The 72089-nt window shown below is 35.4% G+C and overlaps 1 protein-coding gene across 2 annotated transcripts; it reads left to right on the plus strand.

Moving 5' to 3' along the window:
- The first annotated feature begins 6821 nt into the window (after positions 1-6821).
- Positions 6822-55111, plus strand: LOC131051449 (MA3 DOMAIN-CONTAINING TRANSLATION REGULATORY FACTOR 4). Of its 2 annotated transcripts, XR_009107121.2 has the most exons (5): positions 6822-7069; positions 12757-13055; positions 36615-36709; positions 52658-54738; positions 54819-55111. XR_009107121.2 is itself a non-coding variant. In XM_057985973.2 (4 exons), exons 2-4 carry the CDS (start codon positions 12830-12832, stop codon positions 54479-54481), a joined length of 2145 nt encoding a protein of 714 aa, XP_057841956.2. In that variant the 5' UTR covers positions 6822-7069; positions 12757-12829; the 3' UTR covers positions 54482-55111. The 2 variants fall into 2 exon arrangements, 1 of the variants encoding a protein (XP_057841956.2); XM_057985973.2 differs by having other exon boundaries at positions 52658-55111.
- The last annotated feature ends 16978 nt before the right edge of the window (positions 55112-72089 follow it).

Here is a 72089-nt window from a genome sequence, read left to right on the forward strand (position 1 = left end):
TATATTACATAATACATATATATTAATATATACTCGTATATAATATATATATATATATATGTTATCTCATATATTTATACATATTTATACTCACTCAGTTTATTATTTATACATCACTTATTACATGATAAAATATTTATTCTTTACATTTAAGGACTTGGTTTTGGATATCATTAGCTCCTTATGATGGGTATACTCAAATCCAAATATTTGCAATCATATGAAAAATCAAGACTCTTAATCAAAGAGCCCGATCATCATTACACATCTGATCTCAGAGAGATCCGGGCCATTATGGTGGGTTAGAGTCCCAACGAACAGGGCATTGGCTGGCTGTCTTAGTCGGAAACTCGAAAGATCATTAGCCAAAATATGAGCACGTGGTAACTCAAAATGATATCTTCACAGGCGGATCTTCATTTGAAGATTTGGCAATTATACTAAATTAAATAGAGATGTCTGAAGGGGATGAAAGTACGCAAGATCAAGAGAGGATGTGACATTTCAGTCATTAACATAATTACCCAACGTGACTATTAAGCCAAGCCTTCATGGTAAAATTAAGAAGCTTTAAGACCAATTTAGGCCTGTATTGATCCGTGTCATTGATACCTCTTGGACCTAAGTTAAACCAGAAATGGATACCCCTATCAAACTAAGCAGCTCAAAGAGGCAAATGGCCTTTGATGGGGTTATCACCAGGGATAGCCTCAAACACATTATTCGCTTGCCTCATGCCTTAGTACTAGATGTTGTAGAAAACATCCTCGGCCTAGACTATCTCACAAACACTGACCGAACTAGGGAAAACTCTGATGTGGCGGCCATGTTCTTGGCTATTACTGTGATCTCTACCAAGAACAAAGATGGCATGGGCACTCTATGCAAGGAGGTCTTCATAGCCTCGATCTTAAGCGATATGGAGAGGGTTCTTGTCAATATTGACAATGGCTGAACCATACCGAGGCCAAGAGACTATGATGTTTTCATAAGAAACAACAGGTCGGTGCCGAGATAGCCCATTATCACTATGGATGAGGAAGTATTTACCAGGGAGAGGACTATTGCAGTTAATAGGAATGTTAATTTCCTATTTCACTTATTTCATGCGAGGAACCCGCCAAAGACTACTTGGTTCAAGGACTTCTTAAAGGAAGAGGGCTTGGAACTGGATGAGGGGGAAGAGGTGACCCCTTCCCCTTCAAGCTCAGAATAAGGAGGCTACGGTTCCTGGACAGAAGATGTGACATTTTGCTCCTTCCTTGTCACCATATATTCGACTTAGTTTGGTACTCTAGCTTATTACTATATTAAGAAGAACAATGTTAGCTTATGATCAATACAGACTTCGAAGGAGATAATATTCTCGCCATATTTTAAGGATAAACATATTTGGTTTAAATGTAATTAAATAGTATGAATTAACTGTTAATTTGATGGTTTTACTCATTTCCACTTCTTGAGAGTAGCTTGGACCTTTCATTATAGTTACTATTGTTGCTCATGCTCATATATTCCTACATATATTGAGGATTGGCTGATACATTATGACATTGTTTTGATATTCATATATATTCATATATACTCATATATATGATTATAAGCATTAGGATATACTCATATATAGGTATATACTCATATAGGTGGATGCATAATCAGGGAGGGGTCTGTTAACACTACAATGAAAGCCTTCAACATCTATATGTGTAGACTTATATGAACTAAGAGCATCAATTGCAACTTCTATTAGTCCTGCAAGTTGTTAAAATATACTCGTTTGTCACTTGTTGTTGTGCTATCTATACACGACAAATTATTTGACATTCTACAGACTACGGGTAATAAGTGGCATGCATGCAGAATATTCTGGGTGAGAATTAAAAGATAAATTCTACCATGACACTCATCCATTTCTATTACCCTCTTAGTATAAATTTTACATGGCTGAGTGAGTTGGCTAGACATGGATACATGCATGACAGAATCTCGTTTATCTCCTTTTGTTATTGTATCCTGGATATCATCCATTATCAGGGATAGCATCTTGATACAAAAACAAAAGGAAGTGAATAGGTGATTCATCACTATGGATGAGTATTGTTCAAAAAGGGGATTATCTAAGAACTCTGTTTATGATTATATCATATCTACTACTTTTTACTTGTAGATAGAGGAGGCTAAGGATTTAGAAACACTAAATAAGGAAATCGAAACACTCTGTTTATATTTTTCTGTTTACATTTCTCTATTTAAATCTTGGAATGGTAGTTCCAATTGGATAAATGGCCGAGGAATAATCCTAGACTGGAATATAAAATATAGGATTTGAAATAGGAAATTAATTTTTGCTAACAATCTTGGCAAGTGGTATGAAAACTAACCATGTAGGGGGAGCAAGGCCATCTTGAATAGAAGAAAGGAAGACAACTGTGCTAAAAAGGCCTATAAACAACATTTAATCAATGCTCAAACTCAAGACGAAGCACAAGGAGAACAACGATAATTGTAAAATGTTAAAAGGGGCTTGTAAGGGAAAGAAAATATCTTCCCACCTGATCACCCTTAGCCCGGGTTGCTATTGTAATTTTCAAGAACCTGTTCTTATATGTAATAGTTGTAGAACTTTCTGGACTTTGGTCTCGGGCAAGGTCGAAGGTTTTCTCGCCTCCACTCTTTCCTACCGATGCCCGCACAAGTAGAGAGATGTAAACTTTAATAATGATCAATAAAATTTCCGGCTTCGACCTTTTACCGATCATATATATATATATATATATATATATATATATATATATATATATATATATATATATATATATATATATATATATATATATATATTTCATGCATAATTATAAATGCCAAATATTATGATCCACAAAAATAACATTAATAAATAATAACCTTCAATAATTAAATCGAAAATTATATTTAAATATTAATGCCATCCACTAATTTAATTTGATATTAATAAATTATATAAACCAATTAATTAATTTATAATTTAATTAATAATCACACATTAATATTAAATATTTATATCAACTATTTATTTGATTTTTTTTATTATAAACTATGTAAATCCATTAATTTAATTTAACATTATTAAACTATATAAATCAATTGGTTAATTAATAATTTAATTAATAAATAATCATAACACTACAAAGCAATCCAACATAGAATAACTCAAGAAACTGCTTGACACTAAACAACAACTCACACCAAGACTCTAAACTGACAAGGGTAATCAGCTTAAACCTAGAGTGTAGAATGGGTTTTCATGTCATCTCCGATCAACTTGCCATTGGGATAAAAACACGCTCGGACCTGTGAAGCCAGGTGGAGTCGATGTCTGATACCTGCAAACCTGTCACCACCAATACATATACAATATATATAACGTAAATACATAGGCAAGTGAAGAGAATCGCAACATCATATCGTGCTCGCAATGAGTGATATGACATTGTCTCTATCACAAATACACTTAGAAGACAGTCACGATAATCAAGCACTATCATAAACATCATCGTATCCAATATAATCATGAATTAGGGTTAGTACATGGTTAGATACCATCAAATCATCATAAAGTAAACTGAGCTATATCAATATGATCTATTAATGATGCACAAAAGACAAGATGAATCGGGGAGGGGCACTACATGAGTAGAACTAGAGATAAATATCATCTAACATGTAATATTACATTGCCACTAAATAACCCTATCATTAATGGTATAAAAGGATTTATATCATAATGAAAATCATCACAAAATAGAGAGTAATGAAAAACATCATAAGAAGATAAAGAATGATCACTAAGCTCTTCACTAAATATATCATCCATAGACCATGATCCAAAGTACTTAGATGAAGGAATACCACAAACTACACATGGTAACAACCTAATGTTAAAGTTGAACATAATCAAGGTGTATTGTTTAGATACACGTCACTTACAATAGAAGTACAAACACAATAAAGATCATCATATATAGGCAATCCTATATCAGAAATCATATTTACATGTACAATAGAAGGTATATTGTCATAATGTGTAAGTGAAGGTGAAACATGTACAATACTAGGCTCCTTAAGGAAGGATAAATCAAGAGAGACACATTAGAGGACTATTATCACGAGACATAAAAAGAATATGTTTTCTAAGCGTAACAACATCACATGAGTCAATAGCCTAGATGCATTAAATGAATATATGGCCATATTATAAAGGACAATGAGATAGGAAGCGCATGCAACTAGGAAGTGAAACATGGCACATGTAATGAAAGATCTAACAATGAAGCACAAGGTGGGGTGGGTAGGTAAGGATCGTAGAGGTAACAACAACTAAAAATTGTAAACCTAATAATTACAAATCAATGAAGTACAAGTGAGGGTAGGTCTAAAGCCTAATTACATTTTAAATGACAATGCAAGTAATTAGAAATATCAAATGTGAAAATAAAAGATATAAATGGTCTCAAAATCGTATGGAAAAATCCTAGATAGGTTTGAATGTCAGGCTCATCATTTACTGTAAGAAAAATACAATTATTCCTATATAAATAAAAATCCTAGATGGGTTTGAATGTTAGATTCACCATTTAATGTAAGGAAAATACAATTATTCCTATATAAATAAACTGGGGTAAATTAATGAATCAACAATGATAAATAAATAATATTGTGGAAGTGATCTTTGTTCCCATGGATTCGGTCCTAGATTCACGCATTGAACCTTTGGCTACTAGTTTAACCTCTATGCTTTCAATTCTTTAAAAACTTTGAACATGTCTTTGGTTTTTGGATTTGCAGTTGAAAACTTGGTGGTAATTGCATGCATATACCATGGGAGTTAGTTGTGCGAGGAATTTTTCCTTAGCCAAACTCCTTATATCAATTCAATTAGGTTTGTACAAGTTTGAAGACATAAGAAATAATCATGCAAAACAGTTAGTTGATGTAGATGTTCATGCCATGCAAAGGAAATTCCAGATCACAATGTCATAAGATGTTTCCTCGACACTCCAAGGTATTTTGTGGTGCTAGATGATACTTTTGAATTCTACGATGCTTAAATTGAATTAGTATTTATCTTTCAATACAACACCTTAGTATACAATTCAGATGTTTTCACACTCAAGATAGGAAGGGGATCAATCTATGATTAAATTTGAACTTGAAGGTTTGAGGGTCAAATTTGTATTACACGTTTGGTCTTAAAGTAGAGAATTTGTATAATTTATAAATTAGGTTCGAACCATTAAGATACAGGGGAATAGTACTAGTAGCTGTTATAACTAATTTTGCACACCCATAAATCCTAAACTGTACATTGGGTTTCAATGATTTTTTTTTTGGGTTGTCTTCGTATGCGACTTTAACTTCATATAGCTATTGTTTTGGAATCTAGGTAGTAAAGATGAATGTTGTGGGATTTGTTATGCACACAAGGGTCAAAAAATGATCATTTAGAAGTGTGGCCCAATACCTACTTAAAGATGCCCCAATAGTCGTGCACTACAACCACCTAAAAAATTGTCAATACTTAAGCACAAATACCCCAATAGTCATGTGCTATGGGTACTAATAAAGTTGCACAACTCCTCTAGTTAAAGTCTACGAATTTTAACTACCGAGGGTACAAGTGGGCGACTATTGGTACACCTGAAATTTATTAATGAGCTTTTAGTTATCATACTTTTGGTTTCTTTAAAGTTAGTAATTGGGGGTTGGGTGAGCAAGGAGAGTATGGTCATTGGAACACGGGCGAAATATGAGCCCCTTCCCCTACAAAGATAAACTTAGACCAACTTTCATATAAAATATACTATTTATACACCAATCATTACATTTAAAACAATCACATTGAAATGAATTCCAAATCAAAGTATATATTTTTCATCTTTTCACTTGTCAAAATCTAGCCCAATAAATCTAATATACCCCCAAAACATACCCTACTCTTATAAAACACTAAACATAATGAATGAATGAATGAAAGATTTTATTGACGTCCACGAGACTAAACAATCTATGGGACCAAGACACCTAACTTATCTTCAGATTCTTTTCAATCTTCGATCTCCTTCCATTGATTTTGACTAGCAGGCTGGCTGTTTGGTTAATTTTGTCTTTCTCAAATAATTGATGCATGCTGTCAACTTTTAAACCATTTTCGTATTGAATACAGATATCCTCATAAACATAACAATCCATAATGAATCTCATATACTCCCAAAACCTACCCCACATAACCTCTACCCAACTTCTAATATAAAAATTAAAAATTCCAATCATAATAAAATTCAATACCTTGTACCACCCTAACCCTATAAAAACCTTACTTATATTACCACATAACAAACTTATCTCATCGACCATAATCAAGCTCAATACCTTGTACCACCCTCACCCTATGAAAACCAACCTTGTATTGCCATGAACAAATCTAATCCAATATTGCCAAATAACAAATCTAATCCAAACATGATAAAAACCATAACTCAAAGTCCAAAATCCATATCTCTTTAGGTGAGCCCCCATCAACCATAATCCAAAAGCACCCATCAACCATAATCCATCTCTCTTTATGTGAGCCCATGCTTAAGCCAAGCCCCATAAAGCATAAAGATGAGTCAAACGAAACGACATGCTTACGTGGCAATGCCTATCCACACCTGTCGACGTGGTCACCTGTAAAGATTTATCAGCCCCGAAAAGGACAGCTGTAATTCCCAATAAAATCAAACTTAAAATGAATTAAAAAATATTATAAAGAAATAAAATATTCTCCCACTTCTAAATACGTCGATTTCGAGACCTTTCATCAGACATATGAAGTTTGGCTCTTCCGTGTGCGTGCGGCTTCAGTTTTTGCTCTGACCATTAACGAGGCAATAGATATATATTTTGAACTGTTTCAACAGGCGCTCTTCTTTAGCTCGGGGCTTTAGCGAAATCTCAGTCTTTTCACTGAGCCTCGAGCAAAATCTCAAGAGGTTTTTGTAAAGATTTTGCTGTAAATGTGAGGCCTTGTTCTTGTTCGACTGTTTTGAAGGTATGGATTTTTATCTTATTATTGTTCTGACTGTATTGATATTTTCATTTTTCTACTGTATAAAAAATGCGAGAGCAAGTTTGTTCTTGGCTTTTCTTTTTCTTCTTTATGTAAAGAATTTGTTCTTTTGGATCTTTGCTTTAAAGGAAAAAGAAAAATGCGAGTGCAAAGATATGGTTGGAATAAATTAGGGTAAGTTTTAATTGATTTGAATGGAATGCAGGGATCAGATTATGAGGGCATTGGTAGTTTTAATGTGTGCTTGAAGTTTTTTTGTTAACCGTTTCTTGGTAAACCCTAGACTCTTAATTAAGGATTTGTTTGATAAGGGAAAGAGCCCTTGAAGCTCAACGGCGCGATAATTATCTGTTCATATAAGGAATTTATGGAGTTGGTGGTTAGGATCGTGTAACCTTACAAAACTTGAAGGGCGGATTTACCGCTTCTTTTTAAACTATATGTTACGGTCTTTTCTCATTTTCTTTTTTTCTCTTATGGACCGAAATTAGGTTTTTCTATTTAAGTAGATGATTTTTCATATGGGTATTTCCGTTTCTTAATTGTTTCCGATTACCATCCATTCCTTGACCTTTTTGACACGAGACTTGTACTTTTTTAGATCTTCTTTGATAAGTAAAATGTTGCGTGGGTGTGAAATCTGATTGAAAGCAAATATAAAAATGAGTAGGTGCGAAAGATGACGTAGATAAAAAAAAAGAAAATGCTTCTGGAAAAACTGGTATGAGTGTTGTCCGTCATCAGTATGAGGATAATGCTTGGGTTGCAGATTATAGCTTCTAATATGGTGAATGCTGAACGTTGAGTCTATTCAGCAATCATGATCAGTATGAAAATATTGTTTGCAGATTAGAGCTCTTAATAGAGGCGAGTCTATTGAGTTTTTACTATGGGCGAAAATAGTGTCCTGATTGCAGATTAAATCTAATAGAGGTGAGTTTTTGGAGCATTCAATATCAGTTGAGGGTAGGCCTGAGATCAGTATAAAAGTTGGCAAGTTTTGTATTGCTCACCTGCCTTCTCCTCTCTGCACCTGTCCAAGCAAAAGGACTTGTTAAAGATTATGAAGAATACGTTCACGTCTTGTTTGGATCATACCGTGTGATCCTTCTGAGGATGAAGTTTTGTTTGGTCAGATTAGAGTTTGTAATATAGATGACTCTATTACTTAGAGAACTTGTTAAAACTTTTGTCTGACTCTTTATATGCAAGTGAATTAGCATTGCACTTTCTTTTTAACCATTCTCACCGATCTTTTACATTTTCCCCCGTTGTCTCCAAAAATGGATATGAACTATGGTCTATTTCTTTGATTATTTTATATTGGTATTTTACATCTCTTGGACCTTTCTGACAGCTGAAGCGTGTGTAAGTGTAGAACACAATATAGATCAATTAGAAAACTGATTGACAAAAAACTTGAAATGGAAGAGTTCATCCCTTCTTTTAGCCGTTCTTTGCACCTTTTTGCCTTTATGTGCCCTAGAATGGGTATTGTCAATTTTTTTATTGTTTTTGACATGGTTCTTATCCATTTCTTGATCATTTTTGACCACCTACCTCAAGTACATTTCCTGTACCCAAATAAAGGTTACTCTACAGCACAGGTTTATGAGTTGTGAATTATATTTTGAAAATACATACTACAATCGTAGTCAAGAGTTTGATACATAAATTTGAACACTCTCTTTGCTGCAGCTAGTTGTGGGAGAAATGAGTGGGCACCTGTGAGGTAGTTGCAGCAACAATAAAGATAAGTTAGTTAATTACAGCTGCAATAAAGATCAGTTAGTTATAGCAGCAGTTGTAGGTAGGTTGTGGGAATGAAATGAGAGCTTGTTTTTCTCTTTGTTATGTTTTGATTCTTTGAAACAATGTTAAGGGGATGCGATATGTTAAGAGGGGTTAGGGCTGGATTGAGACTTCGAATTTTTTTTTATTTTTTGTGTTGTTTTTGAAGTTTGACATACATAACTTTGCAGATCCAACCTAGCAATAATCTTGGCTATTCTTTGTAATATCTACATGATTTTTGGTCTGTTTTGGGGAATAACTGGGCAATTCCAGTGTTTTTGAAAGAGATCTTTTGAGGATCAGGGCTAGTACCAGAACAACAAATGTTTCAGAACTGAGACATGGGGTGTATGTGGAGTTGCTTTCATCATCAAGGTCACAACCAAGCAAAACACCTTATTGAATACAGAAGTAAATTTCTGTAAATTTACCTTAAATTCATCTTTTGTACTCATGGGTTTCCACATAATGTCATGAATAGCCTGCACCTTGCTATCCTCCACTGATGGTATAGTTGAATGCCCTAAAAGTTAAATTTGATGAATGCATGAAGCATATGCTCATATTTTGAATGTATGCAATGGCATCAAAATGCAAGAGAATAGTCAGTCAGATGAATGCTAAATGGAATTAAAAACAAATCTAAGAATCCAGTACTGTAGCCTTCAAATTGAAATAGTGTTCTTAGCATTACACTAAATATTTGGGATGGATTACTCGTTGTTTAAAATTTGTAATAATAGGCAATAATTATCACTCAGACAAACAGGTCATGTTTTCTTGCAAGAAAGGGGAACACGAAGGTAGTTGTTTTGCTTGGAAAGCATAAGAGTCTAGGAGGTCAAAAGAACAATATTGGAATAATAGGCAATAATTATATCGCTCAGACAAACATGTCATGCTTTCCCAAAAGAAAGAGGAACAATAATCTGGTTACTTTCCTTGGAAAGCATAAAATAGAGTCTAGGAGGTTAAAAGAATAATCTTGAGCTCAAGTTTTAGCAATAGCAGATTTTGATTCTAGAGGTCAAGTTTCAACAATAGCAGATTTCAATTGGATCTCTTTGAAACCTGGTCCATGAACCTGAAGGCAAGAGTTCAAGATCTTCCTGAAGTGCAGGGAAATTGGTGGCAACAGTATTGGGTCTTATTTTATTTTAGGCAATTTACATGCTTATTATGTGATGTGCAATGTTTGGTTGAAGAGTTGGAGTAGTTGGGTTGACACTATATTAATGGTCAAGCCTTGAACAAAGAGGGGGAACTCTCACGTGCATCTCTCCTTTAGTTTTGATTGCCATCTGTCTGTATTATTCCTCTTTGTTGCATTGCTTTTTTGCCATAATGCAGTTGTTCTTTGGGCAATCTATATTTTTAGCACTGTTGCCTAAATGACTCAATTTAGGTAAGGTGAGTTATTCTGAGGAATATTTTTCCAACAGAGAATTGAAGGATTATCAAGACCTTGTATTGGCAAAGAGTTTGACTGTGTGGGTGGTTCATAGAAGATTTTGGATAACAGTATGGAGAGCAACCAAAGAGGAAGGTGATTGACAAACACAAGGTAGCTTCTGGGGGTACAGAAATTAGAAGATTGTTACAAAGAGTGGAATAGAAAGGACTCAAAAGGTGCCAGGGAGAGATTAAGAATGAGTGCCCTGTTAGTATTGATTATCCATTATTGAAGCTTTGATTATCTTCTAGAAATTTGAACTTTGAGTATTTGATCGGTGGGTTAGGTAGGCATTGGCTTTTCAAGTATGTCCAGCTTTGAGGTAGTGTTTAGCCTAGGGCTAGTGGAATGAATGGATAAGTAAATGATGAGAAACTATGATGAAAAGCAGTGTTTAATCGAAAATTTGTATATCTTCGCAGTGCTTAAAATCTTTTGTAATTATATAAACTTCTTTTTGATGATGGGTGCATTTTACTTCTTGAATAGGAAACTGATTTTGAGTTTGAGCATACACACCTTTGTTAATTTATTGGATATTTTTCCATATAAACTTAAAGTATAAGTACAGGCAGATCATATTGGCCCTTAGTGATGTCTGTTAGATTACAAGAACCGACTTTTTACCTGACAGTCAAAGTCCTATCTTACCCTTGCCAAATCTGACATCATGATCTTCACAAACTAATGCTAGCCCATTTTTTAACTAAATAAACATATATCAGTGATTCAGATTGGTCGGCATATGTGAGTCCAGCAGTGTGTCCATATGAAGAGACAAATTTCTTCAAATTTATCATTCTGAAATGCCCTATAAACTGAAATTTACTTTCAGAATGTAATAAGAATTATTTCCTTTATTGTATTTCTTTTTTCTTTATACATTTATTTGAATTGCGTCTATTTCTTATTCACTTTCTAATGCTTCAGTACTTGCATGTGGTTTCAGTTTAGATTTGCCTGTCAAAATTATTTTTCTTTAGAGATCCAGAGATTATCTCCACATGTTATTTTTTGTGTCATAACTTCACTTTGGGCTTAACTGAAATTTGAACCCTTTCCCTGAGGCTTGAAATGGATATGCCTCTGGATCTGGGTTATTTATAATGTTTTTCCTGAAAATGAGTTGGTCAATACTCATGAGACAAAGGTAAGGTTCTTTAAATTTCTGATTTTTCTTGCTTACAGTATTGAATCTTTTATGCAATATGTATAATTGTAACTGCAAAGGTTGAAATGTTTTAGTAACGGAGTAGATTGTTTTGATTGCTGTGTTATTTGAATCTGAAATCCCGAGGCATGGAACCAGACATCAGTGCAGTCCTGAGTGTTTTTGTTTTAATTGTTTTTTGATAAGCTACAGGTGTTTGATCAGGTGCATGTTTTAGAGGTCAAGGAGTTCGTATAAGCTTTGTTTCAAAATAAATTCCTTTAGCAAAAATGAAATAATCAAAATCTTTAGTTGTACTTGGACTGGATTTTACTTAAGCAGGTCAATATGATAAGCTACAGGTGTTTGATCGGTTGCTTGTCTTAGAGGTCAAGGAGTTTGTTTAAGTTTTGTTTCAAAATAAATTCCTTTGACAAAAGTGAAATAATCAAACTCTTTAGTTGTACTTTTACTGGATTTTACTTAAGCAGGTCAATATGATCCCAGCCTTCCAAATTCTTGTTATTGGGTTAGGGAACCTGGGGACTTTATGGGCTTAAGTTGTTTCCTATGCTGTTCATCTTTTCCTCAATGGGGTTTGCCAGGAATCGGGATAGTCCTTTGGGGATTGAATCCAAGACTTCTATCCAAATAGTGTCTCTTATGTATCAGTGTGTCTGGCCCAAGGATTGAATCTCCAAATTATTGACAATATATTTCACTTTTATTTCCTTTTTCCCCGGTTTGAGGTGCAACTTTGCATTCGTGGAACATTTTCCTTACATAGCTGGTTAGGGTTGATCTTGGTAAAAATATTTCAAGGTTAAAGTAATTGGGAAAATTGCAGTGTTACCTAGGGACACTTTTCCTGGGGACTGTCCCGGAAAATTGCAGTGTAATGTATATGAATGATTTATCAATGTTATCATATGAATATTTGAAATTTCTCTGTATATTTTAAATTTTCCCTATTTTTTATATAGCCACCTCTCCATCACTGAAAATGGCAAAAAAAAAAATCTGTCTCGGAAACATGTTTTCCCATCCCCCTTTCCCCCATCCCGGAAACTTGGGGTAACATAGGAAAATTGTAGATGAGTTTTGATTAGTACATTATATTACTGTTTGATGCATGGATAGTTTTATAATTGAATTGTTTTGAATCTTACATAAATTTACTTTTTGGAGCTTGGATTTTAATTTAGTATATATTTTAGAAAGGAGTAGTATGCCATGGTAGCTTTAATTTATGATTTTTGTTGATATTTGCAGAGTGACAAGGCAGATATAAAGCATTGGTTGTGATTAATATAAAGTTGCATAATCAATAACAAGAAGCTGTATAATGGCTTCCAATGATGGTTTCTTGACGGAAGAACAGCGACAACTTTTAAGATCTGCATCTGAGGGCAGGGATTCAGCCTCTTCTTTGGTATTACCCAAGTCTCCAAGATCTGAACAGGAACATCATACAAAACATTGTGCAGGAAGTGCAAAGAATCATGCTGGGGGTACTTCAGCAAAATATGAGAAGCGTTCCCATTCAGGAAAATTTGGCCGTCCCAAAAAGGGTATATATATTGTCATCCTATCTTATTCCCTTTTATGTATCTTCAAATACTTGTTGAAATCACTGTTTGCCTTCTTAAATATTTTGAGACATTGAATAGAAGTTGATTTAATGTTTCATCTTATGTCAATATTGAAAGCTACGTTGGTAGTCATTGTTAATGTATTTAGATTTGCATAGCTGTTAAATTAGAAGTACAAAATCAAGAGTAATGGGTGAGGAAGAAGAAAATAGAAGGCAAAAAATGTAGTGGTTCCTGTATCTCTGTCATCAATATTTCATTTCTTTAGTCTGTTAGTTCATTCCAATATTTCATTTCTTTAGTCTGCTAGTTCATTCTTTCTTTTCCCTTATTGAAATCACCATTATGGTTGCTGCACTCCATATAAGACTATTTTTTAATTTGTTGGCTGGGCTAGTTGGTGTGATTGATGTACATTACCTAGCTAGCTTTTCCATTGTCTTATTCACACTAGTTTACTTAAGGTGTTTTTAGGGCATTTACAAATGATAAGATTAAGACATGCCACAATCTTATGTTGTCTCATGTTTGCCCTGGTTTATTTAACCAAAGTTCTCACATTAATCTTATTAATGTATTCATGTTGTATATTTACATCCTTTGATAGAATATAATAATCATTGTTTTACGAGATGTGTCCCCCTTCCCCCCCCCTAAATCCCCGCATTTTCGGGATGGGGTGGAACGTTGGGGATGGTAGGACATCCTTGAGACTCCCAAGAATCCATTGACGATCCCTAGGAAGCCTAGGAGTCTCCAATAGCCCCCAGTTAGAAACATCAACCGTAAACAAACAATCGTGAAAAATGTGAAAATGACATTTGTAATGAAAGCTTGTGAGGTTTTGGAGGCCTTATTTGCCTCGAACCTCAGTAGGGGCGTTGCCACTCAACCCCACTAGGGGCTTTGCCCCTAGACCCTTGCAAGGTGTGTTGCCCCTTGACCCCATTGGGGCTCTACCCCAAAGCCCCACGCAAGGGGCATTGCCCCTTGTCCCCAAACCTCCACCCACCATTAATGCAATCATTGCCATGTTTTTTATGTTCATTAGTTTCAATGTCACTTAGTATGCCAAAATTTCATTTGCAATTCTTATACTTATTCTTGGTTCACTCCCAAAGTTCGAAAACTCTACCCACCATTGCTAATATACAAATTTCAAAGCATTCATTTTCATGTTTCTAATGTTTATTAGTGTAAACTTTATATAGTGCGGCAAAGTTTTATTTAAAGTTCTTATACTTATTCCTTACACATATTTTTATAGCTATTTTTAAGTGCTATACATATTTGCATCACCCCCCTGGTTGTCCTAAGCCATCGTCCCCAAACTTAGGCCCTTGGTCCTGTCGTCTCGAAACTTCGTGGGACATTGATAATAATTCTATCATTATGAGTCTCTCTTGTGCTTTCACTGAAGCTTCTAGATCTTGGGTGACTATCTCCATAGCCAAATACTGCAAGGTATAGAGTATTTTATACTAAATTTTACATGGTATCAGAGCTTGTAAGGTTGCTTTTCGTTAGTTTTTTGAGAGTTCTACGTTGTAAATTTTAGTTTTTATTGAGAAGTTGAGTGTGCTCTTTTCTTGCATCCAATGATGACTTGGAGAATTAAAAAAAATTGATAGAAATACTAGATTTGGGGGGAATTCTTTCTTTGTGGCTTTGTATTGTAGGTTGTTTTGTGAGATTCTTAGAGTAAATTTGAGTTCACCAAAGTAGTTATATTGTTGATTACTACACAATAACTTTGAGTACCCTTGTGTTCTTTGGATCAAAATTTGGGAGATATATGGATACCCAATTGATCTTCCATTCCCAAAAGATTCTATATTGGATTGTCTTGTTCCTCTAGATGTTTTTTAGAATCTACCATATGGTTATGAAACAACTATGGTGCTTGATTGTTGGGAAAGTTATGAATGTTAAGATGACATAGCGATTTCTCTTGCCACTACTATTCCTATTGAGACCTCAGTTGATTTAATGGGTTCTATGACTCATACGATAGACTCAAAGAGTTCATCTTTTTAACCTATAGTCATTATCTTGAGGTTGGGGACTACTATTGTATTCTAGCATTGGCAAATCCATTCGATGTTCACATGTAGGTATCTTCTATGGACACATCATTCAAGTATGAGCGGTGTGGTTGGATGACATGCATTGAGATCTCATCTCCATCTTCTATTGCTTTTGATGATACTAGTGTTGTTACATCTATGGCTTATAATGATTCATTGTAGCATGACATTCATTGTCTTCCAATTACAACTACTTTGGATGAGTTCTTGACAAAGAGTGTAGGTTTGTTTTGTGAGTCTTATTTTGCAGACATGGACACCATTGAGGATATTCATTTTCTCTTTGATGTTATCTCCTATGGAGTCTGTGGAGTTGCATTATCTTCTTTGGATGCTTTCAGGGCACATTCAAACCCACTTGTTTTTTCTACACCTATTTATTTGTCACAATTGGCATTGATTTGGAGATTCATAAGCCACATTTGGACAAGTCATCTTTGTTTTTGGATCATGTTCTACATCCATTTTTGCAAGGTTTTGGATTGGCACCTTTATTGATTAGTACCAAAACTCTTGAATTGATTGTGCCTTTCTTTGGCACCAAAGTGAGGACACATGAGCAGAGTTTAGAGACATCATGCATCTTGTGTTTTCTTCACTTGTATTCCTTTTAAGAACGGGAAGACTTATTGCATACATCCTTGGTGTTGTTTCTTCCTTAGGGGAGGAATGTTGTTCAATGCAATTGGATCTTCTTCAACATTCATTGTTGGGCATCTGCCATCACTCTAAGTGATTGTACATTAAGGGTGAGCTGCATAGCTCTCATCTTCTTTCTTATGATGGGTGTGTTTTTCTCAAATGAATTCTACCCTTTTCGTACTTTTAGAGTAGCCAGATACTCCTTTGTCCCTCCTTGCGGGGGGGGTTGTATTTCTATATCAGAAATGGATTTTGTTTCCGATATAGCCTGGATACATTAGATACTGTACCCACAAGTGCTAAAAAAATTTTGATTTTCCAACCATGACGAATACTATGTGATTAATTTTTTTTAAACTTTGACGTAAATCTTCCTAAATTTAATTTAGAAATCTCCATTCATACATTTTTAATTTTTTTTTTTTGGTATAAACAAAACCTACACCAAATGAGAAAGACAAATAAAATGTTTTCCTATTTTAATGACCCATTTTTTGTGTTATCTTCCAATGCAATTCTACTATTTTTGCATACTGTAAATTGTTAACATATAATTATTTATGTAGCAATTAATATGTCTATATTGCTTTTGAAGTAATGAAAATCTCCTCTAATAACTTAGAAAATTGTGTTAAATATATGTGTGTGTGTTTTTTATGAGTGTTGTATCCAGCTGTATCCATATTGGGGGGTGTCTTAAAAAATGGCCGTATCCGTATCCATGCTACTTTGCTGATACTTTTTATAGTGTTTTGTGTTGTCTCTTTTAGAGATGGGTTTTTTCTGTGGTTTAATCTTTGTTTCTCTTTTTTGTGAGAGATTCATTTATACATGGGTGCCTGTCATGGCCTTGTAGTTGGGCATTATTATTTTTTGTCTTTAGTTATAAGATTAAGACATGTCTCATAATCATATGTTGTCCTATGTCTCACTTTGGTCTATATAGCCAAGGGTTTCTCATTGTAATCTTATTAATATATTCATGTTGTATATTTGTATCTTGGATAAAATAGAATTATTTGCTCATTTTGTGTTCCTCTTGTGCTTTCATTGAAGCTCGTAGATTTTGGGTGAGTATCTCCTTAGTCAAATCTTGCATGGTATAGAGCATTTATACCAAATCTTATACGGCTTATTGGATTTTGAGTCAAAGGTTGAGATTGGCAATGAATAGATTGCAAAATCTCAAATACTTTATACACAAAATATGGCCTTAGTTCTAGTTCAACTTCATAGTTAATGCTTGCTTTGATATAAAATCCACTTTTCAAGAAAGCAAATGCTTTATGTTCATGTGTGTAGGTCTTTTGTAAATTATGGCACATAAAAATTCTTGCTTGCTTTGCTTTGAAGTCTACTTTTCAAGAATGCAAATGCTTTATGTTCATATAGGTGGGTCTAAGTGACCATTTTTTTTGGACATGCAAACATGCTCTAGTCCTTTTTTGGCTAGCTTATTGTCTTTTTCTAACGTCATCTTTAGAGGATTTTTCCTTTATATAGTTTGACTATTGTATAATGAACACCATTGTTTTAAACCTTTGACTGTAGCTTAATTAATTGCATGATATGGATGTAATGACTGCAATTGTAGATTTGATAGCGTGCCTTCTTCTCATGGTATATTTATAGTATAGTTCGTTTTCTATAGCTTCAATAATCCAATATAGATAGGGTTTGTGTGTTTGCTTAAATAGAAAGTATTCTATCTGTTTAGTTTCAACATTAGATATTTAATAACTACCATAATCTTTTAGAAGAACCCCTAGGTCTGAAAAAAGAACCGAATCTGAGTTAATGATAAATCTATCCATTGGTTTCCTATCAAATATGATGACTTGGAAAAATGATGGATTCCTCAAATTTATTGGCTTAAATTTTTTAGCTTGCCTTTTCTGAATAATTTTTACAATTCATGTGTCTATGTCACTAGTGTTTCAATACTATGACACAATTTGAAATGGCTCAGGGATTTGAAATTGTCATTTGAGATCTAGGAACCATGAAACAAAATATAGACATGCACACGATTAGAAGTATCTTTCTATAAATGCAGCACATCCTCTTTCTAGCCTAGGGCCCGATTTGTTTGAGAAGACTGAACAAAATGAGATGGGAATCAATTTTTCTGACAATGGTCCTATGCATTGGAGTGTGACATCATTAGGACTTCACGTGTGAGAAGATAATCATCATAGTTTAATAACTCACTTCAAAAATTGAGCATGTTAAAAATAATCAAATTCATAAAATGAACTTAAATACTATGAAAAAATATTGGTACAGTTCATATCATGTCATTTCATGATTAGTTCATATCATGTCATTTCATGATTAATTGTTATCATAGAAAATTACAAATCACTCATTGGTTTTGCCCTTGAATAAAATATTCCAATGGAAGGATATATTCATTTTCAAGCATATCATCATCGAGTGTAGACCCTCTTGATGCTATTGCTTTTCTAGCTGCCCCCTCAAAATTAGTGATTTCCTCAATAAACATCAATTCCTTATCCTTGGTAATTCAATTCAAATATGGATCAATATCATCCAAGTCAAGTGGAACATGGGTCTCCTTTCCCCTCACCTTTTTGATTTGAGAAGGAAGGTTGTATTGTGCAAAATGAGGTCATTGAGTCACTTTTGATCCAACTTGTACTTATTAAGTTATTTGGATGAATTGCTACAAACATAATCTTTTTGTGCTCACACTAAAAAGCGCTACAAGATGGGTACACAATATAGATTGATAGATTTTGTTTTTGTACTATAACCTCCCTGCCACAAATTTGCGAACTAGTTGCATTCGTAGCTTTGTAAGTAAACTAGAATTGTATTTGTAACTTTGTAAGTAGACTACGACCTCACTTCTTAAAGAAGTCTTTCTACAAGACTATTGTAATGTCCCCCTTTTTGAAATAGGATTTAATAATAAATAATAATAAAATTAAATTATTAAAAAAATAAAAATAAAATATAATATAACGAAAATTTAATTTAGCCTAATGAATGGTCAAATCATTTGAAAGGGAATATGGAGGAAGGAAGAAAAAATGGAGCATGGGAATCAAGGAAGGATTAATGGAAGGAGAAGTGAATGGGAAGAAAATAAGGAAGTGACTTTATGGTAGGAGAAGTGAATGGGAAGAAAATAAGGAAGTGACTCTCTTAAAGGGCTGAAATAATGAAGGGTTGTACTTTTGAAAGGGTGGTAGTTTTGAAAGGTTGCGACTCTTTTAAAGGGCAGAAATTGTGAAGGGTTGTATTCTTTCAAAGGGGGGTAATTGTGGTGACTCTTAAAAGGGCTGAAATAATGAAGGGTTGTACTTTTGAAAGGGTGGTAGTTTTGAAAGGTTGCGACTCTTCTAAAGGGCAGAAATTGTGAAGGGTTGTATTCTTTCAAAGGGGGGTAATTGTGAAAGGTTGTGATTCTTTCAGAGGGCAGAAATTATGAAGGCTTGTACTCTTTCAAAGGGGTGGTAATTGTGAAAGGTTTTGACCATTGCAAAGAATAAACATGATGAAGAGTTGTGAATTGCAATTGTCATCATAAGTTGGAATTATTGTTTTGGCAAAAATTAGGATATCCCAAGAATGGACATTACAACTACAATTGAAATTTTGTAGGATTGGCTTTCTCTTTCAAATGCATAGAGGAGAAGAAAACGGTCTTCTTTCCTCAACCTTGTAAATTTGCAACTTGTTTTTAATAGTTTCATTGGGTGTTGTCCCCTCTATGAATGTGGCGAGACCATTCATAACCTTTTCAAGATCCTTTAAGGAATTAGAGAATAAAAGTTAGGGGTTCAAGTATTATGCCTCTTTACACCTTTGAATGAGTTAATGTCAGTTTAGTTGGGAGACGTGTTTGTGTTTTTGGGACACATCCTAGAGACCAAGACACATCTCCAGTACCAAAGACCTTGCTTGAGACATCTCTCGTAGCAGGAAATTTTCAGCCACAGTCTCCTAAAAACCCCTTCCGTCTCCCACACAAAAGGTGTAGTCTCCCACACAATTAAAACAAAAGAACCTAAAACTTGCAAGTTAAACACACTAGGAAGCTGGAAAATAAACTCTTAAGATACCCACATTTTTAATATTTTTGTTGCTGTTTTTTTTAATTTCGTTATGCAAACTACACAATGAGGGTGAGTTCTATTAGATTCTTGGGAGTTAGGAATTTGCTTGTGATGATACATTTTATTTCTTCATTCTTGTATTTCCATATTCATATTCTCATATATATATATAATCACATATAATAGCAAAAGCATTTGCAGTGTTGAAAGACTTGTTGGTTTGAGACCTTGCCTTGAGTTTTCTTATACACTTTGTCGAATTTGATTGATTCCTATGAAGTTTCCTTTGCTTTTGATGAATGTTTTGGTTCTAGATGAACCCTTTGCGCCTTTTATCTTATAGATTTGGATTGTTGTTGGGTGTTTGATGCATCCTTTTTCCCTTGAATGTTTTTCATTGCCTATTTAGTATTTGGGCACTACCCTTGCCAAAGGATTTGCAATGTTTTTTTCTTTGATACCTAGGGGTATCTTCATGTCTCAACCTAGCAATTGCTACCAAACCTTGCCTTGGTCTTACTTTTATGCCAAGTTTTGGGGTCATAATGGGGCAAGTTGAGGCGAGACTAGTACCTCGAGGGTTGCTAGTCTTGCCTCAGCTTGAGTGATTTTAGTGAGGCTGCATAGGCTTTGTAATGGCATTTTTTTTGGATGTGGACAACAATTTAGGAGGCCATTTTTTGGGGGTGGTAGGGGACAATAGTTTCGAAAATTAGCATGTGTGTTCAATTTTTTGTAAGTGTACATGACATCAAGTTTCTAAGTTTTCACATGCACATGATGAACCCAATTGAGATTCAATGTTTAATGGTCATTGTTTGAAGTATATTATCAATGCAAATTTCAATTTACAATACAACAAAAGGTAACATGGACAATGAGGTGCACATTGAGGCAGCAATTTTTTTTTGAAATGCTAGGTTAACTTTTTAACATTACTGGTGACGCTGGCATGATATGCCCTTCGATACCATGTGAAACACTTTTGATTTGGAGCTATGAACTAGTGAGGCCACAAATGAGGGATCTCATCCCCATTTAACAATGACAAGGCTCAAACCCTTGAGCACATTGGATCAACGGAGGCACAAGCCTATGTCACAATGGCCTAGTGGGGGTTTGAACTTTGGTGGGGACAACAATACCACTACCACTTAACCAACACAATATGGGATGAACCCCAAACAACATGGATAATGAGGTGCACACTTGGGATGTAATGTCCCCTTTTGGGATGTTCCTAATGGATAGTGGGGGTTTGAACCTTGGTGGGCACAACAATACCACTGCCACTTAACTGACACAGTATGGGATGAACCCCTGGCGACATGGATAATGAGGTGCACACTCGGGATGTAATGTCCCCTTTTGGGATGTTCCTAAATCTTGCCCTAAAATCACAAGTTCAATTAAAATAAGAAATTAGTCCATTAAAATACATCTTACCAATTAATAAACCCTGCAATAATGTAAGTAAATATTTGAAAATATAATTCATATGAACAATTATTTCCATAAGGGCTAGGTATCCAATAACATATAATTGCATATATAATCAATCACGTTAACAATCAAATAGATAACATCACTCATTGGGATCTAATCTATAGTTATATTTCCAATAGTCAACCATTGTAGGGAGTGAAAGGAAAGCACGATCGTGTGCTCGGAACCATTTGCCACAACTAAGCCCATGGGCGTGGAGCATCCAACCAAGACAACTGGGCCTCTTGGCTCACAAGTGGTAGGAACATCCAACCAAGACAATTCCATCCAACTTGGGGTGGTCTACATACAGGGGGAACCCATATTTGCTCTCCCAATAATGGCTCCACAATAAGCTGCTTGGAATGTTCGCCACAACTAAGTCCAAGGGTGCGGACACTCCAACCAGGACAACTCGACCCCTTGGCCCACAAGTGGTAGGAACATCCAACCAAGACAATTCCATCCAACTTGGGGTGGTGTACCTCCCTATTGAGGTTCCTCCATTTCCCACAACCAACCATCGTGCAAATTGGAGAGGATACCAAGGGTGCCCAAAGACTGTTCAACACAATGAAGCCCAAGGGTTCGAAACATCCAACCAAGACAATTTGACCCCTTGGCTCACAAGTGGCAGGAACATCCAACCAAGATAATTCCATCCACTTGGGTTGGCCTACTTAATTTGTGGAACTTGTTTGCTGCCTCTCTTAGTAATGTCTCTGACCTACCCATTCAATGATTGTTTGTAGGGAAACAATAAATAGATTTAATCATCAATATAAGAGACTAAGCAGATTAGCTATTCCCATTAAGGATCATGTCTATGATACGTAAGGAACTACACATTTAAATAGTGTACTTCATAGTTGAACTACTTGCCAAAAGCAAAAACTTGCCAAGGCCTGAAAAAAAAACTTGAGAAAAACTTGGCTAGTACTCGGTAAAACTCGACAACTTAAAAAACTGCTTAAATTTAATTAGAAATGCGTTTGTTTTGCAAAATTTAGTGAGGAGATGCATCCAATGAGTCAATAAATGAGAACACAATAGAAACAAGTCTAGTCTAGATATATTTGATTGATTTAAACGCAAATTGGGTACAAAATGGCATCCTCTTATGGAATGTTGGTGGCTGATAGACTGAAACAAAATGAAATAGCAAATTGTTTTTCTAAAACTAAAAGTAAATACTACATCAAAACATTTTACATCTTCCTCTTCTTAGCTCTAGTGAAAAATAGGGGAGAGATAGAACTAGAGGGTCTAGTCCTGGTAGTCTGATGTGCCTCCTCCACCTCGCCAAAATGAGGTTGAGCGTAGCACCCTTGCAGGGGTCTGAGGGTGAGAGAGAGAGGTAGAGAGATAGGTCATGATCTTGGGGGAGAGAGGAGAGAGTGAGATAGAGAGTGGTAGTGAGAGGAGATGGAGGAAGAGTGATAGGAAGATAGATAGGTCTAGAATTCGGGGCAGATAAAGTGAGTGAGGTAGAGAGAGCGAGAGAATGCTGATAGGAGCCTATTGATTACTGAAATTTGACTGTGAAAATTAAAAGATTTTCTAAAACCTAGAATTTGTATTATAACTCCTACATATTTGAAACCACTCTCAAACATCCTGCCAATATATACATGAAATATAACTTAAAAGTATAAGAAAGGAAAAAGACATATTGAAATGTGACTTATGCTGATAGGAGCCTACTGGTTATTGAAATTTGACTAAGTCTGAAAATTTAAAAGATCTTCTAAAACCTAGAATTTGCATTATAACTCCTACAGATCTGAAACCACTCTCAAACATCCTGCCAATATATGCATGAAATATAATAAGTATAAGAAAGGAAAAAGACATATTGAAATGTGACTTATGCTGATAGGAGCCTACTGGTTACTGAAATTTGGCTAAGTCTGAAAATTTAAAAGATCTTCTAAAACCTAGAATTTGCATTATAACTCCTACAGATCTGAAACCACTCTCAAAGATCCTGCGAATATATACATGAAATATAACTTAAAGATAAGAAAGGAAAAAGACATATTGAAATGTGAGTTATGCTGATAGGAGCCTACCGGTTATTGAAATTTGACTGAGTCTGGAAATTTAAAAGATCTTCTAAAACCTAGAATTTGCATTATAACTCCTACAGATCTGAAACCACTCTCAAACATTCTGCCAATGTAACTTTAATGTTATATTTCATGTATATATTGGCAGGAAGTTTGAGAGTGATTTGAGAAAAAAAATTAGATAATTTTTTGACATGTTTAGGCCTTTTTTTTAATGCAGCCGAGTTTTTTCCAAAGACTTGCTGAGTTTTTGTGAAAAACTCGCCAAAAACTCAACGAGTTTTTGTGCGAGTTAAAGTCATAAATACTCGCAGAGCAAAAAACCTCGTGAGTTTTTCAAAACTTGCCAAGTACTCTGTGAGTATTCCATCTATGGTGTACTTAATCAGGTTGCATACCAGTTATTAAGACAATGCATCTAAACATGTTCGCATACCTGATATTCTGCTACTTCACTAGCAGTCTCTGTTGAGTGTAATATATTAAAATGCCAGTCCTTGCTGAGTGCGATATAGATACGTGAATGTATATTCAATCTCCACTTGATCAATTGCTTATTCTTATTCTATTCTCTTTATTGATATATCTTTATCTCTGCTCCATACATCTGTATGTGTATGTATGGTATTTATGGTACCTTTCTTGTTAATTCTCTGGGTGTGGATTATATCTATTAGAATGTCTGATCTTGTTTGATAAGTGCAGGGTATATAGTTGATCTGATTTTTCCAATATATACTCAGATCATTTCCTTTTCTCTATTTTCTGCATGCCTTTAATGGGTGACTAGTTCTTCCTTTTATACCTCTTATTCGGATAGAGGCATGCCCTTTCATAATACCTCTTCTTTGGCAAGAGTCACAAATCTTGAGCACTGTCAAATCTGAGTCGGCCCCTTTAAAAAGATTATTATTATTTAAAAATTACTCTAAAGCTAATCGACCCCTTAATTAGTTTTGGTCAGCCCTCTTGTAAAAGGTCATAGCCAATTTTAATTATAATAGTATTTAGGGTGCCCCCCTTATATAAATAATTTTTGCCATTGTTTATTAATAATGCTGGGTTGGCCCGTGTTTATTATTTAGGGCTGCAATTATGAACTTGTGGGGATATGATAGGGGAGGACTTTTTTTTGGGGATGACAAGGGACAATAGTTTAAAAAAGTGTCTGTGTATGAGAGATTTTTTTTTTAAGTTTAATTGTACATTACATCAAGTTTTAAGCTTAAACATGCACGCAATGTATCCGATACAAAAAAAGTGTCATGCCCCTTTCGAATGCTTTTAAAAAATGAATTTTATGGGGACTTTAGGGCATCCTAGGCGCATAGGGCTCTCTTGGGATACATTTTGAGTGTATGTAGAGGATGCCCACTACCCTTGTAATCTTGATTGCAAGATATTGTATAAAGTCATAGAATTTCATTTTTTGGGAGGGTTCCATAGGCATCAAGGGGACTGATTGGGAACGAACCCAAAACCATGAGAAGGTTCATCAATGCGTGATGTCCCTATTGAGAATATTCCCGATTTCTACGCCTGCAAACAATATTAATCACTAAAAAATATCGATATTAGAAATATTAAAGATTAAGAAATTATGAAAATATTCAAATCAATACAACATAGCATCATTAATATTTGAATCAATACATCATAGCATATTCCTCAAAGCCATTCACTTCGTTAATTTGTTGGAAACACTTGCAAATGGCAATTATCAATGCTAGTCATCCTTGACTTGCTGAGAGCAGGAAGGTGGGCCGCCTTCCATCCCTCAGTCCACCTTGTAGGGCTGCTGTCTTCCTTGATCAAGCCCGAGAGCATGTAAGGCTGGTCATCCTTGCAACTCCTGTTCAACTTGATAAGAGCATTAAAAGGGGGCCCATCCTTTCATCTCTCGCGAACTTGGAAGGGATTTCATCTTTCCTATTTGCAAGACACTAACTTTAATTCAAAACTGATTTCTCAAGTAATTTGCTAGATTATTGCTAACTAAATACCTTTGATGAATCTGAATTTGTTCTTCAATTGATGATCTGAATTCTTTTAATTGCTTATGGATGCCCTTCTCCAATGAAACGTCTGCCCTTTTATATAACTAATGAGGAGGCACACCTCTCCACACTTTGCAAGGACACCTCCTTTCAAAGTTAATAGCTGCCTTCGGAATGTTGCTTAATAATTGCAGATAATTATACATCTTTTAACCTTAGTTGGCTCCATAAATCACTATTATATCTTTATTTCGCCTAGTTTTATTTTGCAATATTCCCTTAGTTGGCCTTCTTGCTAACCTTTATTAATTCCATTGCTCAGTATTTGTTATTAATATGACTGCAATCTAAAGGCTGTGCTTTCTATGGCGGGGGCATGACATGATGTGTTGCACTTGGTATCTATCCACGTATAGGATAACATACTGCAGCACTTTTTTGTTGCTATACTCATATCTGATCTTTTACCATCTAGATGTATGCCACAACTTCTTCCAACATGGTGGACTAGGTGCCTTGAACCCTTTTTGACAATACTCAATTCATTGACCAACAACTGACAACATGGAATATTATGTTGTTATGGTGCCAAAAATTTCGCATCCTCACTTTATGTTGTGTCTCTTGGTTACAAGGAGAACTATGTGAGAAGATCACACGCCAAGGGTACAAAGAACACAAAGTCATTGTGAATACATGTAGCTAGAAATATCTACATTAGATGAGCCTCATATTCATGGTTCAATACAAGAGCCTACCATTTCAGTATCTAATTTGTGGGGAAAATTCATTACAGCTGCAGTTATCTCATTTTTTCTTTTATTTTTTATTTTTTTCTCCTAGGTAGCCTTCATTTCCTGTGGAACCTCAGGTTCTATTGAAATAAACAACTGCACATCTTGACTTGAGATTTGTGCAAGGTGATCTATATAGTCATCGATGCCTTTCATCTGAAAATCACCATAATTTCATACCATCATTCTTATCTCTCAAGCCAGTTTGCCATGCTTCCAAGTGGGGCCCTTGGACTTGATACCACCAAGTCTAGCTGATGATTGCATGTCTATATCACTATAAACTGGAAACTCTAGAAGCAAAAGAAAATCAACATATCAAACTCAGCAAAACTTGGGGACATGCCCCCAACGTTTTTTTGAGGTGTCTCCTTTTCCGGAATGTTTTTGGGATGTGGGGATTCCTACTGGGGGACATTCTCGGGTCTTATCCCCAAATTGGAAAAAAAATGTGAGTGATGTCTCAGAAACTTGGGGACATCCCAAAAAACAGACATCCCCTCTCATCTTAGGGACAGTCAGCCATCCCATAAAATAGCAGTGTCAATAAAAATAAAATTGAAATTTCTTGTCAATAGATAACTAAGGGTTATATTTGTTGTCAATTGATCATCACTTGTTCGCCAATCTATTCAATTTGTAGTCTTCCTAAATAGTCGACAAGTGTCCTATCTTGGTCTTTCTTACAAACAGCTTTTGCAAGGAAACGTTGATCACCCTGAGCCCTATGGATTTTGCAATGATAAAATATCAGTCAGATGAAAACAGGGCAGTAGTAAAAGAGCATTTTAGCTAGCATTCAGAGAGAAAAGTCAGAAGATTGGCACTTTTCATATTATATTTTTTCAAAGTGGAGTCAACAGCAAAATGTGCCAGCTAGAAAGGGAGATAACTAACAGCAATGTGGTGCTTGTTTGGATGGTATGAGCCAAGTAAAATTCTGCCAACAAGAAATGAGATGGTACTTAGTTAGCAATAATGGAAGTTGGTCCACACACCTGAACCGGGTTCGGGTTTGTCTTGGGTATGCCCTGGGTACGTATCCAAGCGTTTGGGTTCGCCAGGTATGAACCCAAGTATGAACTTGGGCGTATCCAAAGGTGCTGAGCACCAAAACATAACAAAAACAGACATTTATGACCTTTTTTTGCATCCAAAAACCCTAAAACACCCCTTCTATCGTTGGTTTTTTGTCACACATTTATCAACGATGAAGTAGCATACTATTAAATGTACTTAGTTTTATAATTTTGAATATTTCTTTAATGTTTTACACACACACATATTTATATATACAGACGAACCTGACCCACAAACCCAAAGGGCAATTTTTTTTTTACCTGAACCCATGAACTGGGTTCCCGAACTTGAACCCTAGCCCGAACTTGAACCAGAAACCTAGGGTTTTTACCATAGTTGAAAAACTCAGATTCCTTAATAACTCTTCTGGCCCAAGATTTTTAAAAATTCGGGATTCAGCAATAACTTGGGAAAAAATTGCAATAACTGGTAAATTTGCCCAACATTTGTAAATATATATATCCTGATGATGGATCACGGAGTGTGATCTGAAACGTTGATTCAAAAACTCGCACACAATCAATTCCAGAAGTTTGCTCACAGATATATATATATATATATATGGATGAACCTGACCCACAAACCCAAAGGGCAAAATATTTTTTACCTGAACCCACGAGCCGGGTTCTTGAACCTGAGCTTGAGCCTGAACTTGAACCAGTAACTTAGGGTTTTTACCATAGTTGAAAAACTCAGATTCCTTAATTACTCTTTTGGCCCAAAATTTTTAAAAACTCGGGATTCGGAAATATCTTGGGAAAAAATTGCAATAACTAGCAAATTTACCCAACATTTGAAAATATATAATTTTAATGAACTATTCTTAAAATATATAATGTTTATTTGCTTGTTTCATGCAGATTACAAATTGGTTCACAAGCCGCCACATGCTTATTACAAGCTTACAAGTCAGATTCAACTTTGACTTTAAAATTTAAGGAACAAGCTAGATCTATGACTTTGCTAGCACTACTACTCTCCTAGCTAACGAATTGACTTACAATGAATGTAAGAGGGGTTTTTATATCAGATCCAAGCTTTAGGATTGATCCATGTTGTCTGCAGATGCCTCAACATTCGATGTTTTGTGAAATGTGTAGGTCAGCCTAATTTTGATGATGAAGCTCCATAAGTTAATCTAATACGCCACGGTTCCATTTGAAGGCTACTTTATTACCATTCTGCCTTGTGGTATGTTAGGTTACTTTGGTACCATTTTGCCTCGTGGTGTAACATACAACAATCTGTGCAAATTTGAAATAACAACTTTTACATCTTTATAGCATAAAAGAAGGGAAAAACTTGCAACTTTTTTTTTTTACAACATTGAACTGAAACTTGAATTGAACAGAGATCTATTCTATGAGCAAAAATAGTAGATACAGAAGTAAACTTTAACATTACAATTTAAATGAAAAGAAAGATTTAGAAAATACATTTTTTTTTCGAGGTGCCAATGTTCTGAACTTTCATAACTTTATCAACAGATCAATGAGGAGGGAAAGTATCATTAGGGCGCTTTTCTGCCCAACCACAGACTTACTAGTCCCTTGTGCCATATCCAACTGGTTTGGCCCGACCCTTCACAGGGAGGTAACAGGAAGTCTAACTCATGCCATCTGATTTGGTGGATAGATCCCTAGTCGGTCATACACTATAGGCTACCCCTAACTAATATGACCTCTGACTGGATTGGGTATCTGGATTAACAAACTGGTTGATGCTTATAGAAGTAACATCACCTTGACTGAGGGTTTCTATGCCATTGCAATCATGCTAATTCATGAAGTCAATTGTTCATCATCCTGTTTGGTTGGATTAAATTCCTGAAGGTATCCAAGTCCTCATGTCTGTCTCTATGCTACTGCATTCTGACTCTATGAGGCTCATTGGCTGTCATTTATGTTTGGACCCAATTTCACATGCTGGTCAACAAACTTGAGGTGACTTTCACTCTTATGGTGTAACCTATCTTTTGTTAAAACCCTAGATTAATGAAGTTCGGAGTTCACACTTGTACCCTTGAGCTAGCAACCTGCTCTCTCACGAATACAAGATTGAATCCATGATTAATGGATATGCAGATTTCACTACCCCTCTTATAATGTGCTAATTTCCCGCACAAATTCATCAGTCTTAAATCACAGCAGTTGATTAGTTCACATTTCACCCAGTTCTAATATTGTAACCCATTAAAGTAGCCCAAACTTGGCCTTTATTAGCTGATATTAGCCATTGAGTTGCATATGGTTTTAACCCTTCATGGCTGCAATTTGAACTTTTAGGTATCAGTTCTTTTTTAAGAACTTAATTAGCAGATGTCCACTTGACCATTTCTTGGATTTCAATTGCATAGTTCATATTTTGGCTTTGAACTTTATTCTCCACTGAGTATCCAAGCTTATTCGAAATTAAGATTCAACCTTATTGTATTTAAAGGTGTTCTTGTTCCCCTCTGGATTCATTATTTCAGGGTCTACCTCTGAAAAATATTACCTTAGTGTGAAATAGGTAAGGTAGGCAATGAGGTATCTAACCCTCATGTTTATACCAAATTTCTATATTCAACATGAATTATGAATTAGATCTGTCACTGTTCCATTCTGGAAAGCTCAATATTAATCATTTGCATTTTAAGGAACACCACCGAGTACTCTTAGTCTAGCTAACCCTTTTCATACTAAGGATTGATTAACTCTGGCTCGATGAGCTTCGGAACTGATATAAATTACCAATAATCATCTAACAGCAGAATTAATTTTAGAGCTGTTACTAGTGATAAGTCTCTCTTTTGGCTCTTTTGTGGATTTGATTTACATGTCTCAGTCACATTCCACGAACTTCATTTATTTTCTGACTTTGGCTTCTACTATTGCATCTACCAAAATATTTCCCAGGTTACAATTAGTATAATACGAATGAACCCTAGCCAATGAGGTTCTTGTTTTATTTTTCTCATAATCAATGCATAAAGCATTAGAAAATATAACTAACCCCCTATATTTGGAAATGTAAATGGCGTAAGAGCTGCGAGCTGCCCATATGATCTTTAAGTTTTGAATGAACATCATGCATGACCTGTCTCTGCTATCATTCCCATGTCTAAGTGTATTTTTTTTTTTAATAATTGAAATGCTAACTGCATCAAGGGTTCCGCTGTTTTGCTCTTTCCCATTTTCCTTCCTAAACTAGGGTTTTAGCTTTCAACATGTGCTAGAGAAGGTTAATCTCAAATTGAATGATCAGCCTCACTGCTGTGATATTTTTCAGATTTGGATAATTCTGAGATAGCTCAAAATAAGGTGGTGAATTCTTCATAGTACAAGTCTTTTTAGTATATATTTAACCAGTTATGCTCTCCAAAGTTTTCAGGTTATAACCCACACACATATAAATATATGTCTATATTCCTTAATGTAGTTTTAGATAGTTAGGCATTTATGCCTATCTTACACATTTTCAAAATAAGAAACTAAACCGGCCTTACTGTACCTTCTCCATGTACATTTTATTTATTGTCAAAAGAATTGTTCTCAGCTGCTATCAATAAATGCAATGCATCATACAGTTCCATCTGTCCAGAGTTTTTATTTTATTTCCTTTTTTTAAAAAAAAAACCCTATGAATGCTGCTACAACTGCACTATATATTTGCGGTCTTATTAACCTTTTCAAAATTTCCTTGAATACATTAATAATACGAATGCATCTTCCATGGATTACAAGGGTTTTTAACGGGCTGCATTGGTAATAGAAAGCATTTCCGAAAATCAGAATCTATTTATTCCTAGCTAAACAGGATATTTCTTTATGCTCTTGTATTTCTCTACACAAAATGAGATTATTCCACAACTATGCAGTATAGTTCTCTACGTGATAATATTTTCCTATTACCAAATAAGAAAAGATTTCCAACCTTGCTGTATATTCCTAATACGTTTTTTTTAAGCTTAAGGGTTTATACAGAAAGCATGACTTGAAAAAATGATTGGATATAGTTTTCTCGAATGTAGAGCTTCTGTATCTTCTTTTGTAGAAAATGAAATTCAAGTAAGAACAATAATATATATCGCTCCTCCCAGAAAATGCCTATAAACTCCACGATATGGAAACCTTCCCCATTTTGCCCTAATTCCTCTTGCAATCATGTGAAATTCATTTTCACTAGTCATGCCCATTTCGTGCTTGTTTCTTCACGGAGAAGATTGAATGTTCACACCAAAAACCTTGGCTCTCTTTTTTCTTTTAGAAGAATCAATTAATTTTCATTCAATTTTATTCATTCCCTTTTGAATGAATCTCAATATCAATTAAATATATGCCGTGGGTTTCACTTATATTATGCTCGATAAGGATATTAGAATGACATTGAGATAAACATTAGATTTATATAAAATTTGATACCTTTGTTTTGTGCCAATATAAGCTTTAGAATTATTTAAGCTAAACTAACTCAAACATAAAAAGCCCCCTTTTATATATTTAATTTTATTAAAATAGCCATAATAGAATCGGCTAATGCATTGAACAAGTGGACCTTACATTGGAAGAACATAAGCATAATATATTCATATATTTATATATATGAATTTATATATCCTATTTATATTTACATTTATCAAGCATGAGCCGAATGCAATTTTAATTTAATTAGTAAGAATAATAATAATAAATAAATTAATAAAAGTAACAAATTAACTTAGAAACCTATCTATGACTTAAGAGTCGTGAAACCCTAAAAACTCCTATGCAGACCAGATTAGGGTTACTTCACGCGACAAGTGGACAAAATATATGGTCAATATGAGACGACCTGACTCAACTTACGGTTAGGGTTTCCGGATGGCATGAGTTCTCTTTCACTTACCTCTGACCTGATGATACTAACCCTCCCTTCTTGGAGGACGATGATTGAAATCTTGTCATAACTCTGACTTTTCAAAAATATTATCAACAAAAGTAAAACATCTTAAATGTCATTATGTCAAATAGCAAAACATCAACTTAAAAGTTGTGAGCCATCATTTCATTGCATTGAGCACAATACCATCTAGGGCGTCATCACTAAGTTATAACATAAACATCTAGGGCATGATTAACATCACCTAAATATCGCATAAAACAACTAGGGCACAAACAACATGGCGTAATGTGTAGCATAAAAACAAATAGGACACAAATGGGATGTAACATTTCGTATGTTAGGTATGATGCCACAAGGTACAAAAGGGTGGTTTGATTGATTCTCGTTAGCAGCAATGTGATTCCATGCAGCTTTGAGAACTGCATTGAGCACTTACACACAAATCCTTGCTTCATGCACCACTTGTGCAACCGTTGGAGCCACATTAAACAATTCAGAATACATTCCCTAGCTCATGCTTAACTATGTGCTTTTTGTTTTTAGATCAGACTGATAGCAATAACCAGAAATAACACAATGAACACACAGAACACAAGAGTACCCTGGGAAAGCCTCCCTCTTGGAGGTGAAAAACCCAGCAACAAAATCTCAACTTGTATTAGGCAATAATCAGACTGTGTCTTTACAATTTTGCTTCAACACTTGAAGCAATATGAACAACAAACCTTGACTGAGAATGATGCCCTAATCAGAGAGGACAATTCGCTGATTAAGGAGACCCGTAGCAGACCATGAATGAGGTTCGCTGTTCAAGCACAGATTCGCTGACCTGGGAGATGAGTTCGCTGCCCTTGGATAAGTTCACTGGTCTTGATAATGCAATTCGCTGTCTTAGAGATGTATTCGCTGTCTTGGATAAATTCGCTGCTGAAGGAGGATGTAATTCGCTGACTTGATGTGTCTTGATGCATGAATGAACCTTGACCTCATTGTACACCTCAGGTCGGCCTTGCAAATAATAACAATAATATGCTTGGCGCCCATTATAGGGTCAGCCCTATAAGCATTTACAAGTTACATGTTTAACATAGGGTCAGTCCTATTCACACTTACAAGTTACATTTGCACATTACATGTTTCATCGCCCCTCAATTCACAAGTTACATCGACCATTTAGGGCCAGGCCAAAATACAAGTTACATATTGATTTTTGCACATTAATGTGACTAAGGCCAATAGGCCAATTAGTCACCCATATGCTGGGTCGGCCCTAGAAGGAATCCGACCTAGCTACAAAAACATCAACAGTGCTACTACTCATGTAGTGCAAATGAACATGCTGCACAAATTTGTCAACTTTATGTGAGTTCCATGCCATATCTATTATTCCTATGCATGGTAGTGCACACAGGGCGCCCAATTCTAATCTTAGCACAAAACATCACACAACACCTCTTCACTAGACATCAATCCATTTCAGTTTTTGGAGCCACCCATGAATCTCTACTTGTCAACACAACACATTGAGAATCATAATTGTTCAAAGATGAAGTTTCACTAATGCAAGCCTAATTGGTTCAACTTCCATAATGGCCTTTGTCTTCATGAATATGTAATATATAAATAGAGTCTAGACATTTGTAACATAGATAGATAGGTAGGCATAAGCATAATATGATAATAGGTTAGATGTGTGTACATACACAACCATGTATCTCCCTTGAAGAATGCCATATATATAATGCACATATTAATGAAAGACACCATTCCAATTCACACATTCTTTTGTGTCTAAGCCTCTTGACTCCACTTTACAGCACATCTAGATTGTTGCCCCCTACCACTTAGGATTTGGATCACTTGACCTACACATGCATATCTCTCATACCATCATTCTTGGGCATGTCAACCAATTTCTAAATGCAAATGCACCCATACAAAAAGTCACAAGGTTCAAATTCGAGTTCGAGTTTGGCAACAATAAAATTTGATTGAAGTTCGGCAAGGGGAAAAATTCAGGAAAAAAATCGGCTGTAAATTCGACTTATATAAATTTAATTTTTTAAAATATGATAGTTTAATTTATTAAATGTTAATTTAAAAAAATAAAAACTATATACATAAATAAAACAATATTAAATTTATAATTTTTTTTTCAATATTAATGAGTTTAAACTTTTACTTTAAATATTCAAATGTGCTAATTTTAAAATAAAATAATATTTAATATATAATATATTTGTTAAATTTAATATGAATGCTTAAAATTTGTTAAATTTTATATATAAATAGTTTAAAATTTAAATTAAATATTTTAAAATGGCAGTTTAATTTATTAAGTGTTAATACTAAAAAATAACAACTATAAAATAAAATAAAACCATATTAGATTTAATTGTAATAAATGTTAAAATTTTAATAGCACTTTAATTTAAATAAAATAATATTTCATGTATGTAATTTTATAAACATATATTATTAAAAATGTAAAATACAACCTTAAATTTTATAAATGAAAAGAAACCTAAAAAAATAAATAACAGATAAATGTTCAATGTGTTAATAACAATGTAATCTAAATAAAAAACTATTTGACATTTGTAATTTTAATCATATATTATTAAAAATTTAAAATAGCTATAAAATTTTATAGGTGGAAAAAAAACCTAAAAAGAAATTATAAAAGCAAAGGCATAAAATAAAATTTGCAGCCGATTTGCATACCCAGAAGCCGCCAATAGGGTCCCTGAGTCAGCTGCAAATAGGGTCTCTATTGGCAAGGGCAGGAAGACACTCGCAGGGAAATCAAAGAAGAATAGGAGCCATACGACAGAATCGAGAGTCACACAACAAATTTAGCTTGACGATGGTCTGCTATCAGTGGTGGCTCAATCTTCTTCCCTCACTCAAGTCGCTGCAACTATTTTCGGTGACCTTTTTATATGCTAGGATCAACGATTAGCAGTGTTTTAGAAGAAAAATAGCTCGAAAGCCTAAAAAATGCTTTTCAAAAACCCTAAAAAAGTGATTTCTGAAAATATTTTTCAATATAAAAAATGTCCCTTGTTTTTCATATGAATCTCAAGTGAATTTTAATGAATTTTATTCAAAAGTTTAATGTTCACCTAAATTTGAATTCCATGCTTGAAATTTGGCGAATCTTGTGACATAGCATACAACCATAATCCAAAGCATGCCACCTAAATGTACATAATCACACAAATGATGCACGTTGACTCAATGTCATACATGACATGTAAACTTGACTCTCATATTCAAATCTAATTTAACACAAGCACATGCACTCCAACTAACCTTGATATGCAAAATAACACTTTTACAAAACCAAGGTATCCTTAAACACACAATGCAAGAATCCAACAACCATATTCATATCTGTGTAGAACAATGCACATGGACACAATGCAACTCCTAAATGCAAATACACATCATAAAACTACAATGTGCAATGCCATGCCACATCATTGTACACACAACGATGCTCACCTTTAAATCTAATGTATCACCATAAACATGCTCACCAAGCAATGTTGATGTGCATAGGCACATTTTTGCAATGACAGGCACACTTTGGAATCACAAGAACATTTGCACAGCTTCAATATACAGAGGCATATTATATTTAATGGTCAATGCCAACACATATGAGAACAGTATGGATCACAATTTCTTGCAGCTCCCAAATGCATATCATATGGCTCATAAATGGATGCATGCAAGCTATGTAATCTATGAATATGTGTCGTAGAACCTATATGATGTCATGCAACACCAACACAATCCTTACATGCATGACCACTCTATGTACATGTGTGACATGCTGATCTCACACATATATACCCACCATGGAGTACGCACAACCATTATTATAATCTTTTTTGGTTTTATCTCCTTATGGCCTGATTTTCAAGAAGCTTTGCTACTTGTTTAAAAGTTCCTCTTTTTAAACATTTGAAACTCATGCGATATTTCTTATATTTCAAATTTAATGGAGTGGGCCCTTTATTAACATTTTCAGCATATGCAAATCAATTCAATGGTTTCATAGGATACAGATCTACAATGTAGTAGGATAAAATGATAACTAGTGAAAGTAATGGTGTGGTAAAATTTAGAACATAAGCCACATCTAACCAAGCAATGGATTAGTTTCGGCTGAATGAGTTGTGGTTTGTTTCATTCACTATTTTTATTCATTGTAGAAATTAGCAACAGTTTCTGTGAGTCTGATATTTTTGTATGTTCATATGTAACCAGTTTTTTTCAAAATTGGTTTATTCTTCAATTATATTATGTTTATGCAAAAATGGTGAAGCCTAGGCACAGTTGAATTTTGTGATGACTTTCTGTTAATTGTGGAGTATTGTGTCTTCTATTCAAGGGCTTATTGGGATGAGTGAAGTTATTTTTGGCAGATGGACGAGGTGGCAAAGGCACCTGGGGAGGAATACTCGACACTGCTGGGGATTTACATGTTGACCGTAATGATCCAAACTATAACAGTGAGGAGGTAAAGTTTTTCTTGAGCAGTCCTTTCTCTCCGTCTCTGGTTAAATTTGTAATTCATTTGTTGCATCTATGAAATCAATGTCCTTAGTTCTGAAACAACTTAAATTCTCAAGTGTTGTTGATTTAGCTGTGTTATTGAGTCAACATATACTCTAAATTTTCCTGCATGGTCAAAGATATTTGTACTTACTCTCCAGAAAAACCATAAAATATCTAGGGATTTGTAAGTGGTGGATTATGTTTGTTGATGGCAAATAGAACAAATAAATGTAGGATAGTCATTAAATTTACTTGTCTTCGAAGTATCTATGTTTTAGTTGTCTTATATTTGGATGTGATATGTTAACTTGTTTTTCTACCTTCTATCTGATTACTTGCTAAAGCCATTTTTGTCTTTTATATCTAATGACATAAGTCTGATTCACTTGACTGGAAGTTGTAGAGACTCCGTGCTGGCTGTGGGAGAAGTAGAAAATTGTTCAATCAGCTTTTATGTATGTAAAAATGTCCCTTTTTAGGGGTTATCGTAATTCTTGGTGCTCTATTTTGTAATTCTTATACTTACAATGTTTGATGTGTTCTTCTGCATTTCTAGTTTTCAATGAAAAATCTCATCGTAGAGAGGAAGTTAGAATTTTGAGATTTTCCAAAAAATGTTATTCACCTTACCTTTAATCCTAATTCAGGAGGACTGTTTTCTAGCTGTAATCTTGTTACCTCAAAGATTGTTAAGCAAGCATTAACATTTTTTAAAAGTTATTTTAGGCTTCTATAGTGGTCCTTGCCCTTTGGAAATAAGATACATTACAGTTCGAGCTAGAAGAACAGGAGCAGGAGAAGGCCAACGAGCCATAAACTGCCTATATTACAATGATGCCCAAGACATCAATCATGGCAAAAAGATAAACCCATCAACAAAAAACAGGAAAAAACAAAAAATTATAAAGGCAGCTTGATTCTGTAGATCCAAGAGCATTTGGGTGGTAGAGCCAACAGTAGAAAATATCAAAAAATCCTTTTTTTCTGGTATTTTCTATATTTCAGTAAATTGCATTTCCGGAGGCATTCGAAGAAGAATTTGGCCTGGAAATTGTCATTGATACCTTGGAATGGATTGCTGAAGGCATGCTTTTTGAGGGACTTAAACTAGAGCTCTTAGAGATCTTTCCAATGGTGTAAAGCAGTCCAAATTTTCCCAACGATCTAGGAGTTATGACCTCACCAAGTCGGGGTACCAAATTAGATACAGTTTTTGGTATTTTTCTGTTTTGTTAGTCATTTATCCACATCTAGTTGTTCATTTTGAATTCCAAGGGATGCGACTGTTGAGATTCTATATAAGCTTCTAACTGGAAGATATTTCCAGCGGCATACAGCACTTTTTGAGTTTTCTGTATTGTGTTCTTTGCTAAAACTTTTACAATATACAAGTTGTACTCCAGGTATTGTCCACTGAATTCTATTCACAGATTGGTGGTATCAGAGTTTGTTTGCTCGTATATGTCACAGTGCGATGGTTAAAGAAGCATTGAGAAAACAACCTGAGGAGATGATGAGGCAATATTCTCGAATGCTACAACAAAGCCAAGGTAGTTTGCGAACAAACACAACGGACCTAGCATTTGGTCATATTCCATTCAAGGTTCAGGTGAATTTTGATATCACAATTTATGAAGGGAATATGTTGCAGACGTTGTTGATGATTGGTTGTCAAAATTGGAAAGATATTTCTCTGTGAATCATTTCTTGAATGTTTAGAAAATAACAATTGCTCACCTCAAAGCTTGACAAAGATAGTTTAACAATTTGAAGGATCTGGCAGTTCATCTTCCCAAACATCATTCATTGCCACACAATACTACTTTGTTCTCGTTTGTTGTTGGCCCTCCTGATCTTGCTGTGAAGATCAATAATTACTCTCTTCTTCACCAACCTTTGATGTTTCTTGTAGTTAGATTTGGGACTATTGATTTTGTTGTGTTCCCTTTTAGCACTAGCATGGTGACATGATGACATCTATGCAACATCTAGAGATCTTTATCTCCCATTCTCTTCTCACTTATTCCTATTTGGAATTTGAAGATCTCTTTTTGTTTCTTCTCAAGGAAAAAAATGTTGTTCAATATGTATTGCCCCCTTCTTAGGCCTGGTCGATTGGGTGACGCACTACTTATTTCTAGAGTTCCTATAGGCTAATTGGTAAGGAAAAGGGGATTCCAAAGTTTTTAGAGAGCACAGGTTCAATATTTTAAGATATCTATTTATGGTAATGAACCCAATTTGCAATATGGATTGCAGTGAAGTATCCCACCTGAGGTGACATCCTTGTGGGGAATGAGTGAAAGGTTGACATTTATTTGCCTGCTGGACAATGAAACACTTGATAGCCTGCAATTTGCCTTGAAGAATCCCTAACAACTTGAGTTTTCTAGGAGGAGGCATCCCATACTAACTTTAACTTTAGCCAGATCAATCTCTATGCTTCTCCTAGAAACAATGAATCCGAAGAGCTTGCTTGAAGCGACATCGAATACATATTTCTTCAAAGAATCAAATACATATTTCTTGGGATTCATCCTTAATTGATACTATCCTAGGTGAGCAAAGATGTGCTCAAGGACATGGGGATGCTTTTCCCTTGTCATAGACTTTCCAAGCAAATCATATGCATAGTCCTCCATGATAATGTAGAGAAAATGAAATATAACTGTCACTACTCTTTGATAGGTTGCTTCAACATTTTTAGTCTCTTGGGGTGTTCTCCAAACTTCTTGGAGAGCATGTGTATTTTTTTTATCAAGTCTCCGAGTTTACTCTGACTATCTTCTCATTGCTTCAGTTTCATCATTGTGTGGTTAGATTTTGATTCCAATGTTGTTGTAGTGCTTTCTGCAACTTGGGTGAAATATTTAATATATGCACTTAAATTTCCAATTTTAGTTGATAAAATATATGCTTGTGTTATATTTTAATAAAGTTGATTTATGCCCCCCTCAAAAGTGGACACCTAGGAAAAGGAAGGGGGTTTGGGTATGAAAGTTATTTTACAATTCAAAAAGGTCTTTTGAGGGTTAATTGTGATATTTTTTAATTTAAAATTGCTTATTTTCCCTCCAAAAGCTACTTAAGGAGGTTGAGGGGGTTCATTTGCCCATATGCTATTGATTGATACTGTTATGTTGTTGGATTGAACCTATGAGTTATTCCACAATCTTTAAAGGATGGAAACCCTCTTTGGATTCTAGTTTGGGGGTTGAAAGATAATCCCTAGCTAGACTGGAGTGGTTTCATTTCAGGATCACTTGTGTAGATTGGAGTATTAGTTGCCGCTTCTAGCTATGGAGGTTTTTGATGTGTTTTTGTTTGCTGATTTTGGATAGTTTACATTCCAATTTCTAGAGTTTGCTTGCATGCTTCTTGGTGGATTATACTCTTGTTGGGCTGTACCATTCAGGAGGTGTTATTTTTACTTTTGGGAAGTAATTTGGAGTTGATTGTGATTCATTGTGTTTCAAACTATGATAATATGGACTTGCAAATCCGGCCGCCACGTTGGGAACTGATTCTTTGCTGATTCAAAGTGGTTAGAGGTAGTGACTTTGCTGATTTGTACTGCCAGGTTCAAGCCGTACCAATTGCAAACCTAGTTGTGTGCACTAAACATTGAATTGCCTCTCTTTTTGGGCTGACACTTGCTCCATTGTTGGCATCGAGGTTCTTGGATGTTGATTAAACAATTGGGAAGGTGATCATCATTTTGGCAGGGTTTGTGAGCTATACATAAGATGGTTGATGCATATCCAATGTTGTGAATTTATATTAAACCCGATACATAAGATGGTTGATGCATATCCAATGTTGTGAATTTGTATTAAACCTGTGCTGAAGTGGTTTCTAGCAAGGAACAAGTATTTCTAGACGTTAACCATTGCATTATCCTATATTCCTGCAAGGTACTCGCCAAAGTTTCTAGTTTGGCTGACTGTTCATGAAATTTGGTGTTATTTGGGATTGTTATATGTATTTATTGTTGCTAGTTTCTATATCAATAGCTAACCCACTTCTCATTTGATGATAAATATGCTCATGGACTGATGTTGTAGTGCTTTGGAAAGTCTTACCAGCAAATGCTATTGATTCTCATGCAATTTGTAGTATAACTCTGGATGGTAGTACCACAAGTGAATTGGTTTTGTTGATGGTGGTATGTAGCCCATTGTGTATATGGTTCATTGTAATCACCCACCAATGGGGTAGTGGAAGGAGCATTGTTATTTACTTTTAGTTTATTTAGCTTTCCCATGAAAGTGGATGTGCCATTGTAATTCTTGTTGAATGATGTTTACTTTTTTGTATTGCATGCATCCCACTGAATAATTGTTTTGGCTAGCTAATTGTTTGATGCCTTCTTTCAACAGTTTGCTTTAGTACTGTGTAATCCAAAACACTTATGCTACCTTGCCCTTTTCGGGATTTGGTTGATCAGAAAGTGGAAAGAAGGTAGTTATGTATTTCAATTCAGTTGAAAGCTAACCCATGTTTTCAAAAAACATTGAGGGTGGTTATTACAGTGGTATCAGAGTTGGGGTTCTTGCTTGCCTGTGCCTTTAATCTTGTTGGGTAGTTGCAACTTTCTCTATTAGTGATAGATAATTGAAATATTATATTAGAGAGCAAAAAAAGATAGTTCATCTACAACTAAAAGCCCTAGTTGAAGATCGCTTGTCAAAGGTTCCAATAGCACATTAGAGCTCCTCTAGTGATAATGACAGTTTGCAAAAAAGCATGGTAGAAAGAGACAAGGGACCAACCCATTCAGAATCCAGATAGTTCAAATTCCAAAGCATAGAGGAAGTTCGATGCTATGTTGGATATGATTTTTTATATGTTGACTTAAGATGAATCAGAGTATACCATAGACTTCACCAATTTAGAATGGAGATACTAGTTCCTCAAACACCAATAATCAACACAATGATAATGTTCATATAGTTAGAGCAACTTCTGGGTCTATCCCAAGACCTCTCCAACCTATATTCCCATGTAGGCAGGAGGCTCAAGTTGTTTTAGAGGCCTAAATTGTTTTGGCAGAAGAAGTGATTGTTGACAATGCAGAATATGCAACACTTGTAGTTGAGATTCAAAACATTGTCTTTGAACCAATTCTTGAATCAGAGGAACAAGAGGGCTGGGGGAAGAGTTGAGAACAAAGGTGTTGTTTTGCATAGAGACTAACAACAAGCCTTGGGGAAATTGATTGTGACACGTTTTGTGTTAATTTCAGATCAGACTCTAGCAATATAGATAACAGTAACAGATAATCAAATTAAGCACACAAAGAACACCAATATACCCTGGGAAAACCTCCCTCTTGGAGGTGTAAAACCCAGCAACTAATCTCAGATCTTTATTATGCAATAATCAGAGGTAATTACAATCAGCTTCAACACTTGAAGCAATCAAAACCAGTAAATTATGCACAGTAGAACAGAATCTTCAACCTAGGATATACACAATGATGAACTTATCTCCGAGAATAGGATGTTTGCTGTCACAAGGATGTTTGCTGTCTCAGAGATGGAGTTCACTGCCTACAAATGATGTTCGCTGTCAGAAAGAACAGTTCGCTGTCCTTTGTATATGATTCACTGAACTCCGAATGTGCTTTGCTGACTTAGAAGATGATTCGCAGATCACAGAAGTAATTCGCTGGAGAATGCCGAATAGGAATGTAATCGCTGATTGTGTAGATTGTATTTTATGCTGAATGAATGTGCTTACATTTATATGAGATTATACCGCCCAGATTGCATTAGGTCGGCCTTGAATTCATAATAATAGTTGGCACCAAAAAAATAGGGACTGCCCAATATAGTTTACAAGTTACATGAGCTAGGTCCTGACCAATACACATTGCAATTACAACTTACATGTTGTTGCCCACTTAGGGCCAGACCTAAATATGATTTACATATCAAATTATATCATCATTATGGCTAAGGCCGACAGGCCACTTAGCCATCAAACGTGCTAAGTTGGCCCTAGAAGGATCCGACCTAGCTATACATCAACATTTTGATGGGAGATAAGTGCACAACTCGTGCTTGGGGGTTTGGAAGCTGGATAATTATTTCTCTCTAAGATAGATGCTGGAAAACAATGAGGTCAAATTTGCTATGTTGCATTTGGATGGAGTAGCTCACGAGTTGTGGTATCATGGCTTGGTGATACTAGGCCACAATTTGTTGATGTTTGTAGCTAGGTCGGATTCCTTCTAGGGCCAACCTAGCACTTGTGGGTGACTAATTGGCCTATTGGCCTTAGTCACATTAAATGTGCAAAATTAAATATAACTTGTAATTTGGTCTGGCCCTATAATGGGCGATGTAACTTGTGGATAGGGCTAACCCTATATTGAATATTGTAACTTGTAAATGCAATGGAGCTGACCCTATATTGGGTGCCAAGTTTAGGTCATCATATTATTATTAATTGATTATCCTTGTGAGCCGACCTAGGATGAATTAGGTGGCTAAGATCACATATATATACAAGGTTCATTCATTCATCATTACATACAATTGAAGACAGTGAATTACATCCTTGATCAGCAGCGAAATTATCCAGTCAGCAAATATAACTCCAGGGACAGCAAATTGCATCATAAAGATCAGCGAGCATATCCCTAAGGCAGCGAATTCATCTCCAAGAACAGCGAACTAATTCTGGAGCAGCGATTATCATTCTTGGTGAGCGAATTGACTCCTTGATCAGCGAATGGTCCTATTACCAGCAGCAGCAAATCATCTTCAGTCAAGTATATTGCAGATAAGTTCATCATACTTCTTTGTATATGCTAATGTTCATATTGCTTCAAGTGTTGAAGTAAACTTGTAAAGTCAAATATTGATTATTGCCTAATATAAACTGAGATTAATTGCTGGGTTTTTCACCTCCAAGAGGGAGGTTTTCTCAGGGTACTCTTGTGTTCTGTGTGTTCATTGTGTTATTTCTGATTATTGCTATCAATCTGATTTAAGATTAACAAAATCTAATCACCTTTACTAAAAAGCTCATTGAAAGATTTGATAAGAAGAATCCCAATATGCAGTTCAAAGAGCTTGCCTAGTTGAGACAACCTGGTACTATGGATGGCTATATCTCAGAATTTCAGAGACTCTCCGTTATGGTTACAAACATCACCAAGAGAAGATTAGTAGTCCTTTTTAGTGGAGGGCTAATGGAGCCAACAAAGGAAGGGTATAAGCTTTTGAACCACCAAACCTGTTATGGTTACAAACATCACCAAGAGAAGATTAGTAGTCCTTTTTAGTGGAGGGCTAATGGAGCCAACAAAGGAAGGGTATAAGCTTTTGAACCACCAACCCTGCAGGAAGCCACAAGGAAGGCAAGGAGTATTGACCTTGCTGCCTCAAGAAACAAATTTCAATCAAGAACCTTCGAACACAATAAGTATTTTCATAAAGATTCAAATCAGTCCAAAAAGTCAACATCAAAAAATGGATGAAGACATTCACAATGAGCCAAGAAAGAAGAAATTGCGCTTCACTTGCAAGGAGCCATGAGTCGAGAAGGGAGAAGCTCATCAATTAGAGATCCATCCAATTGATGAATCAGCATTAGAAGAATCAAAACAATGCTCTAATTCAAAGGAAAATGAAGAATGAGAGTAATCTGAAGATTTACAAGAGAAGGGAAGTGAAGGCACTCTTGCCCAACTTTCTAGTTTTTAGAAAAATGAGTCTTTCAAGGTTTGTGGAGTCCTTTGTGGATGGCAAGAGAAGGGAAGTGGAGGCACTCTTGCCCAACTTTCTAGTTTTTAGAAAAATGAGTCTTTCAAGGTTTGTGGAGTCCTTTGTGGGCAGTGTGTCGTTGCTTTCATTGTATTGGAGCTACACATAATTTTATTGATGGAGTGGTTGCTCATAGAGAACTCAAGATTGAAGATGTGTTGAAGTTTTCAAAGTGATGGTAGTAATGGTTTTACCATTACATGCACAAGAATGATACTCCAAATGGACCTATAGTTGGGTAATTATGAAGTCAAAGATGACTTCTATGTTGTGAGCATTGGTGATACAAATGCTGATGACTTCTATGTTGTGAGCATTGGTGATACAAATGCTGATGACTTCTATGTTGTGAGTGATACAAATGCTGTACTTAGCATTCAGTGGTTGCAGCCTTTGGGGGAGATCGCATTAAATTTTCAGATAATGGATTTGAAGTCTCATTTAGACAAAGAAAGGTGGTGCTAAGGGGAACGTCAATTAGAGGCCCCCACATGTTGTCACTTTCTATGAGGTTGATTCACCATGATCAAGTTGAGTGGGCAGCAAAGTGTGTTATCATCCTGCCATTTTTTATAGGAGAAAGAGAAGTTATCATCTTAATTTGCAAGCTTTGCTAACCAGGAGGAACAAGGTCTTCAATGGTATACCACTTGGGAGGCCTCTTGAAAGAGGCATTGAGCATGTGATAGAATTGGAAGAGGGATCCAAACCCATCATCACCACTCCCTAACATCCCAAGAGACACAAGGACGAGATTGAAAAGGTAATCAAAGAGACCCAAGGATGAGATTGAAAATGTAATCAAAGAGCTTTTGGAGATCTCAGATATCGGTTCTTGGGGAAAAAAGTTGGGTTCGGGTCTTGGTTCTTGCCCGGTCCTGGTCCGAGCTTGGGTTCCACTCGGGTCTTGGTTCTTGCCTGGTCCTGGTCTGAGCCTGGGTTCCACTCGGGTCTTGCCCAGGTGGTTGGGTTCTCTAGGACCCACAGAGAACCCCACCACTTGGGCAAGACCCGGGTGGAACCCAAGCTCGGACCCACAGAGAACCCGACCACCTGGGCATGACCTGGGTGGAACCCAGGGAGAACCCACGCGGACTTGGGAGAACCAAGGCCTGTGGGTTCCCAAAAACGGGGTCCACGGGTCTTAAAAGTCAAAAAAGTATAACCAAACAACGCGGACTTGGGAGAACCAAGGCCTGTGGGTTCCCAAAAACGGGGTCCACGGGTCTTAAAAGTCAAAAAAGTATAACCAAACATGAAAATCATAGGTCAAAAAAGTCAAAAAAGTATAAATATACTTGAATTAGTTTGAAACTTGAAACTTGAATATTATCTTTTTTTGCAAATTATGAATATGATATTACATTTATGATATATGAATATCAGAATATTTATTGGCATTGGCAATTATGGATTTATGATTTATGGTTTATTTGTTATCATTTATATATCATTGTATGGGAAAGCTACATTGTATGTTTGTATTGTGAACATATATAATTTTGATGTTTGAACATATACATATATATATCCGTACCCGTACTCATACCCAAGTTTTTTTTTTTGCTGAATCCGTGAATCCGTACCCATACCCAAATCGGTAACCTAGTTGGAGATGGGACATATTTGTCCAAGTAAGAGCCCCTTTGCTTCTTCAGTTGTATTGGTGAACAAGAAGGATAAGAGTATGCTCATGTGCATAAAATACATGTCTTTGAAGTTTGAACAAGAAACTATCAAGAATTGGTACCCCATTTCGAGGATTGATGAGCTACATGGAGTTGTCTATGTCTCAAAGATAGATATGAAATTTGGTGATGTTATCTTAGGATACTAATCATTATAAACAAGATATAAAATAAATAAATTAAGTATCATACAACCATAAATTTACACATTACACAAGATATACATGGCCAAAACCCTTTTGGGTAAAAAACCCCTTAACACATTTTATTAAAACACTTAAAAATATAGTCTATAATAAAATATAGTTGAACCTGGGGATATTCCTCCAATACTTCTACATGGCCAATAATACCTTTTGTGCATATTGATACAACTCACTATAAATCCCAAAATTCACATTCTCTCAAATGAGAGAGAACCTCCTTAAATATAGAGGGAAGGGTGACTTCACTAGTCACAAAGGGTGGCTTCACTAGTCATACCTTTTCAATAACCCCAATTAATAAATTATTAATCATCTAATAGTTATTAGATTCTAATTATTTCAAATTGGATATGCTTATAAAGCATATAATATATAAAGGTTTTATAACCTTATATTAGAACATTATATATAAATGTTATAAGGGTATGACCCCTAATAACATTATGTTCTAAAATGTTATCATTAAATAAGGGTTCGTGAGGAGGACAAAGAAAAGATTGCTATTAGATGCCACAATGGGCATTATGAGTGCTTGGTTATATCAAGCCTGCACAGAAGTTATTACCAGCAAAGGAGTGTTTCCAGACCTTAGCCATAACATTTTCCAATATTCCCACAGGGTGCTTGCTGTTGTTTCGAGTTTGGGTGACAACTCATGAAATTTGGTGTTATTTGGGATTGTTATATGCAGTTGTTATTAGTTTCTATATCAGCAGCTAGCCCACTTCTCAATTGATGATAAATATGCTCATCGACTAATGCTGTAGTGGTTTAGATGATCTTACTGTCAAATTTTATTTATTGTCATACAATTTACACTATAATGTTGGATGGTAGTACCACTAATGGATTGGTTTTGTTGTTGCGGGTACTTGCCCACCACCGGACAAGTGGAAGGAGCTTTGTTATTTACTTTTAGTTTAATAAGCTTTCCCATGAAAGTGGATGTGCCATTGTAATACCCGTTGAATAAGTGGATGTTTACTTCTCTGTATTGCATACTTACCATTGGATGAGTGGTTTGGCCATCTTGCCACTTGGGTGCATTTCTTTTAGCAGTTTGCTTTCAGTACTTCGTAATTTGGAACATTGTATGCACCTTGCACTTTTTGGGATCTGGGTGATCAAAAAGTGGAAAGGAGGTTGTTATGTATTTCAATTCAGTTGAAAGCTACTCACATTTCAGAAAAAGTGTTGGGTAATTAGTGCTCAATAGTGGCTTGTCTTTAGTGTGCAGGAAGGCTACACATTTGGGGCAGGTCCTTAACTCCCTCCTCTCCTTTCTTTGGGGTGGTTATTCTCTCGTCTTGTAGGGAGGGGGTGAATCAAAGGGGTACAATTTTTATGTACATAGTTATCTCGTCACACTAGACCTTAAAACCCATCATTTCATTGACCTAAGTTATCCTTAAGGGGGTGTTTTAGGTTTTTATTTTCCTTAGTTGGGTATTATTTTCTTACTCGTAATTTATTTAGCCTGATAAAGTATGCATATTTAGGTTTAATAATGGTGAGTGGAATGATAGGTATCCATCTCTGCCCCTGGAGTTACGCGTTCCCTATTTGGATATTGAGGTGCATTCATAACCTGAGAGTTACACTTCTTTATGGTTGAGTGGTGTACCTTCCTTTGCATTCCTTATAAATGCACTTACCTAGCGTTGTTTTTTCCTCTCTCATGCACTCGTGCTCTCTAGTTTGCATTATATTTTCCTTTATTAAGATTGGGTGTTTTCAGATTTATGAGTTTGCAAATGCTAAGTGGGTTGTAACTATTTAAACCCTTGTTACAGTTTTCCTTCAAAATCATCTTCTCATGGGAATAAATCTAATTTACTGGTTTGGGGACCAGAACCTGGGACGGCACATTATACATGTGTGTGTGTTTGTTCAAAATTATAAACTATAAGAACAGTGATACTCATAATTGGCAATAAATAGAATATTTAAATACCTCATATTCATAGTTTACATTAAACTCTATAATGTAAAAATTATAGAGTTTCAGTATGGCTTTACTTTTTGCCCCTATTTACAAGTGGTGATAGATAATAACATTTTTCCAGCAGGAGTTTATTAGTTGTGGGTAATCTATCTGGTGCTTCAAGTGCAAGAAGCTTTGTTTGGGGAACTGAAAATGTTGTGATCGAATCAAACAATGATCAAGTTATGCAGTCAATTATAGAAATAGAACTAAAGTATTATGGGTTTCTCCTTTGACAAGGAAAAAGCCCTAGGACTCAAAAGATTCTCATCAACAGTACTCTCTGACATTTTGACATCTCTGCTTTCCACGGTGTCAACCTTCAGGTATCTCTTTTTGACTGATAGATAAATTTGGTAAGAAGGCACTTGATTAAAAGATTGATGACTTTGTCAGGGCAGTAAGAATCTATCATTGTAGGTTTCTGTATCCTAAGTCACAAGGTTTGAGTTTGTGTTTGACTTTGGCAACAATAAAATTCGGATGATTTTTGACGAGAGAAAAAATTCGAAAACAATTTGTAATTAAATTCGCTTTATACGAATTTGTTTTTCTATTAAATATAAGTAATACACCTACAAAAATAAAAAAATATTATATTAAATTTGAATTCAATATAAAATATTTAAAAACATTATAATATAAATTAGTTTGAAAATTTAATTTAAATACTTTCAAATTTTCAATATATAAATCATCAATATATCAAATTATATATATTAAATAATAAACATATTATAATTATAAATCTTATATTCAATTTAAATATTTTTAATACATAAATAGTACATATATTATAATTATTAAAAAATAATAATAAATATATTAACTTTTGTATATATTAAATAATAAATATCTGATGACATTGTTCTCTCATTTAAGCTTTGTAGTGTATTTCCTGACACTGATCTTGGCCGTAAGATCTTTTGCAGATCAGTAGATCATTTTGTAATCTGCTTCCAAGAGACTAGATCCAGGCAATAAAAGGGTAATGCAGACATCATTTTTTAGGAATGAGTAGTTCTTTCAGAACTTCAAAATTTTAGATTGATATCTCTCTGTCATATAGCTCAGCCTGTTGGGATTTTCCCAAGGACTATTGTATCTTGTTCTCATTTTTTAGGAATGAGTAGTTCTTTCAGAACTTCAAAATTTTAGAATGATATCTCTCTGTCATATAGTTCAGCCTGTTGGGATTTTCCCAAGGACTATTGTATCTTGTTCTCATTCTTGTTAAGTGTATCATTAGATTCCGATCCTCTAAGGGATCTGGGCGAGACCGGAGGTTTTCTTCCTCCATTCTTTCCTACCGGTGCCCACACTGGATGGAGTATGTAATCATTTTTCTTAATTAATAAAATTTTTAGGCTTCGGCCTTTTACCGATCAAAAATAAAAATAAAAATAAATATCTGATATTTTATATTATAAATTTATTATAATTATAAATCTAATTGAAATATTTTTTAATACTAAATATTTACATAGCGAATAAAAAATAAATTGACATTTTAAAAAAATATATATAATAATAAAGATATTAAATTTTATTTAAAAATAGAATAAATAAAAACAGAAACTAAAAATTAGAATCCTAATATTAAATATTAAATTAAACAGAAAACTAAATAAAATCTAAAGCTAAAGCTAAAACTAAAATTAAAAACAAATTCGAATAAAGACATGAATTAGATTAGCTGCCTCACGTACCTGGCTATTTTCATTCAGCTAGGGGTCAAACAGGAATCCTTAAATCAATGACATTGTTGTTTCGAACCATGGCATGTTTCCTCCAACACTGCGCTAGCGTTTCTGCGACACTTTCTGAAGGGAGAAAATTTTGAATAAAGGCTTTTGCTTCATGAGCTAGGTTTCAGCTTCTGTCTTTCGCGGCAAGAGTCCCATGGCAAAGACCTGCAGAGGTATTAAATAATAGTGAAGGAAACATAAAAAAGATTAAAAAACTAAACAAAACCTACTGCCTTTTATTTGGATGAATTTCAAGTCAAATTCAAACAAATGTTTTAGGGTTTTTACAAGTTTGCTGAAATTTGAAATTCATGGATTAAAATATGGTGAACCTTGTGACATAGCATGTATCAATAGCAACAGAAAAAGGATGTCTTTCATAATCTACATATGTTAGGTAGTTAGTTTTCTCGAACAGGACTATCTAATTTAACATTGCACATATATCCTAGCATGAGTCCAATGTTGTAAATATTTTTAGATCCACTTGGAAAATATGCTATCCTATGCCATTGCCATCCTCAAATACATGGCAAAACAATACGATTTTATCCCAAATCTATGTGATGTTGGCTAATTCTATCACATATTCCCCTTGCATCTGTCTATAATCAGAAGATATATCAAAACTCCTGGAAATAAAGAAGATACGCTGTTTCAACAGTCAGTTATTCTTTTGGTTTAATAGTGGGCATTCTGTTATAATAGGTAATTTATTGTGGAAGAAACTTTAATATTTATCGAAGCAGTTAAAATGTTAGTACAGATGCAATTCAGTTTAAACAAAACATACTTTCAACCTGTGACAACAGGAGGGCTTTCATCTATTCAAAAATGTGCAAAACATTTACGTTTAACAATCCCCCACATCTTAACATGATGAAAAAGATAGCTCTGTCCTTCTGAACTAGATACATAAATTTAAATTTTAGTCCCAAGGAATTTTTTATTCAGATATCACTATTGGGTATGCCCACGGTATTGCCTGGGCACTCAGGTTCCCTGTGGGTCTTCTGTCAAAGCAGTTAAAATGTTAATACAGATGCAATTCAGTTTAAACAAAACATAATTTCAACTTGTGACAAAAGCAGGGCTTTCATCTATTCCGAAAAGTGCAAAACATTTACAGTGAACTACCCCCCACATCATAACATGATGAAAGAGATAGCTCTGTCCTTCCGACTCAGATACATAAATTTAAATTTTATTGGGTTCCTTGTGGATCCTTCTGTGAAGTTCCCCCATAGGGAACCTTGGTGCCTGGGCATACCTAGAGATGAACCCTTATTGGGTTCCTTGTAGATCCTTCTGTGAAGTTCCCCCATAGGGAACCTTGGTGCCTGGGCATACCTAGAGATGAACCCGAACCACACCAGTACTAGGTGTGAAGGACCCATAGGGAACTCGGGTGCTTGGGAATTAGCCTAGGCATACCCAGGGAGGAACCCGAACTGCATCAGTACTAGGACTGTAATGGTACGCGTACCTGGGCTGAAACTGCAGTACCGGTAACATAGGAATAATTCTGTGTTTGTTCCTCTTTTTCCAAAAAAATTTTATTGGAAAAACTAGGTTATTGGCTCTGTATTAGCTTGATGATTTTGATATTGTAATGGAGGTCAACCTTGATAGTGATTTAATTGCACAACATGGAGAGGCTCACTTAGAAGCTTCATCATTAGGAGAGTGTAGCTCTCTCAATAGCAGCAAGAGACATTGGCTACATCTAATTTTTTGGAACATTGTACTTATTTTGTAGGTTGACTTTGTATAAAATAGATTGTAGTTGAAAAATTGAAAACTCCTAGCAATGTATTGTAATTACTAATTAGTGATGTGAACATAAAGGAGAAAATCTATATTTCCACAATTCTTGGGCTAAACTCTTAATTTTATTCTCTCAATGTTTCTATGCTATTAAAATGTCTTTTAACTAAAAAAAACAGTAGGTTTTTTGATTTTGTGTTTTTCTATATTTTTCAAAAATATGATTTTTGTAACTTTTATATATAAACTGATTTTTTTGAAAAAATCTTATTCTTTTGGTTTGTCTTTCCCACCTAAAAGATTTTTGCTGATATGGTATTGAAAATCTAGCATTGGTTTCAAATTGTATAATTTTGAAGTTTAAATAACTTGGTTTTAGTACTACTCGTGCCAATGATGTTAGCCCCAGGGTTGAGGGCCCATATATTAATGCTTCTGCATTACAATCTTTATATCGTTTTAGTTTTACTGTCTATTACTTTGGTTTCAAATATGTAGTTTTGAAGTTGGTATAACCTGGTTTTAGTTTTACTGTATTACTCGCATTCATGATGTTTGTGTCGGAGACTTCTTGTGATGAAGTATGCAATCTTTAAAATAACATGGAAACCATATGGAGTGGTTTCCTCGAATTCATTGCTTTTATGTTATTGTTCCTAATAATTGCAAAGCTTCTAGTTAGGGTGTTGTTGCCTGTTCAGAATCATTTACAGTCTTACAGATGATGTTTTTCAACTTGCAGGAACCTTACCAACTGGTGGGAACAACTGTATCCCAGTCTCTTGAGGAATACAAGGGCAAAGTTGGATCTATAATACTGGAATATTTTGCTACTGATGATGTGGCTGCAACTGCTGCTGATCTCACTGATCTTGGCTGTCCAAGCTATCACCATTATTTTGTCAAAAAACTTATTTCCATGGCCATGGACAGGCATGACAGAGAAAAGGAGATGGCTGCTGTCCTCTTGTCCTCACTATATGCAGATGTGATTGAACCTGAGCAGGTTAGCAAGGGTTTCAGCAAATTACTGGACTCGGCTGATGATTTGGCCTTGGATATCCCTGATGCCGTAGATATTTTAGCATTATTTGTTGCTCGTGCAGTAGTTGATGATATACTTCCTCCTGCCTTTCTTACGAAAATGTTGAAATCTCTACCTGATGATTCAAAGGGGGTTGAAGTAATTCAGAAGGCAGAAAAAAGCTATTTATCTGCACCTCTTCATGCAGAAATAATTGAACGCCGATGGGGTGGTAGTACCCATATCACAGTAGAGGAAATGAAAAAAAAGATAAGTGACTTGCTAAATGAGTATGTTGAGAGTGGAGACAAGGCTGAAGCTTGTCGGTGTATAAGGGATTTGAATGTACCCTTCTTTCATCATGAAGTCGTTAAGCGAGCTTTGATTTTGGCTATGGAAAGGAGAAATGTGGAGCCTTTAATTTTGGACCTTCTAAAAGAAGCTGCTGAGGAGGGTTTGATATCATCTAGTCAGATGTCTAAGGGTTTTGGGAGGCTTGCAGATACTGTTGATGATCTGTCGCTTGACATAATTAATGCCAAGGACATGTTTCAGTCGTTAATTTTGAAGGCAACAGCAGAGGGTTGGCTCAGTACAGAATCTGTTAGGTCCATCCCCAGTCAACAAAATGGAGCTGTTGAAGAGGATAAAGTGAGGCTTTTCAAGGAGAGAGCAGTAACTATTATTCAAGAGTACTTTCTGTCTGATGACATATTCGAAGTTGTCAGGAGTTTGGAGGATCTTGCTGCTCCTGATTTTAATGCACTTTTTGTGAAGAAGCTTATAACATTAGCTATGGACCGGAAGAATAGAGAGAAAGAAATGGCTTCTGTTTTGCTGTCAGCTCTCTATACGGAGGTATTTCCTGTTGATGATATTGTTAGTGGTTTTATTTTACTGCTAGAATCAGCTGAGGACACGGCATTGGACATACCTCAAGCTGCAAATGAATTAGCTCTTTTTCTTGCTAGAGCTGTTGTAGATGATATTTTGGCTCCATTGAATTTGGATGAAATAAGCAACCGACTAAAGGAAGGTTCCATTGGGAATGAAATTGTTCGTGTGACTCGTTCTCTACTATCTGCTCGCCTTGCTGGGGAACGAATTCTTAGGTGTTGGGGTGGTGGCACTGGCTGGGCAGTTGAAGATGCAAAGGACAAAATCAATAAGCTTCTAGAGGAATATGAAGCAGGAGGAGATCTTGGGGAGGCATGTCAATGCATTCGAGATTTGGACATGCCATTTTTCCACCATGAGGTTGTGAAGAAAGCCTTGGTTATGGCAATGGAGAAGAAGAATGACAGGCTGTTGAATTTGCTGCAAGAGTGTTCAAGTGAAGGTTTGATTACAATCAACCAAATGATGAAGGGTTTCACAAGAGTTGCAGATGGCCTTGATGACCTGGCTTTGGACATTCCCAATGCAAGGGAAAAGTTTGTAATTTATGTTGAACAGGCAAAAGGGAATGGTTGGCTGGTATCGTCTTTCACCCATAGCGGAAACTCTGAACCAACAAAAATAAATGGGGATATATCTGCATGATCTTGAGGAAGTATATCTTTCTGGTGCAATGGTGCATGCCAACTTTTGGTACCAGGACAAGTGAGAGGTGTTATGAATCTTATTTTCTGTAACTCGATGAGTTGTATGTTTTTGTATAGATGCTTGAAATTCTGAATGTGGGACTTAGTGTTATAATTCTGGAGCAATTGGAATTTGCTAATTTCTGCATCTTTGAGATTCATAAGGTTTAGGCCTGAAGAAATAGGTGCTTTTATGGAGGTGGAAGTGTCAATAGGGTATTGTTTTTTCCCCCTACTTCTGTGCTTTCACTGCTTACTCTTCATTTTGTCATTTCATTGTTTTCCTGTAAATGCAGATATTGGATACTTTGAGGTGGATCAGTGTAGCTTCATATGTGAGGCTTGTTGCACTACTATGTTGCTTTTTTGCACTTTGCAATAGTGGTTCTCAAATAAGTTTCATTTTGGGCATGCTTGTCCTTCTAGAGTTTATTGATGGGAAAAAGGAAATCATTGTTGGTATAATGAGTAAGATTTTTAGAACTTAGTGTAGGGAAAAAATTGTGTCAATCAAACACAGCTATAGACATGCTGATTATTGCACAGGTAAAAAAAAAATTAAACGAGTTTGTGCGCTTGTTTAATGGTTTGTGCATAATATCTCTGTTTTCTGCCGTCTTATATCCAATTTTATCATGCTAAAATCTAGTGGTGGTTGCTTCGAGCAACTGTGTTTATATAATGAACAGCTTATGTTGAATTGGGGTAAACAGTGGTACTGAGAATATTGCTTCTAGCTTGAAGAAAGGGCTGGGGGCTTTTGATTGGGCTTTGAAATTGTGCTATTGTCATTATTAATAATTTGATTTGGGTTCTTTGTCAATGCGATATGTTCTCATAAATGGAACAGCTTTCGACTGGCTCGAGTAACAGCCGTAGTGAGCATTGATTCTATTTTGAAGAAAGGGGCTGGGAGCTATTGGTTTAGCTTTGTAAATTCTGGCGTTATCATAATCAAGACTTCTGTTGTTTGTCAATGCTGCATGTTCTTATGGCGGACTCTTATCATTTGTAAGTGGATGAATTATTATAGTATTAGGGGTGGGTGCTTACATGTAGTGGGTGTGTGCTAACATGTACGGTTTATCGTATTTTTTTATATGAAAGTGGAAACAACAAATTCTCTTTCTAGAATACTAGCGAATTTGCTGACTGTGCTGGTTAGGGCTGACAGTTAAAACTATTTATACTGACCAAAAATGCGTCATCATGTTCCCGTGTATAGTCAATCTTGTATAGCTTGTGCCACTGCAAAGCCCGCAAATTGAAAACAAGGATTATTCACACCTATTTCTATTGCTGATAAGCCATGGCACTTTGTTTCCATGGATTTCATTTCAAGCCTTCTACTACAAAAGACACTAGCAAGATTTTCGTTGAGAATGTTTGGGTTCATTTCAATTTGCCATGGAATATCATCTCTTACACTGATAATCAAGTTTCTTACTGAGTTCTTGTCATCACTGTGTGCCATGATGGACGCTAGTTTGACAAAGTCTACTACATTTCACCTGTAGACAGATGGGGAAACTGAGATGGTGAATCATTCTGCAGATGTATCATTCAAAGTATCCCCACAAATGAGATGAGAGTTTGACCTATATACAACATAGCTACAACAACGCATTGCATAGCTCCATCAGGCATTATCCATTTTGAAACGTCTTGGGTACCAGCCATTGGCACCCATTGATGTTGCGTTTGCTTGTCATGTTGAATGCGAGATAACCGCATATCTAGGAGGTAGATAAAGCATCTAGATTTGTTGAGAGGATCCACCATATCGTCACCAGCTAGACATACAAGGAAAGACACGATCAACATTGTCTGCCTCATTAGTTTCAAGTTAGGGACAAGGTTTGGCTTCATCTCTTGAAATAATGGCTTCAAGGATCACACAATAGATGTCGGTCTCTTCAATATGTATTCTACACCATCCTCAAATAGATAGATGAAAATGCTTTTGAGTTCAAATTTCCCCCATTTTCTATAAACCACATGTAGCTTTGAATATAGAGTTGTAGTGTCCATATTTTCGACCATTGTTGGACACCTTAGAATTTGTTGAACACATTCACAGTACATAAGTGAATTTATACACTATTGTTCCTTTAGAGATAGATCAAGTTATTGATGTTCTTGTCAAAAGAGACAGGAATTAACATAGATCTCTCTACCATTTGGTATAGGCAAGATTGTTTCCTCACTAGGTTAAGTGTTTCACCAGGGACCAAATTGATAAATGGTTTCTTCATTTGCTGAGAAGCCTTGGTTATGGGGTCATTGCTTTCTAAGGGGGGGGCGGATGATGAGATCCAAAAGAGCATTTGGATGGCATTTTTATGGTAGAATCGAGGAAATATGTTTGACATCTTAGTAATCTACATATTTTGGTCTTCAAATAATTTAAGGCCCTTGATTGTTCATGAAGACAGTTGCTTTAACCATCCTATTTTAACTCGGACCTTTTGGAGATCTTTCGAATACATCCAACAACTTAATTTACTAGTTTTTAGTTAATGTTGTAGCTAATGTGTCTTCATCTAGGTGTCCATTTCAACTTCTAAGGACGTAAGTGTAGTTACTCTTTAAGTTTTTGATGTGTAGCATAGTTTTAGTTGTCTTATTAAGTTTTGGTTCTTTTTGGGAAATTGTATATATTGGCTATTTTTGAATCAATGAGATTGAGTTGAAGGCATGATCTTTTCTAAAGATTTATTTCGAATTCAACAAATTCATTTTAGATGAAAAAGCTATATTTTATGTTTTTTTTGATTTACATATTGTTGCGTCAACGCCAATTTTTGGTTACAATACATACTATGCACCACTGGGTATTGCCCTTTGAATTCCAAAACTAATTCGGATTGTATTAGGTCTTTCCAAACCACAACAAAATACAAAAATATGATTTTTCTATCTTATTTTTAAAAGAAAAGCAGCAAAGATAGAGACTTTAACATGATAGTGAGGAAATGGCACTCAAATTACATTCAAATTACATTTGTAGTAACTAAGAGCATCTAAATTTTTTGTAGTAACTAAGCGCATCTAAACTTTTGAGACAATTAAGCCTAGGACTTCATGTGTACTTACACTACCATACAAGGTTGGTAATTATTGACCCTTGATGGTCCTAAAATGAAGAGATTTGGGACATTTTGGGAGGTTTTGTAAAAAATGTTGGGTAAGCAACTAAAAATATCATAAGAAAGGAAATTGCAAATATGCATAAATGTGAAAGACCAAGAACCTCCAAGCATTTTTCACCTTCACATGAAAATAGGGAGTGAAAGAAAAGGTATCAAGAAGATCATTTAGAATAAGTACGTAAGAACCACGACCTTACCAAACATGTAAAATTAGAGATTCCAGAATAAAAATCTTGAAGGGAAGAGGATTTATTGCCATATTATAGGATAAAGAGAGAAACTTGAGTAACACTACCCAAAAAAACAAAACCAAAACAAAAATTCCTTGAATCTCGTATTACAAAAGCTTGAGAAGAACTCACTCCAAGTGATTGATGAAAAAATAATAGAGGAAAATGGTGACAAGATTTAATACAAAGGCTAAAAAGGAATTGGTTTAATTTAGCAAAACATCTATATATGAAGAAAAGGAAATTAAAAAAGAAGAGTAAAGTAAAAAACAAGCCATTCCAACAAAAAAAGAGCAAAAGGGGTTTCTATTATCAATATAGGCAATGGTTTCAAGGGGCCAAGTTGGAAAGGAGAAAAAATACCCTTAAGTTGAAAAGGAGAAATAAGAAACAATGGATGCACACACCTTGTATAGGTTATTATTTGTTGAATTTTCAAAGTTTTGATACCATGTTGAATTTAAAGATTAAGCTTCGATAGTATGTTGAATTTTGCAATATAAAAGATTGCAACTAAGCTTGTAAGATCAAACGACAAATAAAAACACCTTCCACAAATGATAGTTGCACAAAAGAATAGGAACATGACGAATATAATCGAAGTAGAAAGAAGCTGTAGACAACTGTCTAATGATAACTACTATAGTGTTGAATGAACAACCTCCTCTGAAACTAAGATAATGATCATGATCAAGAAGACAACAATCTACATGAGTGTTGTCATGCCCCACCACACACCAAATGTAAACATGATGCAATCTAAACTCTCACAAAATTATTTACTAGCACTTGCATCAAAAAGAGGTGCAAGGGTTATGTCGTTAGAAAAGTATTTGTAAGTCAATATATGATGGATGTATATTATTTATTGTGTAGCTTAAGGGGAGGGAAAATGCCGATGATAGAGGCATGATAAACAAACGAGCATCACAAGAGATGGTAGCAACAATGGACCACATTGCAAGAATCATGGTACCAAGGGACAAGTAGAAGACCATACCAATGACGAGAGAGAAGAGCACACCTAGTAAATGCATTTTACCCTTGTCATTTTGTCTAATACACATTGGCAACCATATGAAACTATTCAAGGGCTTTACAATTAATTTTTAGGTGGCTTATGGCTAATAAACAAGTCTATTAACATCATTTGAGATGTATTCTTTTCTTGTTCTTTTCATAGGTTTTTTCACCAAGGTAGTGCTTGCCAACACAATTATAAACCTATAAGAACTAGTTAAAAAATAGAAACACCCTCCCACCTGCTTACCCTAGCCCGGGGTGATGATGTGTTATTAAGATCTGAAATTATTGTATATTGATGTAAGATTATCTGGACTACAGTCCCGGGCAAGGCTGGAGGTTTTCTCGCCTCCACTCTTTCCTACCGGTGCCCGCACGAGTGGAGTAATGTAAAATTTCAAAATGATTAATAAAATTCTTGGCTTCGGCCTCTTATCGATAAAAAAAAAAAAATGTCAATGTGTTGTAGTTGTAGAGTTAATATATCTCTTTTCTTCATTGTGATATTTTCTTACATAAATTAGTCCCTTGAAGCATGTAAAGATACTCCAAAAATACTCCACTCCTATTAGTTAGTCTTCTCTGTGATTAGATTTTCCATAGAATTTTAATCTCGCAACCTCCCTTTGAGTCATGTTTTAGTATTTAATGTTTCTTGTTTGGCTTTAATATATTATTTGTTGGTTAAAGATTCTAATTTAGGATCCTTTATCAATATGTTGGTCATTTATTATGAATATTTTTTCTTTGTGTATAAAGGTTTGTGTGCCTTATTTCTTCAAGGTTATTTTATTATTTAAATTTTGAAATTATCAAGTATGTTGGTAAAGCTTCTTTCTGTTTTTTTTGAAAATATTTATTAATGTCTAAAATTAGATATCATGGTAAACTAATTGTCTATCAAGGATAGGCATTCATTTGAAGCAATGAGGGTTATTTTTTGGATTAGAACAACCCCTTTTGCACATTGTATATGCTTGGAGATTGTGGATTGTTGTAACAATGATTTTTGAGTAGAAGCAAATAGAGTTTGTGCATGTTGTGTATGCTATTATTCAACCTTATGTGCTAATTTTTATAAAAAGTTTTATTTTTTATTTTCTTTATTTTTTAATCTTTTTTGAATTGTAGTTTCATGACTTGTTCGTATGAGTCTATAGGTCTTAAGCTCTCTAATGCTAATCATTTCATGCTATAGACAACACTTTTCTTTAGAAAAATAATGTTTTTAAAAATCAATGGATGCTAAATGATTAGGTACATAGATTACATAGATCTTGTTTAAATTTCTTTAGTTTTATATTTTATTCATTTAGCTATTTCAATTGCATTTATATTTATATTGAAGCCATAATCTTATAAACACTCTTTATTTCATTTTTTTAAAGAAAATATTAGAGTTATATTTAGACACAAATTAAATAAGTCACATAATAAAACTTACATAAATTCATCAAAAAGAACATTTAAATATAGAAATGTTTATATAGTCATAATTCAAGTATATTTAAATTTAATGAAGTGTTTTTTATTTGAAAATTTATAATTGTAAAAATTACTGATGTTTTTCAATTAATTTTGAAGAGAAGATATCTTCAAATTTGAACTTTGGTACAATAGAATTTATAAAAAGGGGAGAAATTTTGGAGGATTAGTTGAGTGTGTTGTATTTCATAAATATATTAAAGATAATATTTTTTATATGATGTACTTTTGTTAAATTTTTGAATTTTATATAAATGACAAATATTGATTACAAAAAGATTAGAAGTTTACATATATGTTTTTTACAATGATTGTGTTATTATGTACTCTTATATATAATGAAAAAAGCTTAGATACTTCTTATAAATTAAATACTTGTTATGTTCAACTTGCAAATTGCTAAAGATTCATTGCTGGTCACTTAATTTTTATCTAATTTTATTTATTTCTATTTTTTCAATGTTTTTGTCACTTATTTTTTTATTATGGTTATATTTTATTTTTTGAAATTGATATGATTCAATTTTGTAGCATGTGAAAATTGTAATTTTTAATTAATCATTATGATCTAATTTAGTATACATTTGTATCACATATTGCTAACACATAAAGATGCCTCCAAACTCTTTTTAGTAATGTGAAAATATTATATTGTTCATATTGGCCTTGAGAATCACCTCAATTTAAGATATGTTGTAGTCCCCATTGAACTTCAGTATTGCAAACAAAGCATCTACCATTAAATTTATGTGCATTGGGTTGTCTTACCGGTGATTTTTGATTCCGGTTGACCTTTTGATCGGATGTGTCATCCTGATTTGTAGTACCGGAGCCAAAAGGGTATCCATTACTTATGTTTCAACGAGGGAGATCAAGTATGGTTCCAAATTCATCATTTGCTTCTCTTTCAAGAAAACTTCACCTCAACCTTCACTTTCAAACTTGCATCCGTCCACCACACAAACATAGTTGAAGAACAAGAGAATGCTATCTTAGCATCCACAATCATCACTAAATGAAGTACTGGCTCTTTTATGGTTTTGATCACTCCACCCAACAATGTCATAGTGTCATCCAAGTATTACTTGCTCATTGTCGTGAAAGGAGGTATTCCTTACATAGGTGAATGAATTTACAAATCAAAATTCATATTTGTAGTCAAAAAGTGTATATATTATTATTTTATATAACTAATTATGTAATATGTTAAATGATATATTGGAGGTACAAAACAAAGAATGTGAAACTGAATTTAGTACCGAACCATTTATCGTATGTCATAATAAAAATAAATCAACATTTGGAATCATCCTCATAGGTCTTTACTCAACATGCTCCTTTAATTGAACATCACATTTCAAACACATTATTTGAAACAAGTTCAATAGGATAATAAACTTCCTCCCTAATCATCTACAATACACGAGCAACTATGAAAATTTTGTTAAATGAAATGCCATTAAACATACAACTTTGACTCAATGCACTATAAAAATAGAAAAATATAATAGTGTATTCTTGATGCAATGTAAGACAAGCGTTATAATATACACAAGAGAACACCTCCAAATATGACCCATCCAGCTTTTTAATGTTTATTGAAGAAATCGAAGTGAAGTCCTTAAATATTGATAGATAAAATTTTACAATGTTGTATATTCCAACAAAGACATTGACCATGAACCAAAAAATCATCTTACATATCCAAACCATTAGTTCACTATAATATTATTTTGAATATATTTTTCTTTAATTATTATTTTTAAATAGATTGTTTCTTATTAAATATATCGAGTCTTTATCTCCTTATATTTAAAGACACTCCTTTTAAACATATGAAGTCTTTATCTATCTATGAACCAAGTTGTCTTCTATACCTAATTTAGAACTCTCCTAACTTCACGATCCTTATCAAATTAGGCATTTGTTTTAAAGGAATTTATTTTCTTTCTTATTCAGCTGCTTCCATGTCCGTACATACCATATTTATTTTTGTGGGATCATTTCTCATGAGTTCCACTCCAATTCACAGATGTAGATGACTGATTAGATGGTAAAACCTCAAATTCACTTTATCCATATTAATGCAATGTTTTTTCAATTAAAAAGTAGTGTTGACTAGGGCACTGACCCTTTACATAGTCAGAGATTATAAAAAACAAAAGCCCATAGGGAGTAAAAAATAACACATCAGAGCAAGCCTCGAACAAACAAGGTCGGACAAAAGAAAAATACCCGTCCAACCTTCAACAACTCAGACCCAACTCAAGGAGGGGTATGGAAACCCAAGCCTTGGGGGGGTGGGGAGGACTTCCCCTTGCATGAGGGTTTCACTGGCTAGGCAATATTATATCACATGTATTCATATTGGGGGTTTTAATATCCAAAAAATCTAAAACAAAATATTGCCTATTTGGTGAAAATAGGGGTTTTTTTAATTCAGGTTATGAAAAAATATAATGTCTAGTCAAAATAGGGGGGTTTTTAATTCGGGTTGTGTATTAGGAGGGGGTGGCAATAAAAGAGTTTTAGGGTAATATTTTTTGAAAATAGGGGGATTCTTTAGTATGCCATGAATGCACGTGATATAAACCAGGTTCACTAACAATTACGATAGGAAAGTCCTCAAAGAGAACAGTCTAGATTGTGCAGCAAGAGTTACGTAGCAGAAACAACTCAATGTGATGGAGGCAATACAGAATAGACTTAGTTATATCATGAAAATCAATTACAAACGACAACATGCAGTCTTAGCAGATTCGACACACAGGGCTAATTACTTACAAATACAATATCTAGATTCAAGAAAGAATGTGAGCCAACTCCAAACCTCCTAACCTTCAGATTTATCTTCTATGTTTTGATAGCTCCTTTCTAAATGGTTAATTACATTGATTTATATGATCAAGTATGATCCGTGTTAGCCCAAGATGAAACAAATGTCGATGAAAAATATGTAATGTGTAAAACAACAAGGTCGGCCTCCACCAAAGAGATCCTTTCGGAAAATCCATAGAATGAAGTGTGGACCCAAGGGAAGGTCAGCCACATGCCAATGCATTTTAGAAACAACAAACTAAATCTCCGCAAGCTACAAAAAATAGGTCCAAGCGGTTTCGGCGTTCCAAGCCAAAAAACTGTCTCAGATTCCAGAAGCGATAACTTGTCGGAAAAAGATCCAAACGTCTCGCAAACTTAGGATAAGGTAGATGAACATGTCCATGAATAAAATCTAGCTCCGTAAGATCCAGTGAGCAATTGCAAAGAAACACAGAAAGAAATGCTGGCATTGCAAAATAGGAAACAAACTGAAAAGAGTGTTTTTTGGTTGATGCAAGATTGCCATGAACCAGGGATGCTCTTGCATCAAAAACCCCCATGTCCCCTTCTGCCTGTGACAAACAATAGTCTAGGCAATACTGTCATTGGAGCCATCAAGGGAATGACCAAGTGGTAAGGATCCCACTTGGAAACCATCAGTAGAGCCAGTAGAAGAAGGTTGTTGTGGGACAACAACCGGATGCTGCAGAACAAGAGGGGTTCGTTGCAGAATAGCAGGTTGTTGCAAAGGAGCGACATCAAGAGTAGAACCAGTAGGTGTAGAGTAGAGCTACAAGTCAAGGGTGAGAGGATTTGAATCTTTCAGGGTGGAATCGACCACAATATCAACAATAGTAAGAGGCACTTCAGCCTCCCGAGAGGAGTTATTTGAACTAGGATCAACAACATGGATGGTCAAATGATCAACAATAGCATACTTCCGCCATGTAGCAACACCCTTGTGGCATGAAATGGAGCAGTTTGAAGTAAGATGACCCATAGAAAAACATTTTCGGCATCAAAAGAGGAGGCCCTCAAAATCCAGTAGTTGTGTCCAAGGTTGATCCCCAACCCTAAGAGACACATCTCCCGGTAAAGGCGAGGAGATATCAATATCAACTAAGATGTGAGAAAAGGTAGTGTGGTCCATTGAATACATAGCATCATCGACCTTTAAGAAATGACCAATAGAGTTACTAATAGCCTCATAGCAAGAATGCTCCAAAAAATGAAGAAGGAGATTTGGAAGACGAACCCAAATTGGATGCACATTAAGTGGTTCAATGAGTGGGTTGAAGGAGGTTTTCCAAGGCTTAATAGAGAGGGTGTGCAGTCCCCAAGCCCACAACTTTCCCAAAACCAAATCTCGATCAATCGAAGATGTAAAAGAAGCAATGAAAAAGCCTTTAACACAAGGAAAAAGCTCAATATTATGAGCCACGAAAGGTCTCCAAGAGTCACTAACCCAGCGGTGAAGGTCCGACAGTGAAGGCCAAAGCCCAAAGAATCTATACACTAAAGCACAACTTTGGTAGAACCCAATATTGTCCACCACATCTTGTCCATAGACCACCATAGAGGAGGATTTGGCACAAGGAAGAGGACGAACTCCCTTAGAGGGCTAGGCAGTTAATCTAGCCACATGAGCAAAGCTACGCTTGCCTACAAAGGAAGGTCTAGGCGGGACCTTAGCACCCATAACATCAGTAGCAACTGATTGAGAAGCATCCCCCAAAGGGTCAGCACCAGCAAATCCTCTCGGAAGGGGATCCATGGATGGGGGAGGCCATGAACCAACCACAACACCCACTGATGAGGGCTTACTACGAGCAAAATCAACCTTGGGTGCATCGTAGCCAAACAGAACTTGTCGGCCAATGCGGGCATTAGTCGAACCACCAACACAGGGGGCACGCAAGCCACCCACACCACTAGGTGCGTCAGGGAAGAGGAGGGCAGCGAACCTAGCGTGGGAGAGCCATTGCAGGTGGTAGCAGGGGCATTATTCAAAATTACCGCTTGAGCGAGAGAAGCAACATGAGTCTTCTTCATCATATTGTTAGATTAATGCAATGTTTACTTACTAATCCATGAATAATTTCAAAGCTCAACATAGAAATTTAAAATATTTTTATATAACAGACTAAATGCATGCGATGGACGGTTTTGTTGCATACAAACTAATAGATATACGTAATACAAAATGATGTCATGGAAATGGGGACAAGGCAACAACAAAGTTCAATGTTAATAAGTTAGTTTCAACCATAAAAACAAAACAAAGAACTAAAAACCATTCCAAACATATCAAGAGAGATTTCAAAAAGCATGAAAGAAGTTTAACAAAATAAAAGAAAGGAGAAGAGCCTCCCTAAGATGCTTCCATGATGCTTTTTGATGCTTCTCCCTTGTTTCTAAATTATTAATTGATGGTTAAATAATCAAATAAATATTAAATATTCATTTAATTAAGTGGACAGATTTATGTGACTACACAAAATATAACAATTGTATATTTAAGATTTCTTTGAATCCCTTAAAACTTCAATTTTTTTGTGGAAACACATTGCAAGATGAGAAGAAAGTAATGTCTTATATTGATTTTCTTAAAAAAAAATCTATACATCTTAATTTGATTATGATTTTCAAAAACAAAAAACCTAACCCCTTTATAAGACTCATTTTTTGACCCAAAAATATAATCACATGGCTAAATAACATGTCAATAATTAGTAGAATCCAACCTCAAAGATTTGTAATCAAATTTTGACCATCAAAAGATCAATATACCATATATGGAGGAGAAGTGAAATCCATGAAATTTTATGGCAAAAGCATTGAAAATGTCAATGGATTTTTTTTGAAATTTCACCTATATTTGCAATGTACCTCTACATGAATGACACCTCTGAATCTAGAGTGAAAAAATATAGGGTTGCTTGAGAAATTTGTTGCAAGAATTTTTCAATTCACCACTTAAATTCATCCTCATTCAATAAAAAAATGTTTTGTTGGAACAAACATATTAGTTCTAGTAGTTGCATGGTCCAATCGGCAATAAATGATAATATTAAAAATGTATGAAAAGGCATGGAGGTTTAAATTTGTGGGAAACCATTTTATATGGTTGGGAGTGCTAGGTAAGCAGGCAAATGCTATTTAATGTTCGTATGCAAAACAAGTGCGGCCCTTTAAATTTTCAGGTACCTTGAATAGAAATACAACCCACGTATCTTATCTATGCTTCCACATTTGGCATACTTATCAAGGGGGAGGCGATAGGCTGTGGGTCGGTTTCTTTTATTTTTCCTTCTTTTCTATCTGTAGTTCTGCTTGTTCTTTCACTATTTGGGGGAAGTGTTTTGTAAAATAGGGGAAGTGCCCTGTCAACACTTAATTTAGCTAATTCTTTTGATGCTAGTGTTGGTGATGGTGATCGAAGCTCAGAAAATCATGGTAAATCCAAATTCTACAACCTTTGCCAACATCCTCCCTGCCTGTGTCAAAATGGAAGCTTTGAAAACAGGATAAGGACATTCATCAAAGCATAGGCAAAACATGATAGTATTCCTGAAAAAAATGTGGTCTCATGGCTTGCAATGATTACAGGATATGCACAAAACAGATTTGTTGAAAAAGCTTTAGAAATTTTCAAGAAAATACAATGGAAGGTGTAAAGCCAGATTCAACAACGTTCACCAGCATCTTCCTACCTATGATTAAGTGAGAGCTTTGGAACAGGGCATGGACATCCATCAAAGCACAATAAAGGTGGTTTTTTGTCAAATATTATGGCTGGAAATTTCAAAGCACAAACAAGGCATGCGAGCTATTTGACAACACGCCTCAAAGAGATGTTGTCTCATGGAATGCAATGATCACAAGATTTGCAGAAAATGGATGTGTTGAAAAGCCTTTACAAAATTTCAAACAAATGCAATTGACAGGTATATAGTTGGAAATCCTTTGGTAGACATGCATGCAAAATGTGGAATAATAGATAACGCATCTGAATTGTTTGACAGAATCTTGGAATTAACAAATCATTTTCCTAACATATTGAAAGTAATAGGATTAAAAGGTGAAGGTATAAATGTGTCATAACCCTCTTTTCTGGATCTTGATATATTTTTTTATTTAATATTTGTTATTATTATTATCTTCATCATTATTAATCTCTGAGCGATGTTAGTTAGAGATAAAAAAAATTGAATGATGGAATTATTTTGATAAAAAAAAGAAAAAGAAAAAGAAGTTAATAAATGGTGACACATACGTGAGGGCACAATTTATTTGAAAACAATTTATATTTGAAAACAATTTATTTTATCCATATTTTAATTGAGCACGTAATGTACAAAGAAATATTATAGATCCTTAAAAAAAAATGAGCACTCTGTCTACTAATGCCTTTGGATTTATTTTAAAAGAATACGATGATTTACTTCATCAGTATATTGCAACCCAAGGAAGGAATAATACATTTGTATATCACATTGATAGGAAAACACCACACTCAATATATCTATGTGAGATTTTGACTCCCCTTGTTCCTTTAGTAATTTAACCACCTCATAGGCGAACTCATGTAGACTTCAATAATTATTATTAACTAATTGAATATAAAAATTAAGCTTTAATAATTACCATACAATACTGGTTATTAATAACTGTTAATATTAATTACTAAATATAGAATCCTTAATCATGAGAGTTATAATCAAGAGTAGGGACATACAAATGTCATGAAAAGAAAATACTTATTTGTTGACTGGTCAACTAAAGTAATTGAAAGAACATAAATGTAATATGATTGAAGCGATATGAGAGTATTAGTGGTTTACGACTATCAATTAATGATCATAAACTTATCGAGTGCGTGTACATTAAAAGGATTAGTGGGCTGGTTCAAATGCTTGTAAAAATAAAGATTAACCGATCAGTATAACTGTTCCAAGCTGTCAAACATATAATAGAGAACTTTATATTAACTTATTTTTCCAACTCCCTAAAGAAGCATCTGTTACTAACGTAACAGTGATTTATATCAAAATGACACGTTACTTTGGGGGGAGGCATGCCATCATACCCAAGAGGGTGGGGGAGAGAGCATATACATTGTCCTTGGAAAGGAACAAGATTCCAGCTTTAGCCATCTCAAACTTGGAGGAAGACTGTCTATGCTATCTTCTATGTGCACTTGCTCCAAATGAAGATACCTAAGACTAGGTGTGCACAAGATTTTAAGACACCGTGAATCACCTTGATAGAGACGAAGGCGAGAGATATTGTTATCACTACCATTGTTGAATGAGCTGCTTGATTGGGCAGTCTCCCATTGCCGGGTTTGCTCTTCTTCGGCAATGATTTGCCCCATATCTTGCACAAGATCATGCATATGAAATACATTTTTCTCATCTATCTTTATCATCAGCTTCATTGAAAGATTGGTGATAGCAATGTGCACATTCTTGTACATGGATTTCCAGAAAAGAATGGGAATAGTTGTGCCTTCCCCAATTAAAAAAAACAAGCAATGTCCAAAAATATTTCTTTTTCCTCAGCGCTAAGACCACTATAACTGATATAGAGTGTTTTAAAAAGGTCTTTGTTCTCTGTGATGTTCTCAAGATTTTCATTCCAGCAGTCAATATTTGTGTCGTTCTCCTTATCATTTATTTTGTCCCAAGAACCCCATTTCGTGGCTTCTTCTCACCTTAGATCATTGAGGTATTCAGCTAAGATTATCATTTTGGGAAGGGCTGATTCGAAAGGAAGGAATTATAATCTTGCTCTGTTAAAATGGGTGAAGTCTATCAATTTAACAAGGAATTATTAGTTTGAGATCACGATGTTATCAATGTGTGTCGGACTGAGTCATTTGAGTCCTGCACACATCTCTCAATACTCTCCCTTGGCAGTAATACAACCGCATGCTCTGCAAGTACATGGTGACATTTTTGTTTTGTTCATAAGAAACTCTTCGCTTCTGGTCTGTCATTCTAGTTCATCTGCAAGGTTTTCATATTGAATAGAGAAGAAGTTGTCAATAGGAATCGCTTTATAAGGACAACGTGGGAGGTCGAGTGTTCTCACTCATCTGCATATATCATCGACCCTCATTTCATCAGAACCCCAATGTAAAAGTTCTTGGAAGACACAGAAAATGGATCTAGTAGACATTTACATTCAATACTCGATTCAAGATAGGATCACTACAGAAGGGCTGAAGGGCATATTGGCAAGTCACGTGGAATTATTAGAGAATGTCAGTAAGATCAGAACTTTGGATCGAGCGAGAGATTTGTTGCTCATATCGGTGCCTCTGCTCCATTGGGGTTTATACTCTGTTTCCTGTCGTGGAATGCGGATTGTTCATGTTGTGTAACCAGGCAAGCAACTTAACTTGATCATTGTGCTGTAGCCTCTGCATAATCTTCTTGTACTCTGTTAACATTGGTGTACTCATTTATTATTGTTTTGTGAGTATTGTTGTTTCTCGCTGGCTTGGGGGACGACTTGATAGGAGTATCGGTCCCTTCTCTACACTGTATTCTTTTGTTTTACGTTCTCTTCTACTTGATTCTGCATCGTTCTTTGAATTGGGTTTCTTTGGTGAGCGGGTTTTTGATGGGAGGCTTCAAGAGGACTGAAACACACAATGAGATGCGAGGGAAAATGAACAGGGGAACCTACTGCGATGACATGGTGTTGTTGAGCAGAAACTTCAGACTAACACAACAACTCTGCAATCTATCAAACTTCAATCTCCAATCCCGAACTCATTCCCACACAACTTCCGTTCATACACACGCTCACGGCACGCACATAGAGATGCTGCCCTACCACGTGCGTGCTTCTTCTACCCGCGGCCCGTTCCTGCAAATGACCATGAGAATGACAATGTACATTCTTCCTGCCCGCACTCCACGACGTTCAGGCCACTGCTGCCCTACCACGTGCGTGCTTCTTCTACCCGCGGCCCGTTCCTGCAAATGACCATGAGAATGACATTGTACATTCTTCCTGCTCACACTCCACCACGTTCAGGCCACTGCTGCCCTACCACGTGCGTGCTTCTTCTACCCGCGGCCCGTAGACACGCAAGCAGGAGGTATGTTTACCCAACACGACACCCGGGGGTTGCTAAGCCAACACGAGAACCAGAAACAGAGGTTTCTCCACACACGCACTAACACAAAATTAAATCTATCTCTTTCGAAAGTAGATAATTGCAATTTGATCCTCCAAATGAATTTGCAGATTTAAAACATTAAAAAAATAAACAAGTGAGAGCAGATCGACTGCCAAAAGCACTCTACAAGAAAATCGTTTTTCTTCTCTTATCCATTCACTCAGCAAAAGCATGAAATTTGGTTATCCAAAACTCTTCAATTCCTCCAACCAACGTCCCCAATTGACTTGGAGGGAATAAAAAGCCAAAACAAACAGTTACTTAACTGTTCTGTAAACACCAGACCCATAAACAGTTTTCTAATGTTGGTTTAAACATTATTCAGTTATAAACAAGGATTTAGTCTGGCAAAGGCTTTTAACTGTTGTTTAAATCCTAAACCCATACACCCCTGACAAAATGCCAAACGACTTACAAATGGGCCCAAAACATGCCCTTATTGCATTAAATAATGCTAGGACTTGAAAATGCCCCTAAACAGATGGCAAACAGAAAAACATAACAAATTTCCTACCATGAAGCTGGAAAGTTTCTCGTCGCCTAGTATCCTAGTATAGTTGCTCCTGCAGCATACACCAGGGGGTAAATTTGTCTCAAGTCCTCTTGGAGACCAATTGCTGCAGATCTCCACCTTGCCTTAGAATCTCCGTTTCCGACAACCAAGTGGCCTCAGAATCTGGAAGGCCCTTCCACTTGACCAAATGCTCCATGTGCACTTTGTACCTTGTCCTCATTGCTTCTCTACTGCTGATGATACTTTCCATCTGTGGCTTCTCCTTAGAAGGCAACTGCTGAATCTAATAATTAGATTCTTGCATTGTTACTGCTGCATCAACTTCGACAATGGGACCCTTGTACAATGTGAGATCCGAGACATAAAAAATGGGTGAAATAGCCACACCTGCAGGTAATGCTACCTTGTATGCATTTTCTCCATACTTTTCCAAAATCTCACATGGTCCAATTTGCTTCATCATCAGCTTTGTATGATTGCCCCGAGGTAACCGATCTTTGTTCAAGTGTACCATGACTAAATCCCCAACTTGTAACTGCACATTCCTTCTTTTCAAATCTTCCTTAGCCTTCACCTTAAGGTTGTTTTGCTGCAATGTTTTCCTCATGTGCTCATGCACTTCCAGCATTGCTCTTTGTTCAAGTGTACCATGACTAAATCCCCAACTTGTAACTGCACATTCCTTCTTTTCAAATCTTCCTTAGCCTTCACCTTAAGGTTGTTTTGCTGCAATGTTTTCCTCACGTGCTCATGCACTTCCAGCATTGCTTCAACAAACTCTTCCACATGTCCACTCCTCTTTTCCAAACCAGCCATATTTCTGAGTTCAAGAACTCCTCTTGGATGTCTCCCATAAACAACTTCAAAAGGACTCATGCCCGTGCTTCTGCTCACAGAGTCATTATATGCAAACTTGGCTTGAGGTATGATGGCATCCCAACTACCTCCATGTTCCCGTGTCAAACATCTCAAAAGGTTACCCAAGGATCTATTAACCGCCTCAGTTTATCCATCTGTTTGAGGATGATAAGCAGAACTGAAAGACAAGCTAGTGCCCAATTTCTTCCACAAGGTCCTCCAAAAGTGACCTACAAATTTGTTGTCCCTATCAGATACAATGCTCAAGGGTAAGCCATGGATCCGAACTA

This window comes from Cryptomeria japonica, chromosome 5 (genome assembly GCF_030272615.1).
Source record: "Cryptomeria japonica chromosome 5, Sugi_1.0, whole genome shotgun sequence".
Taxonomy (NCBI): Eukaryota; Viridiplantae; Streptophyta; class Pinopsida; order Cupressales; family Cupressaceae; genus Cryptomeria; species Cryptomeria japonica.

Bases quoted from the DNA above. Each gene is read 5' to 3' on its own strand.
- LOC131051449 (XM_057985973.2), top strand. From the start codon at position 12,830: ATGGCTTCCAATGATGGTTTCTTGACGGAAGAACAGCGACAACTTTTA. The intron at 13,056-36,614 runs GTATATATATTG...TATTTTTGGCAG, and splicing joins ATTTGGCCGTCCCAAAAAGG to ATGGACGAGGTGGCAAAGGC. The intron at 36,710-52,657 runs GTAAAGTTTTTC...TTCAACTTGCAG, and splicing joins CAAACTATAACAGTGAGGAG to GAACCTTACCAACTGGTGGG.